The sequence below is a fragment of the Helianthus annuus genome, chromosome 11, assembly GCF_002127325.2.
Source record: "Helianthus annuus cultivar XRQ/B chromosome 11, HanXRQr2.0-SUNRISE, whole genome shotgun sequence".
NCBI lineage: Eukaryota > Viridiplantae > Streptophyta > Magnoliopsida > Asterales > Asteraceae > Helianthus > Helianthus annuus.
In genome coordinates, this window is record NC_035443.2 from 118,255,577 (window position 1) to 118,327,665 (window position 72,089).

A 72,089-nucleotide genomic window follows, 5' to 3' on the forward strand; every position below is an offset into this window, starting at 1 on the left:
AGACTAGTGGACAAATATTGTCTTTAACCACACCTTGTGACTCTGATTACAAATTGACAACACTTTTAATCCAGCTATCATGCATTTCTTATGACTTGTACATTTCCAACCTTTTACGTTGAACATATTAACGTTCATACATTTCCCCCTTCTACTAAGTTAATGTGGTTGTGTGCAAGTTGTTCTCACCTTATTATTTTAGAGACCATCGTTAACAATAAAATGCGATATGAGTAGTATGTGGTGCTTGTTTGTGACACATTTTTTCCGGTAGAAAAGCGTTGGGAAGAAGACAGAGAACAGACACTTTAGTAGGAGTTTATATTATGTCAAAACAGGTTAGAACAAACACCTAATATATTGAACAAGAGATAAATAAGAGAAAAATAAAACCACGCGGGTCCACACGAACACAACGATGCATAGTGGTTCCATTGAAGGTTGGCAACTTCACTGTACACCCACTCCTTGATCGATGGTTTTTTCTTCACTCACAACTTCTCTCTAAGGTTGGTAGACATACCCTTTGTAGCATCAAACAAACATGGTAGCACCTAGTGCTTCTCTTCAGAAAAATAGAGATATGATATGCTTCTCCCTTGTAAACAATTACAAGGGATTACCAATTTACAATGGGTTAGAATGTTTGCTAGCTAGCTTTTAGTAAAAACAACTGTCAGGACATCCACACCAATGACATGGTCAAGTCATTCATCGTTTGTAAAGCCTCTACTATGATTTTTTTTTCTTTTGAAATAAATTCAATAAGCCAAAGGCTAGTTTCTTCCTGGTTATATGCTTTAAACATTAGCCAAATTAGTCGTGCTTTGACTAGAAATGTGGGAAAGAAACCAATGCTTAAATGAGTAACATCTTTCCTGTATAGGGGAAGGATACTTTGTTTCGTTCTAGAAATCTTTGACTCAGTTTATAAAAACTTTATGCAACACAACTTTAAAAACACTTTAGTTAAGAGATTATGTTTGTTTACAAATTGCATTCTTGTGTGTTAAGTTGCTGTTAAAGAGCACTTGCATTGTAAGCCTAGGTCTTTGGGAATCCTTATTTAGGGGGCAGTAAAGGTGACATTGCCCGTTGTCTTTATATCTTGCAGTAGAAGATCTTGTAATCTTGAGTAAACCTGCCAAGGCTCGTACTCTCCGTCTAGGCTGAGTACTTTCCGAGTACTCTCAATTCCAACTAGCGAGCACCTAACGACTTTTGCAACCATGCTTTTAACGTACAATCTTATAATTTTAGGTTGATTAGTAGCCAAGTGTTTGCATGCAACACTTTCTAAGTTTTGTTAAAAAAAGATTATATGCGCTGGGACTGCTGATTTCTAAAGAAACTTCTAAGACTCATTGTACAGGTGAATAGAAGTTGAATATGTTAAACAGAGTCCAAGCACTACATATAGAGAGGAAATTTTGAATGATAGAATTTACAAAAATACAGGCGCGTAAGAGAAAAGAGTTGTGTTTACAACTCCATATGAGATTTGAAAACTGTCTTGTAAATGATTATTTAATATAATGAGATTTAAAAATAATGATAAGATCGAAATAGAGTAAGAAAACATAAAGATAAAATTGTTTGGAAATATATAGAACAGCAAAAAGCAAAGCAATAGCAAGATTTATGTTAAATCATAATAAAAACTGAAATAAAAAAACAAGTAAAACTAGGGTGCTAATAAGGCAACACCTCAAACGGACCGTATAATGTTATACATCTAACATCACAAATATAACTTTCTATATACGGGTCTTATAACATTATATGAGGTTTAAGTCGTATAAAATTCAATACGGGTCATATAATGTTATACAGCACATATACATAGAGAAAAAAAAACATGTGACATTTTTTTGTGTATTGCAACAATCAGTTATACCCGAACCCGTAGCCATATACATACGGGGTGTGAAAATAAAATTTTAGAATGTGAGAATAGTGGGAGCCTAAATCTAGATCTTCCTTTCAAAAACAAGAATAAAAATTACTGGAAAACATACACAGTAAACAGAAAAATCAATCATGCAGTTGAGAAAACCATGATTCAAATCTGAAAAACATCGATTGTAAATCAAATAACTAATGGTTTATAAACAATGGACAAAAAGGGGCCTCAGATTAGCATGTTGCCACATTCTTCTTCGCATCAAGGACTCCATGGTCATTCCATGGATGCGCAATTATGTCCTTGACACTCATGGCAAATAAATGTCCTCATTGGCTAACAAATTCAAAAAAGATAAAATTAAAATGCTTCATTTAAAGATATACGGCGATCGGAAGTTTCTTCAGCATCGCCGATCAAACGATGTATAGAAATATTTCAATTGAATTAGGGTTTGATGGTCAAATGTGACGGCTTCTAAAATATATAGGTGGGGCTTGGCCGGTTAATGAATGTTGGGCCTTTGTTAGTCCATGTTTTTAGATCCAATCAAATTTGTTTTGAGCCCGAACATCAAACATTTGATATGTTTTCAACATTTTACTATAACTTTACGACTTCATGATGCCAAGTGTGACTAATTGTGCTATAAGACCATGTGTAGTGGTTTAGTGAATAATGCTCCTATCTTTGGGTGTTTTCCGTCATTTGGCAGTCCAGTCAGCAAGGGAACGTTATTGGGCGTTTTTACAAAGAGAGCGTAGTGGAATAATACCCAAAAATGCCCCAACCCATCATTACACAATTATTAATTTTTTTTAATTAAAAAATTAAAATACTTCATTAAATAAAAAAATTACAATACTAAAAATAAAAAAAAATAAAAACCGAATAAACTAAAAAAACAAATAAGTGGGTGGTATGAAGGGATTAGAGCCGCTCAAGTAAGCCGCGTACGAAAACACATTCGGGTCCATGTCATAAAAGTTAAAGTTTTGTTGCGGTTGGGTGGTATTTGGGTTCCTGGGTCTTGACGAAACACCAAACGAGGGTCGGAATGGATGCATGGTAAATAAGTTTATAAAAGTTGGAAGAAGTAGAGAGAAAGATAGATAGAAAGTGAGATTTTTTTTATAAAAAGTTGGATGAAAAGTGGGGTATATATAGATTTATAAATGGGAATTTAAAAAAAATTAAAATTATTAAATGTTTTTTACCGTTTGAAAACGGTCAAATATCAAAACCTGTGCAATTTTGGCGTGATTTTAAACACGCTTGGGACCTTTTTTTCGAAAATCACGCCAAAAAACGCCAAAGGGGGTGGGGACGTGACTTGTTGGGGCGTGTTTGGGGGGCTTTTTTTGAAAAAGTACTGCCCACTATGGACGGTCTAACCAACTTGAATTAGAGTATTTATAATTACAACTAAAGTAAATATCATAGCTACTCTATTTAGGAAAATGCTACTTTGTGCTTTTTTTCCTCCGTTTCTTACGCTTCGCACCACACCACGTTCTTTGTTCCTTCGTATCACACACATTGCACTATAAAACCAATTACGTTTTATTTTCAAAACCATGAATTGCAAGAACCACATAATGAGCTTGTATGTAGTTCTTTAAATGTGATACACCTAAGAGTTACGTCCCAGCTTTCCCTCTCCTGCTACTTTGATATTCTTCTATGCGATATTTAAATGTATATTACGGTTCTCACATTTTAAACATATATTTATCCCATTCTTTCTTTGGTTTTGTCTAGTGTCTCCTATTTAAGAATAAAAGCGTATACATATGCACATAGTTTGTGTATAGTGTGAATGTGTATTTACATAAAAGATTTATTTTTAAAATAATTAATCTTATAAATAGTACAATGGTTAAAGGGGTTCTCGCATTCACTAAAATATTATTGTTACTTTTCAAAAAAAAAAAAAAAAAAAAAAACTAAAATATTATTGTTTTTTAAATGAACGTCCTTTGCTAATTGCCTAATTGGTTTATAGATATGCATGTACATGTAGAGGATCATCAAGTTTGAGTAGACAACTATGCTAACTATATAAACATATATGTCTATTGTTTTAGTTGTTACACATAAGATGCTTATATAATCGCATAATCAACTCACACCTTCCAATCTCTCATTATATTCGGTGCGCTATGTATAAGAGTTAATACTTAAGTTTTATACTTCTCTACTTACACACATAAATAATATATGTGTAATGTATATATTTAATGGTTTTATAATGTAATATATTATATGTCTATTTAGTGTAGTAAATAAGATACTTGGCATACTTTGTATATGTTATGGTTCTTGAACAGTTTTGCCAAAGAATATAGAAAGGGTGCAGATAGAAAATAGAAAGATAAAGAGATTTGTTTAGTTCAATTCATGCATACCTTTATTAATAAACCTACGGCTCTCATATAGCCATTCTAAACAGAAGAAAACAAAATAATTCAAAGCTAACTCCTAACAACTTGGAGGAGAACGTTGGTCATACCACGTTTCCCATTATTCTCTCAACTAATTATTCAAACTAATTATTCAAACAAAAAGGAAATGAACGTTGCAATCTCCTGCATGCATGCGACTAGTGTGTAGGCTTCTTGGGCTTATGTAGGCTTCTTGGGCTCATGCATCTTGTTGGGCTCCTTACGTAGCCCAGGTACATAACAGTATAAGAGGGTGTTTGGAGCTATAATACGTGAGGCATGTTTCAACCTACTTACATTTAAAGTTGTAATAAAAAGATATATAATCAATATTTCAGTGTCTCACTCTTCTGAACTTCTAGTTATCAACAGCAAATAGATAATACGACAAAAACAACATTCTATATGATGTTAAAGGATTTTGATGTATGAAAATCAAATTTATCCGCTATAAAGCATAAAATACGTTTCTTTATAATTTATTTATTTGCTACCAAATTTTTAGAAAGATGTGTATAATTTTGATAGTTGTACCCTTAACTATTTTAGATGTGCGTAAAAAGAGAGGTAAATGGGCAATTTTAATTAACTTTAAATAATCATCCTTTTTCTATACTTTTTTTTTACGGCCAACAGAATCAATCCCGAGCATTCTCGGGGCACCCACTGGACAAACGGAGTACTCCGAGAGTAACCCGAGTCCACCACCAATTCCGAGGAAAACCCGGTAACCCACCCGCCCGTAGGCACGACGGTGAAATTACCGGTAAAACCCGTTTGGCTAAAGGATCCAACCCAGATTTCCCTGGGTCTCCTATCATTGCCCACTAGTGCCTCACTCTACACCAAGTGAGAGTTGAACTTGCATCTCTCAAGAGAAATGCAAGTCTTCCACCACTTAATCTAGAAATCATTGGTCATCCATTTTCTATACTAAAGATGTAAATTATTACCAAACATCTAGTATATGATCCACGTTTAATCACATCATCATAATCGATTTATCAAAAACAGATTATGACGACTTGAAGTGACGGTAATTTGATAATACATTTTATCAACGTAACTTCAAACAAAACTCCAAATAAGTTATTATTTCTTATTTGGTCGGTAACATTACATTACATACATGAATGTAATACTTATGATCATAAAGGGGTATGGTTGTAATTTACAATTTATGGCATGTGGCTTAGTTGTTAGGTTACAGGGTGTGATATAAAGCCTCTTTCACGCCACTTTAGTGCCATCTTATCGCCACGTCAAACAGGGGGCTTTAAAACCCTTTTCTTTAACTTGCAGGGTGTGGTTTAAAGCCCCCCCTTCTTTAAGCTATAGTGCCCCCCTCTAATCAATCTCACCCTTCATCCCCTCAATTCTGCTCGTTAACACAATGGCGAGGACATGATGGCGCCTCTGCAGTATGGTCGATGGCGCCCCAGGGACGCTATCAGAGCCGGTTCTAGCATAAGCCAAATGAGGCTAGGGCTTTAGGCCTCATAAAAATCAAGGGCCCCCAATTTTAATAGGCTACCAATCCTTTTATATGTTTCTAGAAAGATATTGCCTGCAACACTCACAGCCGCCGCAATCACCGAAGACTCACTGCCATTGGTTTGAACCACACTCGTCGCACCACCACCTCATGAAGCAACAAAGTCATCCCTTTGTTTGATATGTTTGTCACTTCGTAACCAGGGCCGACCCTTGAGTAAGTATAGTAAAGTTAGGGCTTTGGGCATCCATCTTTGGTAATCGAAGCATCAGGGTTTTTTTTGTATGTTTGTCAAATTCTCAATCGACTGATAATTTGCTAATTTATGTTACACGGTATTAAAAGGTAAATTGATTTATTACTGGTGTTTGTTTGTGCTGAATTGACAAGGTTGCAGTGATGAACAATGACTAGAATTATTCTCAACTTCTGACTTTCTATTTCAAAATTTGATATTTGTGAGTTATTAGAATAAATCATTGTTTTATTTTAGGTCCATGGATTTGAACGGATTCCTTTATTGTATCTTTCTGTGAATTGTGAATTCAATTTGTATTTAACTATGTTTACACAGTGGATTGTATAATATGCAGAATTTATTGAAATTAATCATGTTTATAAACATGTTTGGTTGGTAAGGTATAGAAGGATATACAAGAAACACCCAAAGGAGACATTTTAACCTTGCATTGGAGGGTATGGTGACATGTAAAATCTTATATGTTGTTAAAACAATATTGGAGTGCTTGATCAAATTGGTAGAGACCTTGTAAGTGTGAGTTTGCTTCTTCTATCAAAACTATGATATTTATTCTATGTTAATTTGATTTTCGCTACCTACATTGACCTTAGTTGATAAAGCACACAAAGTTTTCGATTCAATGTTTATCACAGGTATGTTATCTATGTCGATTTTAGACTCATCTAATTAAAGTTTTTAGGCAACATATTACTTTTGTATTTGCACCAAAACAACAACCATATCTTAGTTTATTAGTATAAGAAAAATAACAAAAAAAAAAAGCCAAAAAGGGCCTCAATTTTGAAACTCGCTTTAGGCCTCCAAAATGGTTGAGCAGGCCCTGGGCGCTATGGTGGCTGAGGTGGCGGGGTAGCGTTAAGCCACACAACCACCGGCTTTACAGTCATATGTGTTTTTACTGTGTTCTTAGGATTGGTCAAATTAGAAACCACACATAACCAGTTCAGTTGAGTATTCTTGAATCGTCTTTGTTTCAATGGCCACATATCTTTCCAGCCAAAGAATGAGAAATCCTTCTCCTGTTCCATGAATCCAATTTGCAATTCATTTGGGAAAAATGAATCGAATTTGCATTTCATTCGGGAAAAACCATCTTTTTCTCAACAATGACTTTGTCATTTGATCCAATAGTGTTCTGTTAGATAGGAACAGATTTGATAAATATCGATAACTCTCGGATAGAGTATTAGAACGGAAAGATCCATTAGATAATGAACGATTTGTTCTAAGCCATCTCTGGCGATTAATCAACAGTTCGTAGTGCTTTTCTTGCGTCTTCTTGATAAACCAACGTTTATATAGAGATGTAGAAGGATTTGTTTGAGCAATAAGAAGCCCCTTTGACATCTCTTCATCTACAAATAATTCTTGATGTAAAAACACAGAGACAAAGGGCTGAGCTTTGAATAGGTAAAAAAGTGGATTTGTAGGGTCCCAAATGAATTGGCTTATTCGAGATCAATATTTTGATTCATATTGGAACTTACAAAGTTGAGTATTCTTGAATCGTCATAATTTCATAATAAAGAGGTTACATGTTTGTTAGCTTAATAGATACACATGCAAATAAAGACCTTCTTTTTGTTCACTAACATAAAAAAGGTCAAACCATAGTCATATGGTTCGTGGTACGTTCTGGTACGGGAACGTTGTTGGTGCACTACATCTGTCGACTTCGTCTTGTATCGAGTCTTACATTGTATTGTATAGATTAGGGCGCGTTTTACGAGAAAATAGGAGATTATATGTGTTTAGTAGATAGGTTTCGCTCATATGGTCATAGAAGGAAGGTTTCGCTTATATGGACATATGAGGTTTCGCTCATATGGACATGTACGTATAAGCGAAACCTCAGCATCTATAAATAGGAGTTCATTCGAGCGAAACCATAGCGATTGCCTTGTATTCCACGCCGAAGTGCTGCCGGTGTGAAGATCGAGCTGTAAACGTTGTCATATCAATACAAACAGTAGATTAATTGAAAAACAAGCTGTTTCTACCTTCGTTTCTTGTTATTCCGCACCTGAAACGAAGTAAAACTCCTCTGAACGACTCGTTCGGGTCAGATCACGATCCTACAAGTGGTATCTGAGCACAGGAGGAGGAGTTCTGCAGAGATTAGCTGGATTTCATCATTAGTTCTTACTTCTACACTTTCTTTCTTCAATTCAAGAAAATTTACCGGTCGAAAATCGCTCAAAATTTCACAGATTGTGTGTTATTGGACATTAACAAACCGTGGAAAGTTTTGGACCTACATACGGACTAAAAATGGATCAAATTATCTTCGGAATAGGTTTCGCTTTTATGGACACTTAGGAGTTTCGCTTCAAAGACCATCTAGTTTCGCTTTTGTGTCACAAAATTGAGAGGTTTCGCTCCAAATTGGATGATAGTTTCGTTCTTATGGATATCCTGTAGTTCCGCTCTTGTGTACAACATTAGGTTCCGCTCTTAAGGACTTGGTTGAGATTTCGCTCATAAGGTTCATCAAGGTTTCGCTCGTGTGAACATCAAAGTTTCGCTTATACGGACAAACCCTAATTTCGCTTTTGTGTACAATCATCTAATTTCGCTTATTTGTCACTGATTTTGATAAACGTACTAAGTCATCATGGATACTGAGTTCTATAATGCATTTGCAACACCGTCTGGTCCATCAGCTATTGTTCAAGCCATGAGTATAGAAAACGAGACGGGAACTACCCAAAAGCCCCCGAAATTGATGAGTATTGAAGAATACTACGGGTGGAAAGACAGATTCGAGAACTGGGTTCAGGCTAACCATCTTAGGTCGTGGGAATGTATCTTGAAGAAATACGTGTTGCCTCGAACAGATTTGCAAGTTCTTAAAGAGTTATCAGAATTCAGTGAACAAGAAAGAAACATGTATAAAGCCGAAAAGATGATGATCAGTCTGCTTCAACAAGCGATCAAAGAAGATATCTTTATCTTGCTACAGCATGACAAGACATCAAAGTCGATTTGGGATGCTCTTCGTATAAAATTTGAAGGTAGTGAAAACATGATAAAGAGCAAGAAAGCGCTGCTTAAGAAGGAGTTTGATCTGTTCAGTAGTCTACCGGGAGAGGATACAAAGAAGCTGATTGAACGTTACTGCCACCTAGTGCGATCAATGTCGATGTTGAGTATTACAAAAGATCGTGAAGAGTGGGTAGACAAGCTAGCTGATGCACTACCACAGAAAGAATTGGGCACATATCTGATGATTCTGAAGAACACGGGTGTTTATGATGGGTTGACTATATCTCAGTTCATAGAAAAGATCGAGAGTCAGGATTTGGAACAGCAAAAGTTTGCTAGGATGAACAGTCCGAGTGGTCAACAGGATATTAAAATGTACTACAAAGGAAGCATTCCGGTTCCAAAATCTGAGAGAAGTCCGAAAATCCAAACTGCATTCAGTGTTGGAGATTTATCAGAAAAAGCTGATCAGGGTTCAAGCAAAAGCAGCAGCGGTTTCTCATCATTTCCGAGTGTTAATCCTAAAGAGTCAAATTCAAGTTTTCAGTCTCAAAGCACAAAAACAGGAAATGGTTACGTGATTCAGTGCAACATCGCTCTAAATCTTCCAGAAGGTCAAAGTTTCTCAGAAGACACTGCTAAAGATCACATGGCTCTACTTGGTTCAGTGTTGTTATCCTATGAAGGGCTTGTTGCTGGTCGGATCGGAAATCCTATGCTCACCAAAGAGGATTACGATCAAATAGACGCCGAAGAGATGGAATTAATGGATATCAAATGGTGTCTTGCTAGTGTTCTTAGGCGTGCTGAAAAGTTCAAAACAATTACCGGGAGAAATGACTTTCTTGATGCTCATGTATCTACTTTAGGTTTTGATAAATCTAAAGTTACTTGTTTTCGTTGCAGGGAGAAAGGCCATTTTAAGTGGGAATGCAAGAACAGAGAAGCTAGTGGTGCTCAGAATCCATTCGGAAAAGACGAATACTACCGGAAAGCCATTTATCAGCAGGTTGGTCAATCACAAGATTCACAGACGGCTCATGGTAGGAAGATTGAGGATTCCAAGAGAGCATGTTTAGTAGATTTCAACTGGAGCAACTACATATCTCCTGATAGCAAAGCTTGTTTAGTTGATCAAGATGATGAACAACTACCTGAAGGCTTCAGTTGGGATATGTTTGTTGATGAAAAGGGAGAATTCAAAGCTTTCATCGCTAAGATTGTTAGAGAACCAGACATGTTTACCACATGGATGAAGTCTATTAGAGTGACTGTGAAGAGTGAAGATGAAGAGTTTGTTACAACTGATGATAGTTCAGAAAGTGCCGATGAAGTTTCACAGAGTTCAGATGAGAGTATTCAGAATGATGCTACTTCAGAAAAGGAAGTTGTATTTGATCAAACACCGTCTGATTCTGGTTTATCAGATGCTGATTCTGAAAAATCTATACAGTTTGATCAATCACCAGTTGATAGCAGTAGTGATGATGAGGAAGAAAAGCATATTAATATTGCTAAAACTCATCTTTCTCCTGAAAGTTTTCATTTCTATTTTGCAGATCGCATGGAAAAGCTGAAGGCAAAAAAAGCTACAAAGGAGCAAATGGAAATGAAGACTGAAAGTGTGGCTGAGGAGAATGATAAGACTGAGAAGGTGAGTGAAGAAAAGATGTCTGAAGCTGAGAAGGTGATAGAGACAGAAAAGGTTGTAGAAGTGGTGAAAACAATTGAGATTGAGAAGATTGTTGAAGTTGTAAAGCCTTGCGAGAAGTGTTTGGAAGCTTGCAAGGGATGCGCAGCAAAAGACGAAATAATTGCCGAGTATGAAAAGAAAAAGGAGCAGTTATTGTTCAACCTAAATTATGTGAAAGAATCTTATGATGTCTTGAACAAAACAGTAACTGGTCTCCAAAAGACAAATTCAGAAAGAACAAGCACTGACAATGATGAATGCTGTGATGATGACAAAGCAGAAAGCTATCAATTTCTACATTGAAGAAAGTGCTAAGTGGAAGCAAGAGTTGAAGACCGAAAAGATTGAGAATGAGAGAATTAGACGTTTATTACAAAGTTATTCAAGTTCTGATTATCTCATTGATCGTATTTACCCAACTGTTGCAGGTATGGAAGCTTTTCAAGATGAGAAGCCAAAGAAGAAGAAAGATTGTGGTAAGAAACCGACTGTTAGCTATAACAAGTGTCCGCCTCCAATTTGGGAAGGGTACTCTCCTAGAAAACCAAACGAGGAGCAACTTGAAAAAGCAGTCAATATAAAGCTAAAAACCGACACAACTGACGTTTTACCAGAAAACATTGATGTTACGTTCACCTCCTCTGACACTGATCATGAGTCTGAGTTAATAAAAAAGGTGGTCGATCAGGTGTTGGATACTGATGAGGATGAGTCAAAGTCTGAGTCTGGAGGGTCGAATTCGTCAGTCAACAGTCAAAAGTCGTCGGTCAAACGGTCTTATAGTAAAGAATTTTTGTTATCAAAAGCAAATTTGGATGATGAAACATTTGAAGTAGCATACACTTTAAATGATTCGGACAAATTATATTCTGACAAAGAATTTCCAATAAGAAGTGTCAGATTTGAATTGATCAAAAAGGTTTTCAAAATGACAGAAATTAATATTTCTGAAATAAAAGATTTAAATCTTACTGGAAAACCTAAAAAGTACACTTCAAGAGTTCAACAACGTCTAAACAAGAAAAAGGGTTACAATTCTGGTTCTGGTTTTCAAAAGAAATCAAACCAAAATCGTAGCTACAAAAAAAAAAAGGCGTTGGATTTATTCCATCAGAAAATGATAAAAATTTGAAAAATTCTAAAACAAAAACAGAATTTGTTTCAGGAGGAAGTTCAGAAGACGAACAGAAGAAACCATTCTGGAGACAGTCAAATCAAGATTTTTTGCTGAGAGGAAGAAGAATGGAACTGAAAAGATCTATTCAAGGGAGACTCGTACCTGTTATAAATGCAATGAAGCTGGTCACATTGCATGGAATTGTCAGAAAAATGCTAAAACAAAACAGGGAGTTTCTCAGAAATTGAAAGAAAAAGTTGTTGATGTTGAACCACCAACTGACAGATTTAAAATATTTGAAAATTCAAAATATGAGGTTGGTGAGTGTTCGAAAAAGAATTTTTACAAAAAGAAAGAAAAAGACAACCAAATGTGGGTTATTAAACAGGTTGAAAAAAATGTCGGCGATGAATCTGGTTCCACAAAGCCAGAAGAGCCACAGGTTGAGGGAAAAATTTCAGTGAATGATGATGAGTTTCCATCACTGAAATTTGAAGAGGTTAAAAAGAAGGTTGGAAAGGTTGACATCTCGAATCAGTTTTACACAGAAAAAAATGAATTTGATGTCGAGAAAACATTTAATGGAAGTGTTAAAAAGATTTTTGGAAAAATGCTAAATAGGAAAGCAAAGGGGGTTAAAGATTTTTATGCAACTAAAAAGGCAACATACAACCCTACTATGCAAGAGTTGAAAGCCATCAAGTCTGAGAAGACTTGGATGGAAGTTTGTTTTCCATGAAGTCTTAGGACTATGCCGGAGATCCCAAGTTTATATCATGGATCAGGAATCGGCATCATTCTAGTGTTTGAAAAGTTTGTATGAAAATTTGTTAAAATCATTAAATGTTTACAGGTTGAAGGACTACGCCGGAGCTTCTAGGTTGGTAAGTGTGAAGCATGAATCGGAATCTGATTGGTAAATGTAGACGTAACATTCCTACAGTGGGTAGTTGTTCAAATATACCTACAAGTGGTTTTGTTTGTGATTCTACAAGTGGTTATTTTTACAGATGGTACAGGTTGCTTAATTGCAAAACGGTAAATCAGGGACATTAAGTTGTACTTGATTTACTAACATAATAACTGACAAGATGATGAACCATATCCCCATGCTTAACAAATGGTAAACTTACAAGTGGTAAAAACAAACTCATTTTCTGGAAAAATCATTTTGATTAAAACAAACTTAAGTGTTTTGAGATCTAAATGAGAAAATGGTTTGTGAAAGGGGAGTTCTGATTATTTATGCATTAGTGGATGGCGAATTGATGCGATTCGATGTCAGTTGTCAAGTTTCTGTATAGTTTGTGTTGCATTTCATGTTTCTAGTGGGTCAAGAGTTTAGTAAAGTTTTCAAATTTCCTTTGAAATGTGTTTGCATTTTAGGGGGAGTAAGAAAATTTCAGAAATTCCAAAAACATTAGAAAATTTGAAAAATACAAAAACATGATAAAACCTAAAATGAGTTTTGTTGTGAAAAAGAGGAAATGATAGTACATCAGTAGACTGTCACAACATGCTAAAGAATTGTAATGCAAAAATGTGATAAACAATCTCACTACAGATGTGTCAGTAGATTTTTACACACTTAGTAAATTGTGTCGAGATATAAAATAAATTTCAAACTTGCTTGTTCTGTGGGTTAACAACTTCTTGGATATATAGGTAACCCCTGAAATCTTGTTTGAAAGGTCCCTTATTCTGAGATACTAGGTCTTTATGCTCAGTGATATCTGGGGTATTATCCCGGGACTTCTGCTGTATGGAAGTACTGACCTAGCCCCGGATAATGCTTTCCGCAAAAGCTTGAAACATAGCTTCGCCCTCAGCAAGCTGATGAAACAATAAAATTGATAGTTGCTGCTGTTGTAATCAAAAGATCCTCTAAAGGGGACACACCAAAAGTCGAAGCCGTCATCTCTCTGCGTATACGAAAGTATCGACCTGAGCTCTCACGACCCTCGCATCTAACCCCTGACAGATATCATCTGTGGTATACTCACCTGTAAGACTGAATCTTGGGATCTGGATACGGGAGTATATTCAAGTAGTCGGACACACGAATAAGTTTAAGTGCTTAAAACATTAATTCGTATCTCAAAGCAGTTGAAATTTGTGTGAAAATTTAAGTGGACAAATATACTGACAAACTAGGTGAATTGTTTAGAACTGAAATTGAAATCAAGCTTAATGGTGTTAGTGACATGATTAATATACTGATATGATCCTCTTACACGAACTCACAAAAATATTATTTGTAAATATTTCATTTCTGCATCTTGTTGTTTCTACATTTGATGTCAGTTGTTGTCTTTACAAATGGTGTCATTTACTTTCTTTCAGAAAATCCAAAAAGATTTTGTGTGTGTTTTAGCATAAATTCTGAAAAAAAATCAAAAAGATTTTCGACAACTAATGTTGGAAAGCTGATTTTCAAAATTCCGAGTGCTAAACATGATGACATTGTTGTGAGGGGGAGTATGTTATGAATATTAAATGTGTTTTGAAAATCAACAAGTGGTTCATCATATGGAAAGTTATTTTTGAGGGAGAGTTGTTGTTGATGCACACGTTTATGAGAGAAAATCATCTGATTATTTCAGAGAGTTGGTGCATTTGTTTATACTTAAATTGTTACAATTTTATTTCCGGGTTAAGAATGTGCAGTTTTAGCCAAGTTTCGATCCTGGAAGTTGAAGACTCTGCACATAGAGCTTGAGCCAGGTTTCGATCTTGGAACATGAAGAGCCAGACAATGATCCTGATGCAGATATTGCTGAAGAACAAAGGAATGCCAACAAATTGAGAGGGGGAGTCTGAAAATAGAAAAAGAGAAAAGCCCAGAGACTGATCAAGACTGAAGAAGTGAAGACACAGTATTGTCGTGACTCGATGGACGACTCCGTCAACATCTGAGGGGGAGTTTGTTGGTGCACTACATCTGTCGACTTCGTCTTGTATCGAGTCTTACATTGTATTGTATAGATTAGGGCGCGTTTTACGAGAAAATAGGAGATTATATGTGTTTAGTAGATAGGTTTCGCTCATATGGTCATAGAAGGAAGGTTTCGCTTATATGGACATATGAGGTTTCGCTCATATGGACATGTACGTATAAGCGAAACCTCAGCATCTATAAATAGGAGTTCATTCGAGCGAAACCATAGCGATTGCCTTGTATTCCATGCCGAAGTGCTGCCGGTGTGAAGATCGAGCTGTAAACGTTGTCATATCAATACATACATTAGATTAATTGAAAAACAAGCTGTTTCTACCTTCGTTTCTTGTTATTCCACACCTGAAACGAAGTAAAACTCCTCTGAACGACTCGTTCGGGTCAGATCACGATCCTACAAACATGGTACAGGATCACAATTAGCTAGGTCCCTAAAATCCAGTACGAAGGGGGGTAGGCTCATTTCGGATCGTTTCGGATCGTGTCGGTACGATGTACCATATCATGCGGTACGATGTACCAATTAAACTAAGTGCTATTATTTTGGATCATATTTCATAAGTAGCTTCAAACTTCAAATTTCAAAACAGATTACATAACTTGAAACCTTAAAAAAGATAAACGATAAAGTCACAAAGAAGTTCTAAAAAAACATGACAAAATAAAACTAAGAAATTAGTCCAGCCTTGGTTTTGTTTCCTTTGTCATTGTTTTTATCTTCATCCTTCTCCAAATCTTCCCACCGTTTCATGTCTTCAAGCGTTGAGCATTCCAACTTAGTTGATTCGGGATCCATATCCCACTTCTTGTGTGGTCCTTCTTTATACGATTCAGAAAACCTTGAACTTAGGCGGATGTTAGAATGAACATAAACTAGCTTGTCCGCTCTTTTACAACTAAGCCGGTTCCTCTTCACACTATGGATATAAGAATAGGTGCTCCAATTTCTTTCAGCTGAAGAACTACTTATAGGTTGCGACAAGATCTTCTTCGCCACTTCAGCCAATTCTGGAGTTTCTGCACCATAAGTAGACCACCACTCAATTGCTTCCATTGTTACCGCATCTAAATGAGCAGCAGGTAATGAAAAAAGACCTTTCTTCATGGTAAAGGTAGCAAATTGTTGTCGTAACATCTGCTGCTCCACTTTGTTTTCAGCAATGCGATTAAAAGCTTCCACTATGCCTGCTACAACTTCTTTGTCTTTGTTAGGTGCTTTTCTTTGCATGCCACCTGGTGCTAACGTTTCAAGGTAACGCGTGTCATAAAATCGAGGAGTTAAAGCGAATCCCAAACAATGTAGAGGTATGCTCATTTTCTCCCATTGTCTCAATAGAATTTGCTTCACTTGAGGGAAATACGAGGCATATATACTCTCCTTCATCACATCTTTAATTTCTCCTAACATGTTATCCATCTTCTCATATATTTCCCCCATTTTTGTGCCTTCACCATCGCAAAATTTTATCAACAAGAAAATAGGCTTGGTGATTTTTAAGATGTTTTCAACTTCACCCCAAATGTCATCATCCCTAATAGTGTCAACAACAAGTTGTGTGATCGTTTGAGTGTGTTCATCGCCTTGTTTTGCCCAATCTCTCCACGAATTTAGAGCAATTGTTGTAGAAAGGGCCTCTCTACAAACGGTTAACCTCTTCAACAAAATGTAATGAGAGGCAAATCGGGTTTTTGCAACCTTTAAAAGCTCCAACTTTGAATTCTCTCTAAACATGGCTAAAGCTTGCCCATGGTTCAAAAAATACTTCACAATCATTTTTCCTTTTTTGTATGTGTCATTTAGCCAAAAAAACTCATTTGCAAAGTCTTTAAAAATGAGATTTAATGTATGCACACAACATGGTGACCAAAAAATATGCTTGTATACCTTTTCGATCTCTTTTCCCGCTGCTTTACAATTGGCTGCATTGTCTGTCACGACGCTAAGAACATTACTTGACCCGACAGATTCAATCGCTTTGGTCAGAAATTCTGCAATTGCCAGCCCACTTTTCTCCTCCCCCGAAAAGTCTTCGGCATACATGAACATAGATCCACGGCTGTGTCACACCCCGATATTTCCACATATTACCGGTGGGCCCGGTGGGGCGTATTGTGACGTAGTTGATATCATCATAGTCAATTTATCACAGTTCAATGCACAGCGGAAGTCTAGAGTAAAATTATTACAAACCGAATGAAAGTAGTATGAGTATTACAAAACGGGTTGTAAAAAAAAGATCCACATGCGGATCAAAAACATAGGAAACATTGTTCAACAGACTTTTAAAGTGATAAAGCTTGCATGACTCTTTATTTAATTCACTTGGGAGTAGCCAGCCTATTTCGCCTAGTACCTGCACTTAACCTTTTGGAAAATACGTCAGTTTACACTGGTAAATACAGTTAACTGACACTTTTGAAAATGTTTTAAGAAAATTTATTTAAAAGCATAAGGCACAAATAATTTTTTATAACTTGGGATAATTATTTAAAAATAAACTTGTAAAAGAATTACATGTTTGTTATACGTTCAGTAGCCCGGGCTGAATACCGGGTTAAAGATTAATAGACACACCACTTAATATAACCCACGGCGAGTTATTCTCGAACAGGTGGGTTCATTAATTTTACATACGCACCGGCACGTGTATGCCTACACCCCGTGCTTAAGTCGTGGCCATTTCAATGAATGAGCCGAGGATATCCAGGACATGCTCATTAACCCCCCAAAGACTTAGAACAAACAAAACAGATTAAACGGTTTATCTCAATGATTTAACCTTCATATGATTAAAAATTCAATACCCGACCAAGCGGTATTTTATATACCGTACCCCAAGCCCGTATAAGGGAAAATAAGTTAAAAGTATTTACCTGAGCAAAATATTTAAATTTATCTCAGCCGTATACAATCAGCAAGTGCAAATATCTTTTACTGGGCTTCTAAATCTGGAACTAAGGTTTTAATAACCTATTAGATTCCTAACGGGTCTTACTTAAGTTTAAACTTAGACCGGTTAGTTTTAAAGGAAGATATACGGTTCCAAAACGCAAGATTAAACGAAGACCGGATTAGAATGTGATTTAGAACCGACAAGTATGAAGACTTGTATAAAATGGGTAAACTAAACACATTCTGGATTTTGAAGCAAAAATGATAAAGTTTGACCCGTTTCGGTCAATTTATGCAAACTAGTCACATAAACCGTACCGAACGCGAAAAATGCATAACGGGTAACCAAATGAGTCATGTACAAGTTCCCTAAGTTAATATGCCTTAAATATGTTGTGATATCAGTTGGATACCTTCCATTATGCCCAAAACGAATTTAAACTCAAATTAAGCCCCGTAGGGGTATTTAGGTCATTTTAAAGGTTATAAAAAGAGATTGAATATAATTCTAAGGTTCTGGTCTAAAATGATCAGTAAAAATATTTATTTTGGCAAGTCATATCAGTAGGGTATTGCATATATGTGAAATTTATCATTCATAACCAAACTATGCATCGTAGGGGCATTTTGGTCATTTCACATAAGCTTTAAGGTTAAATTTGGAAATCTGAGTTCAAAACTGTTGCTTACTGTTAAATTAAAAAAAATTACTTAAAACATCAGTAGGTATTAAGTCTTATATGTCAAAAATAGTTTTAATCCATACTATGCGTTTAAAACGCGTGAAAAGTCGATTTTAGGCGATTTTCAGGTTATATAAGGAAAGCTGAGATTTTTATCAGTCCAGAAGGCTTAAAATATTTTATTTAACATATAAAATCAGTAGCAAAAGGTTTGGTGTCAAAATGTTATGTAAAACTCATTTTATTAGCAAAAAGGGTATAACCGACAATTATCGAATCAAAGCAAGAACCCTATGTTATGATCAGTTTAAAAATAAATAAAAATCTTCAAAAATCCAAAAATATTATATTAAATGAGTGGGTAAAAGGTTTGGTGTCAAAATTTGGGTTTAAATAGGCTTTATGCCAAATATGCCGTTTAATTATTAAAAAGCTTTCAAATTATGATATTGAGCATAACTCCTAATTTAGACCTCAAAACTGATGTCAATTTTTTAGGACATGTTTATAAATCAGTAATAAAGGTTTTTGTCTTCTTACATTTTCAAAAATCTCGTTTTAATGTCAAAAGGGCATAATGGTCAACATTTAAGCAATTAACGGAAACATGCAAATGAATCGGATTAATTAGGAACCAAGTTGTATAACCTCAGAGGGTTATACTAACCTACAATATGGTCCTAAAGGAACCCTAAGGCATATCTAAACTAAGCTAAATCGGGTCAGAACTGAAAGTCAAAGCAAAAGTCTACTTTTGCGACTTTCGGTTCCGAACCGAGCCTAAACTCGGAATTGTCGGGTTGAAGATGCTTAGACATGTTATTACATTATTTACCAAGTTATTTTAGTGTTAAAATGTGTTCCATAACTTCTACATTACCAGATATGGATTTATTTGAAAAATAGCTTTCTGTTGACTTTTTATATTTAGGTTTGACCCGACATTTGACCAAGTTAGAGTGGAAATCAGAGGGTGCCATTTTAAGGGTTTATTACCCACATAATTACCAACTCATAGCCACTTTCAATTCGAAAAATGACTGGACCATTAGTGAATAATCACTAAGTCAAAGCTTAATTACGACGGCTTTGACTTTTGGTCATTAGACTAATAAAACTTGAATTAGGAAGGCTAAGGATGCTTACAAAGGCTCTTAGCACGAATTAGGAACTTGAGAAAACTTGCTTGAAGTCCAGAGAGCTCCAGAGAGTGTGTTGAGAATGATTTTTTTTGAATGAGCAATGAACTAGTAAACCAACAAGTTCTTATATAGCCAAATAAACTTCACAAGATCATTACACACAAGCCTACAAGTGATTCCTGATCATCCCAGGTGTCCCCTAGCATGCAAAACCATTGGTTCAGCCCCTGGGATCGAAAAACACCATGCAAAGGCGGTGTAACCTGCTGTACATGCAGCTGTCCATTTTACTGCCCAGTTACAGGTCTTACGGACCGTAAGCCTAAGCCCTTACGGTCCGTATCCGTAATTCAAATTATATCGCTCAGCTAAGCCTTCTTACGGACCATAGGGCGAAAGCTTTGCGGTCCGTAAGCCTTCCATCAGAGACAAAATTTTTGAGAACTTTTATATTTGACCATGCAACTTTTTAAACTCAAATCTATAGTCACTTTCAGCAGGAATGGTCCACATGATCAGGTCTGCATTGATCAGAATGCATTTCCATGCATTAGTGTTTCCTTGGAGTCCTTTGAGGTGGCCATTGAATGAAGAATTGTCGGTTTTTGCACATGTGACTTTATTTCTTGAAAGTTGAATAATTTATCATAAATTTAACCGGATGCTTATGAATTCTTTATCAGATATTCATGAGGGTGTATTTATATTTTACAAAGCTTTGGGAACATTAAAAGGTCACTCAGAGGTAGAATTAATATGTTGACACTTTTAATCCCTCCAGTTATCTTTTAACATGATCCGAGTTTATGACATGTGTCTTTATAATATTGGTCGTGATTTTACGAGGTGTTACATCCTCACCCCCTTAAAAGAAATCTCGACATCGAGATTTACTGAAATAAATCAGGGTACTTCTGTTTCATTGTGGACTCAACCTCCCACGTGTGTTTGGGACCTTTACGGGCATCCCATTTAACCTTCACTATTGGTACATGCTTCCTTCGAAGCTTCTTAATCTGTCGATCCTCGATCGACAAAGGTTTTTCAACAAACTTTAAGCTTTCATCTATATGCACATCCTTATGTGACATGGCTAGTGATTCATCGGCTAGGCATTTCTTCAAATTGCAGATGTAAAACACATTATGGATTCCACTGAGCTCTTCAGGCAGGTTTAACTTATAAGCCACTGTTCCGACACATTTGATGATCTCGAATGGTCCTATGTATCTTGGGCTTAACTTGCCTTTCTTGCCAAAACGCATTACCCCTTTCCAGGGTGATACCTTAAGTAACACTTTGTCACCTACCTCGAATTTCAGAGGTTTACGCCTTTTATCTGTGTAGCTTTTCTGCCTATCCCTGGCAGCTTTGAGACGATCATGAATCTGCACAATCTCATCTGTCGTCTCCAGGACTATATCAGGTCCTGTTAGTTGGACATCTCCAACTTTCGCCTAGTAAACTGGCGTCCTGCACTTTCTTCCATACAAGGCTTCAAAAGGTGCAGCTTGAATACCGGAGTGATAGCTATTATTATACGAAAATTCAATCAATGGAAGATGATCATCCCAACTTCCACCTAAATCAATAACACAAGCCCTTAACATATCCTCCAGCGTTTGAATTATACGCTCACTTTGACCATCCGTCTGAGGATGATATGCAGTACTGAAGTTTAATCGAGTGCCTAGGGATTGTTGAAAGCTTTTCCAAAAATGCGATGTATATCTCGTATCCCTATCAGAGATAATAGACACTGGCACTCCGTGAAGTGATACAATCTCGTCCACGTACAGCTGAGCTAACTTATCTGAGCTGTGTGTTTCCTTAATAGGTAAGAAGTGGGCTGACTTAGTCAGTCTATCTACTATAACCCAAATAGTATCATTTCCTCGCTTTGTCTTTGGTAACTTGGTGATAAAATCCATAGTCACCATTTCCCATTTCCAGGTGGGAAGTTCGGGCTATTGCAGCAAACTTGACGGCTTCTGGTGTTCAGCTTTAACTTGCGTGCATGTCAAACATTTGGCCACGTAAGTGGGTATAGATTTCTTTAAACCTATCCACCAGTAATTTGCTTTTAAATCCTGGTACATCTTGTCGCTTCTAGGATGAAATAAGTATTTGGAGCTATGGGCTTCTTGAAGAATTACGTCTCTAAGTCCTTCATAAATTGGAACCCATATTCGTCCATTCAATCTTAGGATTCCATCCTTGCCATATGATAACTGTTCAGCAGTTACTCCTAATTTTTCATTTGGATAGTTAGCTTCTAACACAGCTTCCTTCTGAGCGGCTAACAACCTTTCACTCAAGTTGTTCCTCAATTCATTGCTCTTGGCATTGATCCTAATGGGCTTAACCCTTTCCTTCCTGCTTAAAGCATCAGCTACAACATTCGCTTTGCCTGGATGGTAGCGAATTTCACAATCATAATCATTCAGTGTCTCCATCCATCGGTGCTGTCTCATGTTCAGATCCTTCTGGCTAAACAGATGTTGAAGGCTCTTGTGATCAGAATAGATCACACACTTGGTACCATATAAATAATGCCTCCAAAGTTTTAGTGCAAATACAACGGCACCAACTCCAAATCGTGGGTGGTGTAATTCTTTTCGTGCACCTTTAATTGTCGGGAAGCATAGGCAATAACTTTGCCCTTCTGCATAAGCACACATCCCATACCTGTGTGTGATGCATCATAGTAAACCACAAATTCTTCAATTCCTTCAGGCAATGTCAACACAGGTGGATTGCTTAACTTTTGTTTTAGAATATCAAAGGATTCTTGTTGCTTAGGTCCCCAATCAAACTTGATATTCTTACAAGTTAATGAAGTTAGGGGTGCAACAATCCTTGAGAAGTTTTCAATAAAACACCTATAATATCCTGCCAGACCCAAGAAGCTACGAATCTCTATAGGCGTCTTCGGCTCTTGCCAATTCATGATAACTTCAATCATAGCGGGATCCACCTAGATACCACGCTAGCTAACCACATGTCCAAGAAATTGGACTTTACGAAGCCAAAACTCACATTTTGAAAACTTGGCGTAGAGCTTCTCTTGCTGAAGAAGTTTCAGAATACATCGAAGGTGCTTTCATGATCAGTGTGGTTCTTCGAATAAATGAGAATGTCATCAATGAAGACGATGACAAACTTGTCTAAGTAGGGTGTTGGACCGTTGTTTGATCCTAAAACGTTAGTCAAGGTAGCTCATCATCACATATAAAGGCGGAATCAGTACATATGACGTTACAACAGCTTGTCCTTTCAATTCCACTGCTTTTATTAGCTTTCTGAATGAATTCAGAGTTTCGGCTCCTAAGCACACACATACACATATGAGATCCGCTGATACAACTCCTATATATAGACGTCGTGGTTCGCTAATATGACATGTCATATTTGCGGACCTGTTACATTTCGACCTAAAAGCGGACCGTTAATGTACCTAAAAGCGGACCTAAATACAAATGACCTTAAAAGCGAACCTATGTCATAACTTTCTAAATTTGACAGTTTAAACCCCTGTTGACCAATCTTGACTTAGAACTTCTTGTAGACGTAGTCAACAGACATCCTATGCATCAACAGACTCCCCCTTGGATGTTGACGTAGTCTTTATCAGTCTTCAGATCCGTAGTCTTCAGTCTTGATCTTTTCACCAACTCTCCAACTCTGTCTTCTCTTCGTAAGCATTCTTCACAAGTTCCAGGACTGTCTTCTAGCTCTAACTTCAAGCTTCCCATTAGCTGTTGATCCAGACTCCCCCTTTCATAGACTTCCCCTCTCAGTATGCTGGGATCTAAGGTATCTGGTTCAAGCTTTGACAATTTACCTCCATGGGAATAATGAAGTCTCCAAACCTGTTACTCAACCAATAACATTACAATCTATCTTTTCTAAACAATAAAAACAAATTCAATCAGCTCTAAGAAATCCACTCAAGTTTTCAAGTTCAAGTTAATAACCCTGAACACCTGATTAATCTACTAAGTTCAATTTAATGACCCTGGTTGATCTTTTGACGAATCAAACTGATTTAGTAAAATCATTTTCAACTTTTTCTGAAAATAACAAGTATCAACTTAATGAACTTGTTTGTGACTTTGAAAAACACTTAACCTTCCAACAATATAAGCTCTCCTCATTCTTCAGCTCAGAATCTCCTGCATCTGCTTCATCTTTCTAGAATCCGACAATCAACTTTCCACTCTGGTTTGTCTAAAATAAAGCAGAAATAAAATCTTTTTGTATTTTAAATGTGATCTAAACTAAGAATTGAAATAACAGAAAACTTAAATTGTAGAAAGTAAACTATTTACAGATTTTATTTTTGGTGAGCGTGTCAGGGAATCATATCAGCTTTTCAGACAAATTACAAGTACCGTTAAGCTATATTACATACTCAGACTTAAACAATTCACCTCAATTGTCGATATACTGATCCATCTTAAATTCTCACACAAACTTCAATCTATTCAGGATACCGTTTAAGTGTCTTAAGAACTTAGATCAATTCATGTGTCCCACCTCTTGAATATACTCCCGTATCCAGAATCCCAATATTCAGTCTTACAGGCAAGAATACTACAATGATGTCTGTACATAAATTAGGGGTTAAATGCGAGAACTGAGGGATCTCAGGTCAGAACTTCCGTTCAACAGAGAGATATTAGTTTTGACTCTGCAGTATGTCCCCTTTAGAGGATCTTTTCAGCCACAACAGATGATTATCAATTTTATTGTCTAATCAGCTGAGGGCTTTATGCTATATTTCAAGCATTTTGGATAAAGTATTAGCCAAGGACTAGGTCAGAACTACCGTTCAGCAGAAGTCCCGGAATAATACCCCAGACATCATAGAGTATAAACACCTAGTATATCAGAATACGAGACCTATCAAACGAGATTTCAGGGGTTACCTATATATCCAAGTAGTGTTCCCCACGAATTTCACAAGTTTGAAATTTTAGGTTTATATCCCGAATAAATTTACTAAATGTACGAAAACCTATCGACACATCGTTAGTGAGACTGTTTAACTCATTTTGTCTTTTCAAATCTTTAGCATACTGTAATTGTCTAGCCGATGTACTATCATTTTCCCTATAAACACAAGCTCTTTTTCAATTTTATCATGTTTTTGGATTTTTGCATTTTTTACTGTTTTTGTATTTTTCTGAAAATAAACTATGTACAACTATCTATCTCCCCCTAAATACCAAAACACGTAAAAAACCGACAAACCATCGCAGATTGTTTCTCGTCTTCATCCGCAACAGTACTCTCATCAACGCTCACAACCCCATCCGACACCGAAAGCAATTTCATACCATTAAATTTTAACAAATATTGAAACCGAATTTTATCAAAAGCTTTGGTATGCAAATCAGCTTTTTGTTCGTCAGTGTGGATTTTCTCAATTCGTATCAACTTTTTCTCGAAGCAATCGCGAATAAAGTGATGAAGAATTTCGATATGTTTAGTTTTAGCGTGATGTACTGGATTTTTAGTTATATTAATTGCGGCCTCATTATCAACAAACAGAGGTGTGTTAAGAAACTGCAAACCGTTGTCGCGCATCTGTTGCTGTATCCACAGGATCTGAGAGCAGCAACTGCTAGCAGAGACGTACTCCGCTTCACATGTAGATAGTGCCACAGATGTTTGTTTCTTACACTGCCAGGTAACCAATCTAGGACCAAAGAACTGGCATCCTGCAGTTGTTGATTTCGCGTTAACTTTGCAGCATCCGAAATCTGAATCGGAATACCCTTTGAGCGTAAAATCGCCTTTTCTAGGATACCATAACCCCAATTGTAGGTCCCTCTTCGGAGGATGACGAACCTAAACCTTGTTATACAAACCCACTAGCGAGTGCGGAATCCAAGCTAGCAAGCAAACCGGGATGAGACAAGTATAAACACAAACACACAAGGGTTCACCGATTAACACCACTGTATTAATACGAATGAAGGTTCCGGTTACAAGCACAATGTTTACAAATCTAACTTGCAAACTCTCTAGTGTGTGTGTGTGTTTTGATAGAATGCTCTCAAACTCTCTCTATGTGTGCATCTATCTAACAAGCCTCTCAAGTCCCTTTCTCACAACACACTACAAGGGTATTTATATACCCAGCTCAACATGTCCTGTCCGAAGGATCCGATAGATTATCGAAGGATCATCTATCGATGACAATGTGTTCGAAGGATCTACATATACTTCGAAAGATTTCATATCCTTCGAAGTCTAATATTATCCTTCGTAACATATCTTTCTAGGCCATCGAAGGATCTATATTATCCTTCGATGAGCTATCCTTCGACACAGAACATTTACAAACATTTTCTAACTGTTTGGCCAAGTCAAACCAGGAGGACGGTTGACTTGGTCAACTTACAGGACTGACAAGGACATCGTTTACATCGTGACCGAATACAGACAAAGTACAGACACAAGTGCATCAACAAACTCCCCCTTGGCTGTAGCTTTGTCTTTATCTTCTATGGTTGTAGACTCGTCTCGAACTTCGATGGTCTTTGGTCTTCGAGTTCTCAAAACTCTGATGTCCTTTCAAGTCTTCAATGTCGGAGGATCTTCAAAGTCTTCACGTATTGAAAGCAGAGAGTGTATCAACAAACTACCCGTATCATGTAGGAAGTGTGTTAACAAACTCCCCCTTAACATAAGCTCCCCCTTGAGTTATGCTCGTGAAATACTTTATCTTTATGAAGTGAGATCCTTGTGGTGTTGACGATGGTCAGCGGCAACTCGATCATCTTCATCATTTGAGTGCCTTCACGTCGTGTCTTCATTCCAAAGCTTTGTCATCGACCATGTTCTCCTAGCCTTTAGAATCTGCACATGCAAGAAATCTAAACGCGTAATGAGAACAACTGCTTGGAATATAGTTAATCATAAACAAGTGACACACGGATGACCATGTCACAATCAAACACCGTCCGACAGTTTGAAAGTTTTTCAAATTTATCAATTTCAGATTTCAACTTTCAAAACATGCAAATTTCGACCGTTTATGAAGATTTAGTCATTTCGGTTTTCGTTCAGGTTTCAGGCAACGAAGACTCGAGTTCCAACATCGTACGATCGAAAATAAAATAGAAGTAAAATCTTTTTGGCTTTTATAAAGTTTAAATTAAAACACACCTAAAATCTTTTTGGTATTTTTGAACATTTGGAATGTAAGAACTGAAAGCAGTAAATTAAATATGTACAAACATTCTTTTTGCGAGTTTCGAGGGTAAGAGAATCATATCAGTGTACGGTCATACCAAAACACTCTTGTTGTTCAGTTAGTTAACATTAAGATAAGCATCCTATAACAATTATCGGTATTGTTGTCCACTTAAGCTCAACTTATCAGATGTAATCATGTTTAGGAGATACATTAAGGTATGATTTAAACTTACCGACCGGTGTTCATCCACATCACGACACATTCCCGTATCAAGGTATGCACGAGGGTTCATCTTACCGGTGAGTATACCGATTATCATCTGTTTGACCGTATATTGATGTGAGATTCTCACTTATTTTGATTTGAAAAACAAGCCCTATGTGATAGAATCACTTATTGATGAGGAACTTGATTTTCATATGCATGAGGGCACAGGAGCAAGTCCGTGAACAGGTCAGTACTTCCGTACAGCAGAGAGACGAACTTGACTCCCGGATAGAATGTGATATTTTATCACTTATTTGATATGGACATGTGATTGTTTATCACTTATTGAGGTCGAATGCAGTATGAATTATGTACACGTATGTATAGTATCATGGAAGATCTAGACTTGCGTCCCCGTTATTTTTCGGTAAAAGATACAACCATGATACCCAGATGATAAGCAGCATAAAGACCGAATATCTCAGAACCTCGGCAATCTATCAAACGAAATTTCGGTACTAAGACCATATGCCAATGAATGGTTCCCACCTGGTCTTCAGTCGATTAAGATTTATATCACCCTGCACACTTTAAAATGATTGTGAGCCTACCGATACATCTTATATAGAGCTGCTTATCGTTTTTCATTTAAGGTTTAAAGAGGTTTGGGTAGACCACTGATGTACTATCATTTTCTCTTTTGCTCGCCAGGAAACTCATTTTTGCTTTTCTATTGTTTTTGTGCTTTTGAATTTTTCGATGTTTTTGGATTTTCAGATTTTTGGATTTACTCCCCCTAAAATCAATAAACGAAGACAAATTTAAAACACAAAGATATTTACAAAATCGATTTTCCGATGTTGGTTTACTCTTGCTTGACCTTAATGCCGTTTACCAAATTAAGTTTTTATCAGAAAAGATTTATCGAATTTTGGGAAAATCAGTTGGCACGTCGGTAAGCGGTGCGGACCATAACAACATTGACGAGTTTCATAAAGAAACAATCACGTGTGAGGTGATATTCGAGATCAACGTGTCAGGCCAAAGAGTGCTGTACGAGACGATATAATTCATATAGCAGCCTAAAAATCAACAAGTATATGAGAGATTAGAAATTTAAAAACCGTATCCTGCAACTGCTTCGTGCATTGCAAGGAATCTGAGCACTCTCCCAAACTGGACATCCACAGGATGTGGACTTCAAAGTCGATTTTGTAGCTACTGAAAAATCTCTTCACAGCAACACGATCAAAAACCTTTGGTTCCGGCTGGTCTTCCACATTGCACCAGCGAAAGGTCTTTGTCTTTCTCTTTCAGAAGCGGTGTGCGGATGTTCAATCTACACCACGGCATCTGCACATCATTCATTGTATTCTTTCCTGAGAACCCGATTAAAAACCATAGCAACCAAATTTTGGCGCGTTCTTCATTTGGTCGAATTTTGCAACTTCATTCAACCACGTTCTTCTTCTTTCTCTTTTTCTTTTCTCTCTCTCTCCATCAATAGCAACAACATTCTCCTAGATATAACAATATTTCGGAGTAGTATGTCGCCAATCTTGTGCATGGACGCTCCACTATCAACAATCCTAAGACTATCAATAGTTCCTCCTGGAACATCCTGCACACTCATTCAGAGATTAGTTGGAGAGGGGGACCCAAGCCTTCACAGACTTGGGTCGTCCGTCATCATCGAGAATTGTAACATCCATTTCCCGATGATTCGGAATTGATGCAGCTCCCCCTGAAACAGTTACCGGTTTTGGTATCCAAATCTGTTTCTGTTTTTCATGTTTAACATCCGATTTAACAGATTTTGTTTGGATGACCTCCGGTTTTAAAACTTTTTCAACTTCTTTTCTTTGTTTCTTTTTCTGTTTCTTTTCTCGTTGTTTAACAAAACGAGGGTCCTGTTTTGGTGAAACAGGTCTTTTATGGTAATTGTTACCATGGGGGGCATCAACTTTTGACTTTCTCTTGGTGAGATATGGACAATTCTTAATGATGTGTCCATACTCACAGCATTCAAAGCATGATCTCCGCTCAACAAACCTCGGAGTATCATAACTGTAACAGCTGGATGATGAACTTCGTGATCTTGAGGTACTTGGTCCTACATCACAACCGTTTGTTTGTTGTGTATAGTTGTTTTGACTGTTTCTTTTCAAAATTTTACTTTGTTTAACAGAATCCTTGTTGGATTTGTTTTTGAAAGTATCAATTTTATCAGTCCCTCTTGATTTCACGAAGTTTATCTTCCGATCCTTTTTCTTGTTTTCGCCCTGTTTGCCTTTTCTATTCTCTTGGGCGGCATGATGTTGTTCATGGGGATCATCAACCTTTGCTTTCAACTTATGAAGATATGGACAATTTCGAATTATATGTCCAATTGTACCACATTCAAAACACATTCTCCGCTCTACAAGCCTCGGAGAAACATGTTGATGACCAGACGGAGAACCAGACACTGAACTTTGTGATCTAGATGTGCTTGGACCTAAGTCACATCCATTTGTGTGTTGGGTATAATTGTTCTGATCATTTCGTTTTAAAATTCTAACTTGTTTTACAAAATCAATGTTAGATTTATTTTGAAATGTTTCAAGTTTGTCCGTACCCTTTGATCCAACAAAGTTCACTTTCTGTTCTCTTTTCTTAGCTGGAGCTCTTTTGTTTTGCACCCTTTGAACCTTAGGTTGCCCAACCTTAGATTGTTGAATTTTAGGTTGTGTAGCCTTAGGTTGAGTAGCCTTAGACTGCTCAACTTTAGGTTGTTGAACCTTTGGTTCTTCAGTCTTAGGCTGCTGAATTTCTGGTGCTTGAACATTCTTGTTCTGAGCCTTCTTTCCCTGTACTTGGCCCTTACCCTTCCCAGAATTGACTTGTTGTTTTCGCTTAACCGGTAGTTTTTGGTTTCCGTATTGTTTTCTAACTTGTTCACACGGAATTGGTTCACATTGGGTTACGGTTACTTTGCTACCTTTGTTTCCCAAAAACTTATCAGTACGTCCTTCAAAAATTTGTTCAATTAAATCTTGATTTACATTCTTAATTGAAAAATCTTTGTCAGAGTAGATCTTGCTATCTCCTTTGAGCGTATACAACAAGTTATTCCCTTCAGGGCTAACTACAAGGGATTCCATTGCCTTTGACTTTTCAGTCTTACTCGGTTTCACTGGTGGATCACACAGAATGTGATTCTCGATAGGAATATCTGTTGTAACCGAGTCAGACTGTTGCTTCACAATTTCTTCAGATTCATCGTCCGAAGAATCAGCATCCTCAATAATGGGAGTTCCTTAACACACGATGTATCTGTCACGTTCTCAGATTCTGATTGCCCCGAGGATGATGTACCAGTTGTGAACCCGAGGCCTGCTGCAAAGTCATCTGGACCGAGTGGCACAGTAGGTTCAAAACGGGGCATATCCTCGTCATTAGGCAATTTGGAATAATTGTGATTCATTGGGGGAGGACATGATTTGTAACCAATACATTTGGTATCCCCCTTTTTCCTTTGAACATCAATGATGTGATCCAATACAAAGCGGGAATTGGAATAGCTTTCCAATTTCTGCTTGATTGTCTCACATTCACATCGAGCTGTTGCTAACTCTACCATTTGTTTTTCAATTGTGTCAATAAGATTAGTATTAGCATGTTGTTTCCGCAGAACAGCCTTTTGTAATTCAGAAACATCATATTTTAATGACGCAATTGTTTCTTTAAATTCCTTTTCATTTCTGGTTAAAAATAAATTAGCTTCGGTTGCTTTAGAAAGGTCCACAATCAATTCTTGATTGTGTTTCTGTGTGATTTCAAACAAACTCTCCTTTTCTGCATATTCTAAACACTTAGCACATTCAACAACAGCAGAAATAGAATCAGGTTTAGAATCACATACCTGACTGGAATCACTCTCAGGTGTTGGCCTTTCTGCATCAGAATTAATAACCTCCCTTGATGATTCACATTTAGATCCATCCTCGCTCGAACTTGAACTTGAAGTTGTATCACCCTCAACTGAAGTTGAGACATCTTCATCTGAACTTCTGTCATGTTCAGAACTGTCATCATTTCCCGAGGATTCACCATTGCTTGCATCTTTGACAATTTCAGCATACAACGCCGATTTTGTCTGACTACTGTTCTTTGAATCAAGAGATGATGGTTCTACAGTAGAACGATGGTGTTGTAAACCAAATGGGGGTAATGGATTTCCATACAAGTCTGTGGTTGGAGCCGGCTTTACAGGAACTTGTATTGGATTGTCAAACCAATCTGTTGTTATTTTCGGTTCACTTTGCCTTTGATTGGTAACTGATGCCCACTGATTTGCAGATATCATGGCAGCTGAAGGTGGGGCAATAGCCTGCATCCAAGCAGTCTTGAAATCTGTTGCAGATTGAGAAGCAGATGATTGCGTATCAGATGATTGCGGAGCCAAGGATGTTGTAGTCCACGCGGATGGATCCCATTGACTGTCTGGAGCTGGAGTTCCCCACCAACTCTGATTCATCTTTGATAAGAAAACTAAATTCTATATCAGATCGACGAAGGATCAAATTATCGAAGGATCAACCGAAAGATCACACGAAAGACAAACACTAAACCGGTCTCGAAAGATGATCTTTCGTAAGTTGATACAAATGAAAATAAAAATGATTAGCAGATCTTGGGCTTTGGTGATTTTCTAAACGTGGGCTGTGCACAACAAATAACAAAATGACGGTGCTTTTGGGCCGTGGACACAAACAAACAATCAACAAAATTAATTTGTTACTTGGGTCGGTGCCTTGGGCCGTGATCCTTGGCAGTGAACACTAACAACAAACAACAAATATCTTTGACACTTTGGGCGGTGAAAACAAGAAACAACAAAATTTTATTGGTCTATTTCTTGAACACCAATCAACGAACAAATGGTAGTGCCTTTGGGCGGTGCTTTAATATGGTATACTTCGAATTTTACTATCTAATCCTTCGAATATGGGAATATGGAGTGGTCCTTGGGCGGTGCAAAACTGATTGACCAACCAATTATATTTTGCGGTGCAAAACAAACAATAAACAACAAATTTAATTAGTCACTTGGGCGGTGGAATGGTCGAATTGAAGCACTTGGGCGGTGATGGCCAACCAACAAGAAAATGGGTGGTGTTCAACAACCAGATAAATGAAATGGCGGTGATTTAATATACCATCCTTCGAATTTTACGATGTTGGAATTTGGGCTGTTAATGAAACATGACCTTTCCCATCTTTTATTGGTCACTGGGGCGGCATAATCATGAAATTATTTAATTTCTTGTTGGGCGGCGGTGCCTTGGACGTGATCACAAACAAAAGTCAACAAAATTTATTTGTTTTCTTGGGCAGTGAGTACCAACAACAAACAAGAATTTTTTTTTTTTTTTTTTTTTTTGTGGGCGGTGCACGATAATCAACAAGATCCTTCGATATTAATATCTGATCCTTCGAGTATTGACGATGTTGGAAATTATTTTAATTTCTTGTTGGGCGGTGCACCACAGTCAATAACACATCTTTCAATGTTATTGAGGGGTAAAGGTGATTGATGTGACCTTTGAACAGTTGGTTGACCCTACGCAACAAGCAACGTTGAATCTGATGATCTTTCAAAGTTGAATCTGATCCTTCGAACAAGAAAAATGATCTTTCGAAAAGCAAAAGTTGACCCTTCGAATTTTAGCTTGACCTTTCGAAAGTTTTTATGATCTATCGATTCTGTTGTTATGACCCTTCGAAAAGAACAAGAATAAATATCTGATCTTTCCCACAAAATATCTTGATCTTTCGAAAACAACAAGTTGACCTTTCTATTCAAACAAATGACCTTTCGAAAAAGAATGATCTTTCGAATAATAAAAGGATGACCCTTCGAAGAACTGCTTGATCTATCGATTCTGTTGTGATCTTTCGAGATATGAAGAAATCAAGAACATTATGAACACAGCAAGAACACGGTGACTGTTAGATCTGCAGATTTGACGAAAAACTGACCCAAGACTTGAACAAAAACCCGGTTTTAAACAAGGTAAAGAGCCTTAGCTCTGATACCACTTGTAGGTCCCTCTTCGGAGGATGACGAACCTAAACCTTGTTATACAAACCCACTAGCGAGTGCGGAATCCAAGCTAGCAACCAAACCGGGATGAGACAAGTATAAACACAAACACACAAGGGTTCACCGATTAACACCACTGTATTAATACGAATGAAGGTTCCGGTTACAAGCACAATGTTTACAAATCTAACTTGCAAACTCTCTAGTGTGTGTGTGTGTTTTGATAGAATGCTCTCAAACTCTCTCTATGTGTGCATCTATCTAACAAGCCTCTCAAGTCCCTTTCTCACAACACACTACAAGGGTATTTATATACCCAGCTCAACATGTCCTGTCCGAAGGATCCGATAAATTATCGAAGGATCATCTATCGATGACAATGTGTTCGAAGGATCTACATATACTTCGAAAGATTTCATATCCTTCGAAGTCTAATATTATCCTTCGTAACATATCTTTCTAGGCCATCGAAGGATCTATATTATCCTTCGATGAGCTATCCTTCGACACAGAACATTTACAAACATTTTCTAACTGTTTTGCCAAGTCAAACCAGGAGGACGGTTGACTTGGTCAACTTACAGGACTGACAAGGACATCGTTTACATCGTGACCGAATACAGACAAAGTACAGACACAAGTGCATCAACACCAATGACGGAGTACCTTTCAGGTAACGTAATATCCTCTTGACAATAATCATGTGCGATGCTCTCGGGTTAGACTGAAATCTTGATGCGAGGCACGTTGGGTACATGATGTCAGGACGTGAAGCAGTCAGATACATCAAAGAACCTATCATGGAACGGTAAAACGTTTCATCAGCCCTGTCTCCGGTGAGATCTGGGTGAATCCCATGATTAGTCGCAAGTGGGGTAGCAGCTGGAGTAGAACTTGAGATTCCAAATTTCTCTAGAATATCATGCACGTACTTCGTTTGATGAATGAAAATTCCCTCAGGAAGTTGTTCAACTTGTAGACCCAGAAAGAATTTCATCTCCCCCATTGATGACATTTCGAATTTCTGCTTCATCACCTGTTCGAAATCTTTGCATAATTTCTCATTCGTTGACCCAAAAATTATATCGTCCACATAAATTCGTACTATCAGAAGATGACCATCAACGACTTTAGTGAAGAGAGTGGCATCCACTTTTCCACGTATAAACTGGTTAGCGAGTAGGTGTTGAGACAAAGTCTCGTACCAGGCTCTCGGCGCCTGATGTAGACCATACAACGCTTTGTCCAGCAGATAAACTTTGTTCTTGTAGATTGGGTCAATAAAGCCCGGCGGCTGACCAACATAAACCTCCACTTTGACCTTCCCATAAAGAAACGCTGATTTGACATCTAACTGATATACTTTGAAATTCTTCCAAGACGCAAATGCTAGGAAAATTCTGATAGCCTCTAGTCGAGCGACAGGAGCATAGACTTCGGTAAAATCAATCCCCTCCTGTTGACTAAAGCCCTGAACAACTAGTCGAGCTTTGTTCCTTACAACCACTCCTCTGTCGTCCCTCTTACATTTGAAAACCCATTTTGTATTGATTTTCCTTTGACCATCCGGCAAATCAACTAACTTCCACACCCCCAACTTTTCAAACTGACTTAACTCTTCTTGCATCGCTATGACCCAAGAGTCTTCAGTAAGCGCCTCTTTGTAAGTTCTCGGTTCAACCTGCGAGATAAAACAGCTTAATGAAAATTCAGTTTGTAAAGGTGCTACTGTAGAATAAAAACAGGTTAAGCCCTGGTCAATTTGACGTCTCGTGCGAACGCCCGATTGCAATTCTCCTATGATCAACTCCTCTGGATGATAAGAAAGAGTTCGCGGCATCACTTCGCTTGGAACATCTACATTTCCCTCCAGATTAGTTACATTCTGCTCTGCATCTTGTTCACCAACTTGGTTTGTTTGACTTGACAACTGGAGCTGCTCCCCCTCAAGGTCTGAATCACCATGGTCAAAAACTGGCATATTTTCAGCTTCTTGATCATCATTCACCTCCGAATGATTACCAGGAGCAACTTCGTCATCATGTTCACCAGCATTACTAGGACATGCTTCATCGTCATTTGAAGTTTCTCGAGGTCTTCTAGAATACTCCGCTGGAAACCTGAGCTGCGACTCATACTCTCACAAAATATCCAGCTCATCAAAGAAATCTTCTTGTTCCTCTGATTCTTCTCTCATGTCAAACGAATCCCAAAGTTTGTCATAATGATAACGCCATGAATCACCAGGATTCTGTGGCGGCATAGTGTACCCTTGACATTCAACATTCGCTGCCTCAATAATCTGCTTCTCGCTTGGAATGAAGACACGTCTCAATGGACTTGAATAACCCACAATGATTCCCTCAACGCTCTTCGGACCAAACTTTCCTTTAGGCTCTATCACCGTACAGGGTGACCCAAACGGTTCTAGATACTTCAAATTCGGTTTGCGTTTATTGAGTAGCTCAAAACACGTCTTGTTGAACTTCTTTACAGTAAGAACTCTGTTGAGAGTATAGCATGCAGCAGAAACAGCTTCAGCCCAGAAATTAATAGGTAATTTAGAGTCTGCAAGCATCGTTCTGGCTGTTTCGATTAGAGTCCGGTTTTTGCGTTCTGCAACTCCATTCTGCTGCGGAGTGTACGGAGCACTAAACTCATGCAGTATACCTCTTTCATCACAAAATTCTTCCATCTTACTGTTTTTGAACTCAGTACCATTATCACTGCGAATTCTACAGATCGGCCTCTGGTACAGATTCTCAATTCTTTTAAACAACGCTACCAGGCTGTCAAACGTCTCGTCTTTGGATTTCAAAAACATAACCCAAGAAAATATGGAATAATCATCTGTCACGACCAAGCAGTAGGAATCTCCTGTTATACTCTTGACATTCACTGGACCAAACAAATCCATATGAAGTCTTTCCAATGGTCTTGAAACTGAATTGACTTGCTTTGTAGGGTGTGACTTTTTCTTCTGTTTGCCTTTTACACAACTTATGCACTCCCCTTCCAGATGAAAACCTTTAACATGCACTCCTGTGACCAAGTCGTTATGCACTAAGTGATTCATTTTCCTTAGGTGAATATGCCCCATCTTTCGGTGCCATAACCTTGATTCTTTCTCTGTTGCTCTGGACACAAAACAATGAGCCTGACCCGTGGTTGTAGTAGCGACACTCATGTCCAACACGTACAGATCGTTGACTCTTGGTGCCCTCATGATGATCCACTCTTCAGGTATCACAAATCCCGGTTTCAAGATCAAACATTCTTTGTCGGTGAAATGAGTAGTATACATCCTGTCACAGATCTGGGAGATACTCAGCAGGTTGTTCTCCAGCTCAGTGATGTAGTTAACTCTCTCAAATGTTACGATGCCATTCGATAACGTTCCTTCACCTATGATCCTTCCTCCTTGATTACCCGCAAAACCCACGTAACCACCGTTAATGTTATTCACATCATACAGCAGCGCGGTCTTCCCTGTCATATGCCTTGACGCTCCACTATCCATGATCCATCTGGATACAAGTTTTGGAAGATCCTGCACATAACAAATCATCATTTAAACAACTTCAAGAAAGATGCCGATTCATGCTTCGCAATCCTGGAAGCTCCGGCAATTCAAACTGTTTAGTCAAACATTGAGTCCACCCAGGCCTCATCAGCCTTAGGTGCAACCTTGACTCTCGCAATTTGAATTTTGAAATTTTCAGCCTTGAGAGGCGGAAAATTTGCATCATAATCAACATTAATTGGCTCTTCAGCCTTTTTCTCCTCAGAAGTTGAAACTTTCTTCTCAACTTTTGTCTCAATTTTAGGTTTCCACACCTGTTGAGTTACTGCAACTCTTTTGTAAAATTTGTCATTTTTAGTTACCGACTTCTCTACGGGTTCAGTTTTTACTTTTACATTGTCGATTTTAACGTTTATCTTCTCAACAACTTTCTTCTCAACATACATCGGTGCTTTACCCTTCACATCAACCTTCTTTTGTTGAGCCTTCACAGCTTCAGTCTTAGGCTTCACATATGTACACTTTCGTGCAATATGACTAACCTGTTCACATCTAAAACAAGTACGAGTATCAGCTACCCGACTCGTGCCTTCAGACTGATCCCGTGAAGCTCCTTTCTCAAAAAATTCTTTGTTCGATTTTGGAAAAATTTCTTTTTCTTCATCAGCAAGTGAACTTGAACTGTTTACAAACATTTTCTTCTTAGCAAACCTCTTGTTTGAAACATTTCTTTTCTGATACGGTTTACCCCCCTGATAACCACCCGACCAGTTGTTTCTGTTGTTATTGTAAAAACGTGGTGGATTAACCGATTTCTTGTTATAAACCCTATCTTTCTTTCGACTCAGATTATTCACTGCTGACAACTCGACTTCAACAAGTTTGAAAACATTTGTCAATTTGTTCATGTTAACATTCTCGATCAGAAACTCTGAATCCGAAAATAACTTATCCGAACCCATCATCTTGTACATGACAAGGTTTGATTCTTCATCTAAGTTGTTCTCGGACTTTTGTTTCGGAATGTATTTATCCAAGAAACACCCCTCCTCCTCAGAAGTGTCACAATCCGGTTTAAGCACTTTGTCTACCACACTTTTCACCACATCACTTTGGACACCCTCGTCATTGGAAGATGTGAACGTGACATCAATGTTCTCAGGAAGTTTAACATCACTTTCTTCCTCAATTTCCACCAAACTGGACTGCTTTTTCGTGTAGTTGTCTAAGATTGGCGGTGGAACTTTGTGAAACCCTACACCCGTTCCATCAGAAAACACATCCTCGCCAGCTTTGTTTTTCCCTATAGGTTTGGGAACAATATGCTGCAAAACAAAGCTTGCTGAGCTATAGCTGTTTAACTTCAACTGAATTCTTTCATTTTCAATTTCAGCTTCTTGAACTTTAAGTTTCAATTTAGCAATTTCATCCAGTTGGTTGTTAATTGATTCTTCTTTTATTCTTACCACAGCTCTCAGATGTTCGTTTTCTTTAAATGTTTTTCCATTTCGATCATCACTATCTTTGACAATGCTTTTCAATCTTTCAAATTTTTCAGAAATTTGACGGTTCTCAAGAATTAACTTTTCATTTTCACATTTTATTTTCTCACGATCAATTTTATCATTTTCAATTTGAGTTGTTAATTCTTTGATCCGTTCAGTTGAAGCTTTTACAGTTTTGTCACGACCGAGAATCTGATCCTCAACACTTTTAACTTTCGTTGTCAGATTCTTGATTTTTTCATTATTGAGATACGTGACAGTGCTACAAAAATTGCATTGTTTGGTGCAATTTTTGCAGTCAGCATTTCCATCAATCTTGTTACCTGACGCATTTGTTGACACAATTTGACTGACCAGCCCCTTTGACTCAGTAACAGAATTAGGGTCTACCTCAAGTGCTTTCGCAGCTAGCACTTTGTCAGCCATTTTTCCCAGGTTCTCAGACGTCAGTATCAAGCCAGTATCAGTCTGCTTTGCTTTCTCAACCTCTTCTTTTTCTTTCATCTCTTTCTCCTCTTTCTCCTTTCTCTCTTTCTATTTCTCTTCTTCAATCATCTTCTCAGTTGGCGTTCCCCACCACTTGTGCTGCCAATACTCATCATCCTCTTTTATCTCCTTGATGATGGCCTCCATATCGAGTGTGCTGTCATCAATCGCAATGTTTCCATACCGATCAAGATAGCATTCCCTGTCTGGATCCCATCTATTTGCTCGTCTTGCTTCCAGATAAACACGAGAGATCCTCAAGATTCTGTTTTCAGCAATCATTTTTCGATAACAATACTTCTGCTCATCAGTACGATCATCTTTCCATGGAATCGGTTCATCATCATTCGCCATGAATGCGTAACCAACCGCATCTTCTTCCGGTAACACTTCCTTACTCCAATCGTACCCCTCATAATCATAAATCACAACAAGAGCCCTCGATTTATCTCTGTTATCTTCAGCCTGCTTTAATCTAGGCGGCTCAGACGTCAACTCCTGCGTAGTATCGATCAAGCCAGTATCAGTCTGCTTTGCTTTCTCAACCTCTTCTTTTTCTTTCATCTCTTTCTCCTCTTTCTCCTTTCTCTCTTTCTATTTCTCTTCTTCAATCATCTTCTCAGTTGGCGTTCCCCACCACTTGTGCTGCCAATACTCATCATCCTCTTTTATCTCCTTGATGATGGCCTCCATATCGAGTGTGCTGTCATCAATCGCAATGTTTCCATACCGATCAAGATAGCATTCCCTGTCTGGATCCCATCTATTTGCTCGTCTTGCTTCCAGATAAACACGAGAGATCCTCAAGATTCTGTTTTCAGCAATCATTTTTCGATAACAATACTTCTGCTCATCAGTACGATCATCTTTCCATGGAATCGGTTCATCATCATTCGCCATGAATGCGTAACCAACCGCATCTTCTTCCGGTAACACTTCCTTACTCCAATCGTACCCCTCATCATCATAAATCACAGCAAGAGCCCTCGATTTATCTCTGTTATCTTCAGCCTGCTTCAATCTAGGCGGCTCGGATTTATTCTGATGATAGATTGCCTTTTTGTAGTAATCATCTCGAAATGGATTCTCTGACTCATCTGCGTACGCATTTCTGCATTCACGCTTGAAGTGACCCTTCTGCTTACACTTAAAGCACGTCACCTTGGATTTGTCGAACCCCAACTTTGTAGACGGACCACCAATCGTCTTTCTTCCAGTAATCTCCATGAAGCGTTGTGCACGTCGAACTGCACTTGCCATCGCCCAACGAATGTCGATCAGTTCCATTTCTTCGGGATCTATCTGATCGTAATCTTCTTTCGTCAGATTTGTATTCCCGATCTTACCGGCCACCAACCCTTCATATGATTCCAACACAGATGCCAAGAAAACCATCTGTTGCTTAGCCGACTCTTCATCAAAATTCTGTGCGTTCTTCAAATCTATCGCGATGTTGCAAGAAAACTTCGCATCAGAACGATTTGCAGAAGATGTAGACCCACCGTGATAACCACTGTGACTTCCGCTGCTTGGACTGCTTTGACTTTCTTTGCTTGCTTGCTGAAGACACATTCTCAGCAGAAAATGCAGTTTTTGGAGAAGTAGCTTTCGGCATCAAGCTTTTCGGATAGTACAGATCCAGGTTTTGCTGATAAGATGAGTGATTGACTTTGTATGTTTTCTTTAGCTCTAGCTCATGACTTTCAAGTCTCCCAATCACCAAATCTGGAGTCAAATTTTCAGGAGCAATAGTGTTCTTCAACATCAGTGCGTAATATCTCCAATCCACTTCATCTGGTAATGAATCGAACAGTTTGTCAACAAGTTCTTCATCAGAATACGTGATCTTATGTCGCGCAAGTTCATCTTCAGATGACCGAACCTTTCAATCATTTTGCAAACCGATTCATTTTTAAGACAACCAAACATGTTAAACTCTTTTCTAAGAAGTTTCGTTTTATTTTTTACAATCTCATTACTCCCTAGACACTTTTTCTTGAGTTTTTCCCATAAATCTTTTGCATTGGAGTAGTCTATCAACGAAATGATGTCTTCCCGCACAGACTGAAACAGTAATGCCACACACTTTTGCTCGGCAACAAATCCTTCAATTTCTTCAGCTGATCTCAATGCTTCACCATTCTTCTTTCCATTTGCATATCCGTTTTTCATACTTTTCCAACTTGCAAATGCGAATGCCATCAGCCAGTCTTCGAACTTTGTAGACCCCCTACTATAATCTTCTATAGCCATCAGCTTCGGAGGTTTGTTGAATGTACCAAATGCAGTCTCCGATTCCCAAGCTTCTTTCTTTTTCTCTTTAGGTGTATCCTCATTCGTATTGCTCGAAGACGTATCATTATTTCCAGAACTTCCCGTGAAAGCGTACATGTCGCTGAAAGGATTCAAGAAGATATCATCCATTTTTGATTGTACCTGCAAAATTATCCAACACTTAGAAATATTTTTCGAAACTTTTGAAAATCAGGACACAAAAGCGAACCTATCTGTACAGATGACAGATAAGCGAACCCAACAAAGTCACAAAAGCAAACCAGTTGATGTCCTATAAGCGGACCTCAACTATCACTAAAAGCGGACCAGAAAGTGTCACAAAAGCGGACCAAATGTGTCACAGAAGCGGACCAAATGTGTCACAAAAGCGAACTCAAATGTGCTTTTTGTCCGTAAAAGCGAACCACTTGTTCGTAATAGCGAATTAACGTTTTTAACCTGTTTTAATCGTTTTTAGTCCGAATTTTGATCTGAAACTTTCAAGGGTTTGTTATTAGTGTGTTTTACACGTTATATTCCATTTTCAGACAATTTCAACCGTAGGAACCACTGAAAATCGAAAAAGTATGAGAGAAAGTGAGTAGAAAAGAGAGATTTCTGCAGATATAAGCTGTAGTAGTATGAACTCCTCGTCCTGAGCTCTGATACCACTTGTTGGACCGTTGTTTGACCCTAAAACGTCGGTCGATGTAGCTCATCATCACATATAAAGGCGGAATCAGTACATATGATGTTACAACAGATTGTCCTTTCAATTCCACTGCTTTTATTAGCTTTCTGAATGAATTTTGACAGAGTTTCGGCTCCTAAGCACACACATACGCATATGAGATCCGCTGATACAACCCCTATATATAGACGTTGTGGTTCGCTAATATGACATGTCATATTAGCGGACCTGTTACGTTTCGACCTAAAAGCGGACCGTTAATGTACCTAAAAGCGGACCTAAATACAAATGACCTTAAAAGCGAACCTATGTCATAACTTTCTAAATTTGACAGTTTAAACCCCTGTTGACCAATCTTGACTTAGAACTTCTTGTAGACGTAGTCAACAGACATCCTATGCATCAACATAGGGTTTGAAAACGCGATTCATGAGATCCATGAACGCTGCTGGTGCATTAGTGAGCCCGAAAGGCATCACCAAGAACTCGTAGTGACCATAACGAGTTCTGAATGCAGTCTTATGCACATCTTCATCCCTAACCTTCAATTGATGGTAGCCTGACCTTAAATCGATCTTGGAGAAGTAACTTGCTCCTTGAAGCTGATCGAATAGATCGTCGATCCTGGGCAATGGATATCTGTTCTTGATCGTGACCTTGTTTAGCTCGCGAATCAATGCATAACTGCATTGATCCATCCTTTTTCTTCACAAACAGAATTGGTGCTCCCTAAGGAGACGAACTAGGTCGAATAAAACCTTTTGCCAATAAATCATCTAGCTGATTCCTCAACTCTTTCATCTCAGTCGGTGCTAACCTGTAAGGTGCTCTTGCAATAGGTGCTGCTCTAGGAATGATGTCAATTCTGAACTCCACTTGCCTATCTGGGGGTAAACCAGGTAGTTCTTCAGGGAATACTTCTGGATATTCAGAAATAACAGGGATGTCTTCAATCTTGGGCTTTGGTTTATCAACAGTTACCTGTGCCAAGTAAATGGCACAATCCTTCTTCAAACACCTTGACGCCATAAGCATAGACGCTTGCTTAGGCAACCTATACTGAGTATCCCCTTGTATGGTAAGTGGCTCACCATACGGAGTCTTGATAATCACTTGTTTCTTGTCATAAACAATCTAGGCTTGGTTATGAGATAACCAATCCATGCCAATTACTATGTCGAAACCAGCTAGTTTCAAAGGAAGCAAAGATAATGGAAAAGAGTGGTTCCTAATGGATATAAAGCATCCATCTAACACGGTTGAAGCAGTTTCTATGGTACCGTCGGCCAGTTCTACTTCATATTTTATGCTTAGGGTTTTAACAGGCAGATTTAATAACTTACAAAACTTATCATCAACAAACGACTTATCTGCACCCGAATCAAATAATACCCTTGCATAGACATCATTGATAAGAAAAGTACCTGTTATCACGTTGTCATTCTGAATCGCTTCTTGTGCATTCATCTGAAAGACCCTAGCATTGGTCTTCTTGCCTTCCTCAGGTTTCTTGGCATACTTTGGGCAGTTAGACTTGATATGCCCCTTCTCGTTACAGTTGTAACAAGTCGCATCCTTTATCTTCTTGCAATACAACGTCTTATGCTCACTAGATTTGCAGATCCCACAAGCCCTAGGCTGCGATTGGGATTTCGATTCATACCTGCACTTTCCCATATGGCGCTTCTTGCAGGTCTTGCATATGGGCTTCTCACCCGACTGTTGGTCATCTTTTCTGAATCCCGAACTCTTCTTGTGATCTGAGTTCCCTTTACGCTTCTTATCTGAACGGTGTGAGTTATCATCCTCACGTTTCCTCTTCCCCTCATCAGAAAGCCTAAGCGATCTCTGCCTGACCGCATCAAGGGTAAGAGATAATGACAAATTAGCTACAGATCTAAATGTAGTAGGTCGAGATGCTTTCACACTAGCTTTGATCTCTGGGGCTAAACCTCCAATTAAACGGGCTATACGTTTTGGTTCCGGTGTCACCAAGTAAGGAACCAATCGAGACATAGTGTTAAAACTCGTGAGATATGCCTGGCAGTCCAAGTTCTTCATAACCAATGTCAGAAAGTCAGTCTCGATCTTCTCAACCTCATGTTGAGGGCAGAAATTCTCTTTGATCAAAGCAACAAACAGAGCCCATGATAAGTTGTATAACGGAATCTTTCCAGTAGCTTGGATTAAGGACCTCCACCAAGCTAGAGCTTCTCCTTTGAACGATTGTGAAACATACTTCACAATATCTTGCTCTGCACACCCACTAATATCAACTACAGTATCTATCTCATCTAGCCATGTCATGCAATCGATGGCTCCTTTTTCCCCAGTGAAATCCCTGGGCTTGCAGGAGACGAAATACTTATAAGAACAGGTTTTTGCCCATGGCTCCTTATGAAATACAATCTTCTTAGACGGAATGCTATGCTGATTTTAAGAGTGCTGGCCATCATCCTTCCTTGACTCGTGAGTTTTAGATGGTGGCTTACTATGAGCCACATAGTGAGTCTTAGGGTGTGATTTAGAATGAGGTACCGATAGGGTCTTGCTCCGAGTACCACTTGATTCATTAAACTGCCTATCCATGGCCTTGGTAATAGCATTATCAGTCAAGGCTTGAAGTTCCGCACCAGTTACGTTGATTCTGGTAGTATCATGATTCTCCCTCGGGTGACTGTTGACTTCTTCTGATTCTGCCATGTAGCTTGATTGCTACATAAAATGATGACAATGATTTATTTAGAAGTCTATAGCAGTATTTGTCATTCTTAATGATTTATTAACCATGGTATTAATAAACCATATTGGTTAATTTATTAATCATATTCATTCAGGATTTTCATCATAATTATCCTCAGTTATAATTTATTAAAATATTATATGGCATAAAAGGCCAAGTCGCAACGACAAATTTTAAATTTCAAGCCATGATCTTATAGGATCAAGTGTCATACCCCGATATTTCCACGTATTACCGGTGGGCCCGGTGGGGAGTATCGTGACGTAGTTGATATCATCATAGTCAAACAACACGAATTTAAATGCACAGCGGAAGCAGAAAGATAGATTCATTTCAACCAAATAAAATGTAATATTAAGTATCACAATGTGGCTGAAACAGATCCACAGGTGGATCGAATAAAAAGGAAAACTGTTCAACAGGCTTTGACATCTAGAGCTTGCGAGACTTGATTATTGATTCCTGGAGTAACCAGCCTATTACGTATAGTACATGCACTTAGCCTTTTTGGAAAATACGTCAGTTTACACTGGTAAATACAACTTAATTGACTCATGTAACATTTGTGCTTGAAATCATTGTGAACAGTTTAGTTATCAATAAAACAAAGTTATTTGATCCCAATGTTTGTTTGTTCATGTTTTACATTTTTCATGCTTTGACTTTTGTTCGATTTTAAACTCTACATCACTTTCTAGAGAATTATACGGAAACCGGTGCGTAAACGCACTCAGTCTAGTGCGACAAATACTCCGGAACATCAACATATACCTAACATACCTTAAATAACCTTTACATAACTTAGAAATAAGTTTTGACGGCTTTGGTATGGCAAAAACAAGTTAATTCGCCTACAGGGACTAAATTTGACAAACTGCGAAAGTATGCCAATTTGAACTGTAACAGACATTCCGGAACATGACCATAAGTTAAACATACCATAAATATCCTTTACATAGCTTAGAAATAGGCTTTGAGGGGTTCGGTAAGCTAAAATAAACTTTTGGATCATTCAGGGACTAAAAGTGTCAAAAAGTGCATAAGTTTGCACTTTCGCGCATAACTTATGTTCTGAATACGTCCGGACATCCAAAAATTTATGTAAGCACTAAAATATTTTATTTTAGTGTTTGGCATAAGAGAAATCCATTCGTCGCGCAATTTAGATCGTTTTTCGCGCTTAGGCGCATTCCGTCGTAATTAACCGAACATCGCGATCGTACGACCAAACGAACCGACATCCGGCATATTTTTGAGCATGTTTCATGTCCACAATGTTTAAGCATCATTTTAGGGCCTTAAAGTTGGCTTAACGTGTCACACCCCGACCACGTAGGACAACAAACTGTGGCGGAAACGTCGGGGAGTGTTGTAACAGAAGCTATTGTTTCATAACCATGGATACAAAAAGTGTTTCGTTTTATTGATAACATTAAATATTAAAATTGTCTTATCACATAACAAACAAGTTACTTATTGACTATCATAGTTATTATGTCACTAAGGCCTTGTCCAGATCCTACGTGACGCATGCATCCTAGAAGTCAATCAAGCATCAACACCTGAAACATATGTAAAAACTTAGTTAGCAAAGAAATGCTGGCGAGTACATAGGTTTTAATAAGAGTGTCGGAATCATGGCTCGTTTATATGTTGCAGTACTTTATTAGACTACAAGAGTCAAAATACAAACCTTGTTTTGAAAAGTGTATTGCAACATAATTAACCAACTCAAATCAAGTGGGTTATAGTTTATAAAACCTTGTAGCCATGCTTCTTAACCCCAAAAACATTTGTTCTAGAAAACCAACTTGTAAAACATCTTGTAAAAACTCGTTAAAAACTCGTATGGTTTATATTATTTCGAAAACCTCGTTTGTGTGATATCGTTCCAAAATCGTTTACCCAAGTGAACTAAATAACGCCACGGTATGTAATATGTTGAAAACACTTATATATAGGAAGTACCAGCGGCGTATCCACCATGTTTTCACCATATCACACCCGTCCCGTTATCTAAACACTAACCAAAAACCAATCGTTTACCCATATCGTTTAACTTGTTAAAATCGTTTTCCAAATCGTTTCCAAATCGTTAACTCGTTCAAATCGTTTAAATTGTCCTCGTTTTAATTGTGAAAAACTATTTGTGGTTGCCTCGCTAATAACATTCAAACCTTCGTGACTCGATCACCTCGCTTCTCGTTTCTCGAATTAACAAACCACCAAAGGGTAAGTTAACAAACATCAGATTCAGTCGCTACCCACAACCCCCACACATAACCATGGGTGTAGTAAAGTAACGGGATTTGTCAGATCCTATGGTACCATAACCTAATACTGGTCGGTTGGGCCAAAATTAATGAATGTCATTTGTTATGTAACTACAACCATCAAGTTTTGTTCACATTATTGAAATCGTTATTAGTTTAGTAAAAATCGTTTTAATCGTTTTTGAAATCATCGTTTAAAACTTGAAAACATTTCGTACATATGAAAAACCCCAAAACATTGAGTAAACCAGAGAAATCAAGTAGTACCTAGTAATTGATTCACTAGTCAAACAATAGACGCCTAAATCGGAAGATCGGACAGAATGAGGTCTTGTAAACCAAATGAGTGTTGGAACTCATGTGAAATGGTTTAACAAGGCCTACATCCTAAATGAAACCTAACCTAAGTGCCTTTGACCCATCGCGACCCATTAAGGTAGCTTATGCTACTTTAACGCGTCGTTCGCGTGAAACGCGTTCGGAACGTCTAACTAGTCCTATGACAAGTATTATATGCCTATACAAGTTTAATCATGATGTATAATCAGTTATGTGACAAAAGTTTAGGTTACATAAGCTTAATTACCAATTATACATGAAAAGGGTATTTTGGTAATTTACCTAAGGCATATAATCTACTTATCATACAGCTACCTAAACTAGGTGACCATAAGGTATAACCTCGGAAGGTTAATCCCCATGCAACTATGGTCACTAACCATGTTTGGTCGGATTCTAATGATCGACCAAACGGGTCGTGTTCGAAAGTCTAAGCGGGTGTTTAGTCCGCTTGACTTACGACTCTACACAAGCACTAGACTAAAAGAATGACGAGCTAAAACATGCTAAAACATGTTTAGTTAAGTTAGAAAACAGGTTTTGATATCAAAACAAACGGTTTTGATATCCTAGAGTAGTTTGGTTACAAAATACGCGTAAATGCGTATTTTGGCCGAAACTACGACTCGTCACTGAGCCTAAATAACGTGGTAATCAGTAGGTATAGTCACTAGGGACTATAACCATCGTGATTACGCTCATGTTATGAAGTTCAAACGAACTTCACATTGACCATAAACTGGTCAATGCAGAAAGTCAAACGCAGTTTGACTTTAACGCTAAAACGAATGAATAGAACGAAAGAACGCTTACAGAAGGTCCCCGCAAGATTTGATTCCGATTTTTCTCTCAGGTAGGAAGTATATACTTCCACTTAGAGAGCATAAATCATATTTCAAATTGTGGGTTTTGAAGTGAAATGGATGGGGTATATATAGGATTTCTAGAACCGTTAAGATCGTTCCTCGAAAACTGAGCTTTGATCTAGACATTACATGTGTGCCCATGGTTTTCTAAAACCATGGGAGCCCCTAATATGGACTATGATCATTGAATACTAGCCCATGGTTTTGCAAAACCATGGGTGAAAACCATCACACTTCAAAATGGACTAGGTTCATTGAATCTGCCAGAAATTTCAAAAATGGTCCCTGCACTTGTAAAACTTGATTTTTTTGGCACTTTTAAGCCCCGTTAACCCAATTTCAAGGCTCTAAAATAAAGTTAAAGTATAGGGAACTTAAAATATGCTCAAAAACATCTCGGATGTCGGTTCGTTTGGTTGTACGGTTGCGTTATTCGCTTAATTACGACGGAAGTCGTAACGAACGCAAAAACGATCCAAATTAAGCGACGAATGGAATTTTATCATGCCAAACACTAAAATAAAATATTTTAATGCTTACATAATTTTTTTTGGATGTCCGGATGTATTCAGAACGTAAGTTATGCGCGAAAATGCAAACTTATGCACTTTTTGATGCTTTTAGTCCCTGAATGAGCATAAAGTTTATTTTAGCATACCGAACCCCTCAAAGCCTATTTCTAAGTTATGTAAAGGTTATTTAGGGTATGTTTAACTTATAATCAAGTTCCGGAATGTTCGTTACTATACAAATCGGCATAGTTTCACAGTTTGACACAAATAGTCCCTACGATCAAACAAAGTTGATTTTAACACACCAAACCATCCAAAACTTATTTCTAAGTTATGTGGAGGTTATTTAAGGTATGTTAAGCCTATGTCACTATTCTGGAGTGTTTGTTGCATTAAACTGGTTATATTTACGCATTGGTGCGCATGTAACCTTCAAGAAAGCGATTTAGAGCTTGAAATCGGAATCGAATCGAATTGAAAACTTACCAAACATAAATACACACATAATAACACAAAAACATATATAATAACACCAAAGCACATTGTTTTATTAATAATCAACATTGTTTTACATTGAACCACGACTACTGAACACAGTTGTCACATAACGGGCCTTAAACATGTCGGAAAAGGCTTTAAACACCAACAGGGACTGAAACTGTCATTTTCCAAAGTTGGCTGCAGATCAGGACACCCAGGCGGGGCGCGTAAGCCCTGTCTGAACCTTACATGGGCCGCGAGGGCCCCCCAGATATGCAGAAACTCGTTTTCACAGCTGTTAACTGTTGGTGCACTACATCTGCTGATTCCGTCTTGTATCGAGTCCTAGTATTAGAACGTTAGATCTGGGCACGTAATACGAGAAATTGAGAGATTGTATAGATGTTAGGGTTGTGGATCGCTTTTAGGACCAACAATCTTGGGCCGCTCATGTGTCAAGTTAGTGGGTCGCTCCAATGTCACGTGTCTGGGCCGCTTATTGGGCCTGTCCAATAAGCGGTCCCAAAGTTCTATAAATACCCTAAAGGCGGTCTCATTTGTAACGTTTCTGATTTTCGTACCGAGGTGCCGCCGGATCGAAAACAGGTTGTATTCATCGTCAAATCAATAGAAAAGAAGATTAAAGTGTATATCAAGCTATTCCTACGTCATTTACTCGTTTTCCGCACCTGTAATTGACGAAAACACCTCTGATCGACTCGTTCGGGTCGCCAAACGATCCTACAAGTGGTATCAGAGCTTCAGGAGGAGGAGTTCTACAGGAAATAGCCGAAAATTGTTGAAATTTCTGTCTTCTACTCATTCTTTTTCAGATTCAGATATTTTTCACGGTTGAAACTTGCTCAAAATCTCAGGGATTGTGCACGTTTGTACAAAGACAAACCCTGGAAAGTTTGGTGTCGAAATTCAAAGAAATAGTAGGTCAAAATGATGTCCGAGTGGTGTTCGCTCTTTTGGACCGCTCGAAATTGACTGTGTTTGGACCGCTTATTCGGTCGGATGACTTGAACCGCTCCAAATTATTTCAAGTGTGAACCACTCGAACAGCACATTTGTGAACCGCTCATTCGATCGGTCTGACTTGAATCGCTCGTAATCAATTGATTTGGACCGCTCATCAGATAAATTGGGAATCGCTCATCCGGACCGCTCATACATCAAATCTTGAATCGCTCGAACAGTCAAATCCTGGACCGCTCGAATTGATAAGTGTTGAACCGCCCATCCGAACATCATTCTTGGACCGTTCGAGTGAAGAGTTTTGGATCGCTCCAAATACATTGTCTGGATCGCATTTAAGGATTTCTTTGGACCGCTTTTCTGTCAATTATTTTGAAAATTGTGCTAAGTCAACATGGATTCTGAGTTTTACAACGCCTTTGCTACATCGACCACTCCAGCCGCGATTGCTCAAGCCATGAATCTTGAAAATGAGACGAGAACCACCTAGAAACCCCCGAAACTGATGAGTATTGAAGAATACTACGGGTGGAAGGATAGATTTGAAAACTGGGTTCAAGCAAATCATCTTAGATCATGGGAATGTATCTTGAAGAAGTATGTGTTACCGAGAACAGAGGTGAATGTTATCAAACAGATATCTGAATTCACAGATCAAGAACGTGCAATGTACAGAGCAGAGAAAATGATGATCAGTTTATTGCAACAAGCGATTAAAGAAGATATATTCATTTTGTTAGAACACGACAAAACTGCTAAGTCAATATGGGAAGCTCTTAAAATCAAATTCGAGGGAAGTACGAGTATGGTTAAAAGCAAAAAGGCATTACTTAAGAAAGAGTTTGATCTTTTTAACAGTCTACCAGGAGAGGATACTAAGACGCTGATTGAAAGATATTGTCACTTAGTGAGATCATTAACAATGATTAGTGTTGATAAAAATCATGAAGAGTATGTGGATAAATTGGCTGACGCGTTACCTCAGAAAGAGTGGGGAACGTATTTGATGATATTGAAAAACACGGGTGTTTATGACGGACTGACAATTGGGCAATTTATTGAAAAATTAGAGGCTCAGAATCTTGAACAGCAAAAGATCGCTAGAATGAACAGTCCTAGTGGTCAACAGGATGTTAAAATGTACTATAAAGGTAGTGTTCCAGTTTCTGAAGCTGAAAGAAGTCCAAAGATTCAAACCGCCTTCAGTGCTGGAGATTCATCAGAAAAAGCTGATCAGAGCTCAAACAAGATTAGCAGCGGGTTTTCATCGTTTCCGAGTGTGAATCCGAAAGAGACTAACACAAGCTTTCAGTCTCAGAGTACAAAAACCGGAAATGGATACATAATTCAGTGCAACATAGCTCTCAATCTTCCAGAAGGTCAAAGCTTCTCTGAAGACACTGCTAAAGACCATATGGCACTTCTGGGTTCAGTTCTGTTATCCTATGAAGGTCTAGTTGCTGGTCGGATTGGAAATCCTATGCTCACCAAAGAGGATTATGATCAGATAGACGCCGAAGAGATGGAACTCATGGATATCAAGTGGTGTCTTGCTAGTGTTCTTCGTCGGGCTGAGAAATTCAAAACCATTACCGGGAGAAATGACTTTTTAGATGCTCATGTTTCAACTTTAGGTTTTGATAAATCTAAAGTTACTTGTTTTCGATGCAGGGAAAAAGGCCATTTTAAGCGGGAGTGCAAAGGAAGAGAAGCCAGCGGAGCACAGAATCCATTTGGGAAAGATGATTACTACCGTAAAGCTATCTATCAGAAAGTTGGTCAATCCCAAGAACCACAGACAGCTCACGGGAGAAAGGTTGAAGACTCCAAAAGAGCATGTGTTGTAGATTTTAGCTGGAATGATTATATACCATCCGAAGCCACAGCAGCACGCATTATCGATCAAGATGATGAGAAACTACCAGAAGGTTTCAGTTGGGATATGTTTGTGGATGAGAAGGGAGAGTACAAAGCTTTCATTGCCAAGATTGTCCGAGAGCCAGATTTGTTTGCTACTTAGATGAAATCGATTGGTGTGAATGTACCAAGTGAGAATGAAAAATCTGTGTCATCTGATGAAAATTCAGAAAGTACCGATGAACTTTCAGAACGATCTGGAGAAATTTCAGACGGTTCAGATGAGAGTTTATCGAGTTCTGATGAGAGTGTACAGAATGAAATTGTTTCAGAAAAACCAGTTGTATTTGATAAAACACCATCTGATTCTGGTGTTTCTGATGATGATTCTGAAAAATCTGTTCAGTTTGATCAGTCACCTGATCACAGCAGCAGTAATGATGAGGAAAAACATATAAATGTTGCTAAGTCTCATCTTTCTCCTGATAATTTTCATTTATATTTTGCAGAACGGATGGAGAAACTGAAGGAAAAACTAGCTGCTCAAGAACAACAAACTGAATCTGAAGGTGATATTCAAATTGCTGAGAATGTTGCTGAGAAGATTACTGAGGTTGTGAAAGAAGAAGAAAAGGTGATTGAAGTAGAAAAAGTGGTTGGAGTTGTTAAAACCATTGAAGTTGAGAAGATTGTTGAAGTCGTCAAGCCGTGTGAGAAGTGTTTGGAAGCCTGCAAAGAGTGTGCAGCAAAAGACGACATCATAGCTGAGTATGAGAAAAAGAAGGAGCAGTTACTGTTCAACCTCAATTATGTGAAAGAATCGTACGATATCTTGAACAAAACAGTAACTGGCCTCCAAACAACAAACTCAGAAAAAGAACAGGCACTGACAATGGTGAATGCAACTTTAATGTCGAAGCAAAAAGCTATAAATTTCTACATTGAAGAAAGTGCAAAATGGAAGCAAGAGTTGGAAATTGAAAAGATCGAAAATGAGAGAATTAGACGGTTATTGTTAAGCTATACTACTTCTGATTATCTCATTGATCGTGTTTACCCAACTGTTGCAGGTTTGGAAGCTTTTCAAGACGAGAAGCCAAAGAAGAAGAAAGATTGTGGTAAGAAACCGACTGTAAGCTATAACAAGTGTCCGCCTCCAATTTGGGATGGGTATTCTCCTAGGAAACCAAATGAGGAGCAACTTGAGAAAGCAGTCAATATAAAGTTAAAAACCGACACAACTGACGTTTTACCAGACAACATCGATGTCATGTTTACCTCGTCCGATACTGATAATGAGTCTGAGTTAATTAAAAAAGTGGTCGATCAAGTGTTGGATACTGATGAGGATTCCGAGTTGAAATCTGAGTCTGGAGGGTCAAAGTCGTCAGTTAACAGTCAAAATTCGTCGGTCAAACGGTGTTACAGTAAAGAATTTTTGTTATCGAAAGCAAATTTGGATGATGAAACATTTGAAGTTGCATACACTTTAAATGATTCGGACAAATTATACTATGACAAAGAATTTCCAATAAGTAGTGTTAAAACTGAATTGATTAAAAAGGTTTTCAAACTAACAGAAATTAATATTTCTGAAATAAAAGATGAAAATTTTAATAGAAAACCAAGACCTTACACTTCAAGAGTTCAACAACGTTTAAACAAGAAAAAAGGTTACAATTCTGGTTCTGGTTTTCCAAAGAAACCTAACCAAAATCGTAGCTACAAAAAGAAAGGTTTAGGTTTTATTCCACCAGAAAATGATAAAAATATGAAAAATTCTAAAACGAAATCTGAATTTGTGTCAGGTGGAAGCTCAGATGAGGAACAGAAGAAACCGTTCTGGAAACAGTCAAATCAGGAGTTTCTTGCTGAAAGAAAGAAGAATGGAGTTGAGATTAGTTATCTAAGAGAGACTAGAACATGTTACAGATGCAATGAAGTCGGTCACATTGCATGGAACTGTACACAGAATGCCAAAGCAAAACAGGGAGTTTCTCAGAAGTTGAAAGAGAAAGTTGTTGATGTTGAACCACCGACTGAAAAATTTAGAATTTTTGAGAATTCAAAATTCGAGGTTGGTGAATGTTCACAAAAGAACAAGTATGAGAAAAAAGGAAAAGGCAACCAGGTCTGGGTGGCAAATAAAGATGAAGTGAATGTCGGCGATGAATCTGTTTCCACAAAGCCAGAAGAGCCACAGGTTGAGAAAAAGATCTCAGTGAATGATGAGGAGTTTCCATCATTGAAGTTTGAGGAAGTTAAAAAGAAAGTGGGAAAAACTGAGATTTCGAATCAGTTTTACAAAGAAAAAGATGAATTTGATGTCGAGAAAACATTCAACGGGAATGTTAAGAAGATATTTGGGAAAATGTTGAGTGGAAGAGCAAAGGGGGTTAAAGATTTTTACGCTACGAAAAAGGCTACATACAATCCTACTGCTCAGGAGTTGAAATCCATCAAGTCTGAGAAGACTTGGATGGATGTTTGTTTTCCATGATAGTCTAAGGACTACGCCAGAGATCCCAAGTTTATATCGTGGATCAGGAATTGGCATCTTTCTAGTTTATGATATGTTTGTTTGAATGTTTGTGATTAATGTTTCGATGATTTTACAGGTGAAAGGACTACGCCGGAGCTTCCAGGTTGGTAATTGCGAAGCAGGAATCGGCATCTTGATTGGTAAAATGGTGATGTAGATGTAACATTTCTACAAGTGGTAGTTTTTGGGTACCTACAAGTGGTAATCTTGATCCCACAAGTGGTATTTGTGGTTAAATTTTGAGATGTTTGAATTCTTTGAAGAGGTTACATTTACAAGTGGTACAGAAGGTTATTAAATGCAAATGGTAAATCAGGGACATTAAATTGTACTTGATTTACTATCTATGGCAAAATATAGACAAGATGATGAACCACATCCCCATTTTTAAAATTGATAAACCTATAAGTGGTTGTTATCAACACAAATTCATTTTCCGGAAAAATCATTTCGATTAAAACAAACTTAAGTGTTTTGAAATCTAAATGAGAAAATGATTTGTGATAGGGGGAGTTCAGATTGTTTATGCCTAGTGGATGGCGATTTGATGTGATTCAGTGTCAGTTGTCAAGTTTCTGTACAGTTTGTTGTTGCTTTTTATATTTCTAGTAGGTCAAATATCTAGAAGTTTTCAAATTTTCTTTAAAATGTGTTTGCATTTTACGGGGAGTAGGGAAATTTCAGAAAATCCAAAAACATTTGAAAATTTAAAAAAAGATGAGTTTTGTTGCGAATAAGAGGAAATGATAGTACATCAGTGGACTATCACGGCATGCTAAAGAGATGTAAAGTTTAAAAAGTGTTAAACAATCTTACTGCGGATGTGTCAGTAGATTTTCGCACATTTAGTAAATTGAAACGAGATATAAACCTAATTCAAACTTGCTTGATTCGTGGGTAACTATTCTTGGATATATGGGTAACCCCCGAAATCTTGTTTGAAAGGTCCCATATTCTGAGATACTAGGTCTTTATACTCAGTGATATCTGGGGTATTATCCCGGGACTTCTGCTGTATGGAAGTACTGACCTAGTCCCCGGATAATACTTTCTGCAAATGCTTGAAAAAGCGCCGCCCTCAGCATGCTGATGAAACAATAAAATTGATAGTCGCTGCTGTTGAAATGCAAAAAGATCCTCTAAAGGGGACCCACCAAAAGTCGAGCCGTCATCTCTCTGCTGAACGGAAGTTCTGACCTGAGCTCTCACGGTTTCGCATCTAACCCTTTTACAGATATCAGCTGTGGTATACTCACCTGTAAGACTGAATATTTGGGATCTGGATACAGGAGTATATTCAAGTGGAGTGATACACAATTAAGTTTAAGTCTCTAAAACATTAATATCGTATCTCGAATCGATTGAAATTTGTATTGAGAATTTAAGAGGACAAACATACTGACAATCTAGGTAAATTGTTTAAAGCTTACAATGAAATCAAGCTTAACGGTGTTGTTGATTTGTCTCATAAACTGATATGATCCTCTTGCATGAACTCACAAAAATATTGTCTGTAAATATTTTATTTCTTTATGTTTTTGTTTATCAAGTGGTGTCAGGTATTATCTCTCAGAAAATTCAAAAAGATTTTAGTGTGTTTTAGTTTAAATTTTGAAAAAGAAAAAAGATTTTCGACAACTGATATTGGAAAACTGATTTTCAAAATTCCAAGTGCTAAACATGATGAGCAGAATTTGAGGGGGAGTGTTTGTGAAAATCTAGATGTTTGTATAAATCTAACCTTCTTCAAGTGGTTCATCATAGATTGTTGTGAGGGGAGTTATATGTTATTGCAGGTATTTGATATGTGATAAAATTAGAAAATTTATTTCTGGGTTAAGACTGTGCAGGTAGCCAGGTTGATTGATTCTGAAAGCCTGTGAAGATCAGACAATGACCTGAAGATATTACTGAAGAACAAAAGAATGCCAGTAAATCGAGAGGGGGAGTCTGAAGATAGAGAGAAGAGAGAGAAGCCCAAAGACTGATCAAGGCTGAAGATCTGAAGATTCAGTAGGGTTGTGACTCGATAGTCGACTCCATCAACATCTGAGGGGGAGTCTGTTGGTGCACTACATCTGCTGATTCCGTCTTGTATCGAGTCCTAGTATTAGAACGTTAGATCTGGGCACGTAATACGAGAAATTGAGAGATTGTATAGATGTTAGGGTTGTGGATCGCTTTTAGGACCAACAATCTTGGGCCGCTCATGTGTCAAGTTAGTGGGTCGCTCCAATGTCACGTGTCTGGGCCGCTTATTGGGCCTGTCCAATAAGCGGTCCCAAAGTTCTATAAATACCCTAAAGGCGGTCTCATTTGTAACGTTTCTGATTTTCGTACCGAGGTGCTGCCGGATCGAAAACAGGTTGTATTCATCGTCAAATCAATAGAAAAGAAGATTAAAGTGTATATCAAGCTATTCCTACGTCATTTACTTGTTTTCCGCACCTGTAATTGACGAAAACACCTCTGATCGACTCGTTCGGGTCGCCAAACGATCCTACATTAACAGCCTTTCAACACTCCAAAGGGCAATGCCTCTTGCAAATCTCTGGGGTTGGGGTCATATTGTGATACCATAACATTTTGACACTTGTACGGATGAGATTCAAGCACGTAAATCGATAAACGATCCTAACGGTCTTGCATATCCTATAAATACCTCGCCATTCTTGCAAAAACCCACAAATCTGATCTAAAAGCTCTTAGTTGAAGCCATTGCTTCATACCTGAGCTCCTGGATCAAGATTAGCTTTCGGGGACCCTTCGTAAGTGTTCTTTCGTTCTTTTATCGCTTTTCGAGTCCGAAAGTCAAACTTTGTTTGACTTTCTTCATTGACAAGTTTATGGTCAATGCGAAGTTCATTTGAACTTCATAACGTGAGCGTGATCACGATGGTTATAGTCCATAGTGACTATACCTACTGATTACCACGTTATCTAGGCTCAGTGACGAGTCGTAGTTTCGGCCAAAATGCGTATCCTTGCGTATTTTGTAACCAAACTACTCATAGGTATCAAAACCGTTTGTTTTGATACCAAACCTGTTTTCTAAACTTAGTTAAGCATGTTTTAACATGCTTAGCTCTTCACTTTTAGTTAGTGCTTATATAGGGTCGTAAGGTAAGCGGTCTAAACAATCGCTTATACTTTCGAACCCGACCCATTAGGTCGATCTTTAGGATCCGACTAAACGCATTAAGTGACCATAGTTGTATAGGGAATAACCTTCCGAGGTTATACCTTATGGTCACATCTTTTGAATAGTTGTATGATAGGTAGTATATATGCCTTAGGTAAATTACCAAAATGCCCTTTTTACGCCAAAATTCATATTAAGCATATGTAACATAACTTTTGGTATCTAAACTGATTTGGCTACAATATTAGACATGTTAAGGCATATTTTACTTATCATAGGGCTAGTTAGGCGTTCTGAACGCGTTTTACGCGAACGACGCGTTAAAGTAGCATAAGCTACCTAAACGGGTCGTAATGGGTCGTAAGCACTTAGGTTAGGTTTCATTTTAGTATGTGGGCTTTGTTAAACCATATTACACGAGTCTCCATACTCGTTTGGTTTACGAACCCTCATCCTATCCAATCCTCCGATTTAGGTCCGGTATATTAACATAGTTACCTATATTAGGTGCCGTTTGATATCCGTGATCTCTAGCATTGTTTGGTTGTTACACGAGGACTTCTACGCAATCTCAAGTGAGTACATAGACCCCTCTTTTACTGTTTTTCCAAACTGTTTTGGGGTGAAACACATGTGCCTACTTGTTACTTTCGTGCTTTCCTGTTTTCATATCATATACTTGCTATGCTCATTAGTACACTATTAATACATGATTTACATTACATTGTTTCGCTATATATGTTTACTTAGCATACTTAGTACATTGTTTTACTTTACATTTCTGCTATGTATGTTGACTGATAGCATGCTAGCATATTGATTTACACGACTTTTCTGCTTTGCATGTTAACTTAGCATACTTAGTACATTGCTTTCATATAACATGTTTACATTTGCTATAACATTTGGTTTGCACAAACGGGACTTATATACGTTCATTAACATTAGCTACGCCGCTCGGTAGTAAGTAATGGTACCATAGGACTTGACAAATCCCATTCCTGACATCCCGGGTTTGTTTGGATGTAAGGAATGACTGAATCCGAAAACATTTCTTTTGATAACATTGACTTAGGGTTATCCGACTGTCTCAAGGCTTGAATGTATGCGTTAACTTACCACATAAATGTATGTATCAATGTAACATGCTTTTACTTTGCAAAACATAACTTTTTGATATAGTCAAAATACTCTGTTTTGTACATTTTCTACATTTGGTTATGTGACAATACTTTATTTACAATACATAACATTTGTTGCACATTACTCGACTACATTTGGACTTTCTAACATTTGCCAAGGTTTGTACAAGGACTTTTGACAAATTGGTTTAAACATAGACATTATACATTGATTGGTTGGTTTGAGTGACTTAAGTAACGAGAGGTGAGTAGTATAATACAAACATGGTAAATACGCCGCTGGTACTTTTTATATATAAGTGTTTGTATTATATTACATATCATAGCGATACTTAAATTATTCCTTTTTGACTTATACATTTTACACAAGTAGCCCGTTTTCACAAGGCTTTGGTTTGCAATACAGTTCATTTATACAACTCGTTTTACTTGGTTATGCATTTAACCATACGTTATTCTTTTATCTATACATATAATTTGATCTTATTGCTTTTAAATGATTTACAAAACAAAACAATTTACAAGGTTCATGACTCGTTAAACAGTTCTTAAATCTTAAGTCGTGAATCCCATTTTCACAAAACCTATGTATCTCACAGGCATTTTTATGCTGACGTACCTATTTTCACATGTGTTTTCAGGAGCTTTTGCGTAGGACGATGATCATGACACTAGGGCGGACCTGTGCCTTAGAGACATAAAATGAAGATAGACTTAATTTAACTATGTTATGTACTCTTGGTTTTCATGTTTAAGAAAATGTTACTCTATTGTTGATAAATAAAATGTAACTTTGTATGCCATGGTTATGAAACAATTAATTCTGTTACAACACTCCCCGACGTTTCCGCCACGTTTGATTGTTCCACGTGGTCGGGGTGTGACAGAAGAGTTGGTATCAGAGCCAATGGTTATAGGGAATTAGGTTATTAGTAATGCTTTGACCTAGACTATAACTTTCTAGGACCCTAACACAAGTTATCTTGTGTTTAGATTTTAAAACATGCACTTCACCTATCCTTAGGTGATAACCGTAACAAGAACATAAATTTCAAAACCGCTTTGAAAACTAATCATCTGTTCTAGGATGATTGATTACTAGGTTTTGAACCCTCTGTTATATGGTTTTGAACCCCTTTGAATTTTCAAAAATCCCGTCAAAGTTTTGGGTTTTAATAGTGTGAACATGTGCAAACTGGAAGAGTGAATGCCTGTACCCTGGGTTTTCTGTCTAAGGCTAGAGTGTTCGTACAAATCCATATAATCGGACCAGTCACTCTTACCTGGGAACTCTTGGGGTGAGTGTTCACTTATAGGCGAACATGTCTTCGCGATACATTATTTTGACCCACTTACTTTGATTAGACACTGTGTGTCGCTTGTTTGCCTTGCGATGCGGATGAATGACCACCATCTTTGCTTTTGTTGAAATTGTTTCATCTCATTCTCTTCATCCAATCATCTCACTCGTTTCCTTTCATGTTTTCCTCTTTTAGAATGCCTCCTCGACGCGAAAACCAGATAGCGACTGCCGAACTGGCAGAAATAATTGCGCAGCAAATGGCTGCTCAATTCCTAAACCTCTTTGCTCAATGGAACCAAGCCAACAACAACAACAATGCTCCATGCAATTTCAAGAATTTTAACTCGGCTAAACCACTCAAGTTTAGTGGTTCTGAGGGAGCAACTGGGCTTCTTCAATGGTTCGAGAGCATTGAGAATACTTTCCGTCACGTGCAGTGTCCTGACAATCGCAAGGTCGAGTTTTCTTCAAGTGTGTTTCAGAAGAGGGCTCTTACGTGGTGGAACGAAGTAATGAGAGACCGTGGTGCAGAAGTTGCTCTAGCACAGACATGGGCGGAACTTAGGGCCCTTATGATGAGGGAGTTCTGTCCTCGTCATGAACAGCGAGCTTTGGAGAAAGAGTTTGATGACTTAAAACAATATCGTGGCGAGCACTATGTGAAAAAGGCATACAGTCACACGAAAAAAGTGTGGCCATATGCATTTCGCCACACATTTTTTTCCAGCTCAAGTGTGACCAAAGGTCAAGTCATCGTAGGTATCATACGGCCACATTCAAGTTTAGTGGCCGTAGCAACTTAAAAGTGTGACTAAAGGGTAGTAAAATTTCTAGTTGGAATCAAGCATATGAGTGGCTAAAAGGTAGTAACTGCCACATGATTTTACTTTAAGTGTGACTGTTTCTATTATATAGACACACAAATTTACTAGAAAGTTTGTTTTAGCCACATTAATTAAAAAAAGTGTGACAAAAAGGGGGTTGTAAGTGTGGCTAAAAGGTAGCAATAGCTACATGAATTTATGGTAAGTATGGCCGGTTCTATTATATAGTCACCAAGTGTGGCGAAAAACCTTTACTAGACACACAAAACATTTTTGTAATTGTAAGAGTCACTATTTTCTAACATTTGGCCACACATATTTCTAATCCATGATGTATCGTTTCGTCACACAAATAAAAAATAAAGTGACTATGGTGTAGCTAATGGCTATTTATAGCCACGCGAAATTTTATAATTTTAAGTGTGGCTATTGTCTAATCTTTGGTCACACTTAACCTTTTTTACATGACATTTGACATCATTCCGTCACACAAACGAGAAACAAACTGACTATTGTGTGGCTAATGGTTATTCATAGCCACACAAAATTTTATAAATTTAAGTGTGACTATTGTCTAACTTTTGGTCACACATATTTATTGTCGTTCTATGTAGCCATTTTTGTGTAATTACCCATTTTATTTTCATTTTTATATAAAATAAAAATTGATGTAAACATGAGAAAATCTAAAAACCAAATAATATTAACAATAATAACCCAAAATCCTACGTTTTCAATATAATACCAATAATTAAAGACAAACTTCTAGTCAGAGCCTATCTACAAAAATTGCAAAGACAAAATGACTACTTTGGACTTGATAGTGCTGCAAATTTGCATCCATGGTGGCCACCTTGTTGCTGTGAATCTGTTCATTAACCTGGTAAGTCACGAGAGTGGCGTCCACCTAAAGCTATCTTGTTCACTAAACTCATATTTCTCCGTAAGCACTTTATGCAGAGACCAAAACTGCAATCACCTAAAATCACCATGTTTGTTAAAGAATTCACGAGAGTGGTGTCCACCTAAAGCTATCTGCATAAGATCAATATAGTTGTCAAGTTATAACTAAACACTGATGTTATCAAATATTCATATATAAAATTAAATTATTACTAACCTTTCGAGGCATCACTCCAAGAAGTTCCATCATTAGGACCACGTGATCCTGTTAAGTTAAACCAAATACCAATTACCTTAACTTGCATGAACAAAACAAAAAGAAATAAGACTACAATTGTTGGGAATTTTACCTCATCTTTGTCATAATTGTCACCACTATGAGGATCAAAGAGAACATCACCAGTTGCAAGCTCAAAGCATATGCATGCAAAAGACCACAGATCAATACGGGTTGAGTATTTGAATCCTAGTAAAACCTCAGGATACCTGTAATGTCTAGTGTGCATCACCTACAATTTTTTTACTCTTTTTTAATAGCCAACAAATAAAAAACCTGGCTACCCGAGGTAACCCAATGCAAAGGCGACCCCATATACCCGCAACCGCAGACAGCATTGGGTAGCCCAAGCCCACCATCTCCAGTTCCGGGGAAAACCCGCCGCCTGGAAGGCCCACTGCGGTAAAACCCATTTGGGATTGGATTCGAACTTGCCACCTATGGCCTCAAACTCAAATATTCCCTTCCCCTCCAATGCCAATTGACCTATAGCTCATTGGCTATTGTTTTTTTTTACTTAGTAATATATAATTTCAGCATTAGTAATAGCACCTTATATACTTCACCAAACACCCCTCCTCCAAGTTTGTTCTGATCACTAAAATCATTTGTAGCTCTTCTTAAATCATCATAGCCATATCTTGCTGGACCTTGCAGCAACACGGTTGATCTAGTAGACTTATCTAACCACCGAAAAACAGAAACCCGTCAGGAAGTTGTAAATATGTTATCTGGTGGCGTATGTTAAATATATAAAACAGTTACATATAGAAATTCAAGCATATCGTGTTTACCTAGTTGTCCATTAGTTAAGTTTTTTGATCGGACTCTCCATAAGAAAAAGGCTAGAACCACCAAGAGAAAGCATACCCCTCCAACAACTCTGCCAATTATGGCTTTCTTGCTTGAATTGTCTGTAAAGCATAAGTATGCAAAATATTCAAAATCCATTAATATCCAAAAACAAAATATGTATAAAAGTTTTAGGTCTCACCATTACAAAGGTGAGGAGTGATATTAGTTATCTGGTCTTGTCTGAAAAATGGAGTCGTAGAATACTTCATAAAACATCTTCTATCCATTGACCGCCCCGAAGAACTGGGAAGACAACCACCTAGAGAAGTATATCTGGATTACATGCATTCTACACAACCACTTTGACTTATGTTTAGATTGCATTGCCCACTGGCATACACAGTAGCATTACCACCAGCTATTCTTTTCATAGAGGCTGCATAGAAGTTGGATGTTCTTGGGACCGCAATTCTAAGGTCAGATGACAACCCATTCGCTGTTTTTCAGAACTCTGCTTGTTGAGTCGATGATGATACGTTGTTACATCTAAGCTCGCCAGTCCGAACTTTAACCTCAGTATAGAAGTTATAGTTCTCATACCTATGTCAAACCAATTTCAGTTAGCATCAAAATTAGCTTTTAAACATTATGTGTTAACAAAACTGGCAAGTAAAAACAGAAGCTGAAATAGCTAGCAAGATTAAAAAAAATTCTAAAAATCATATGCACCTGATATCACAGTCATCGTAAAAAATATAGCCACCATTGGCAAACCCACAGGTTCTTAGCTGAACAACATCATAGTCGAAACAAGCCAAACAATCAGCATTGGAGACATAGCCCCTGCAAGAAGTAAGACCCCAAATGGAGTCCCTGTTAAGCAACGAGCGTGCAGTTGCATAACGGTTGAATGTTAGCTTGCGGTGGAGGCTAGAAAGGGTGGTGTTAATGTTTCTTGACAAATATTCAACATTCATTCCTTTGTATTGACTACAGTAAACCGCAAACAGTGTGCTATTTCTATCACTAGGCTGTGATCTTACTGGTCTGGTTGCGGTCATCATCACCAACAGGCCAGTTAGGCACCATGACCACAATGTAGAATCATTCACCTGCTTCATCTTGTCCAAACAGTTAACATACAAGCCCTAACTTCTTTAATTTACACAATAAACAGCAAATACAGAACCAAAATCAGCACGTTTACAGTGGATTCATTAATCAACAAAAAATAACCAAACTAAAACATATTGTGTCAGAAAGATAAACCGAATAAAGAGAAAAAAATTCTGACAAGGCTGGTGTTTGGCACAACAAAGGTATTTTACATAACTTTCACGTTTTAACTTTTAAGAAAGGCTTTACACAATCTACTGTGCATTTATAATGAAACCCTTTTTAAATTGCATTTACACAATCTGATGTGGCTTGTCATGAAACCTTTCAAATAACATTGCAAAACCCCACTTTATATTTCAATATCTTATTCATTCTGTATGTAATTTAGACACGCAGGTTCTAATAACATGGAAAAAGTCAAAACCCAAGACTTACAAAATACGCAGGTTCAATAAAACATTTGGAAAACAAAGACTACAAAATAGAAAGCCAAGAGTACAATTTGTTAATCAAGCAGGTTCTAAACTAAAAAATACAAACTTCAGTCTTCATTATATGTGCAGTCGTGTAAAAGTAGAACAAATAAGTAGGTTCAATAAGTAACCTAATCCCAATCGGACCAAAATCTGACCAAGTTATGAACCCTAGACCAAAATAAGCAGGTTCGGAACTACAAATGGAAACAAATGATGAACCCTAGACTAAAATATGATCAAAATTGGACAACTATAAACATAAATCATCGGTTCATATTGTAATAGACCGAACATATTGGTTATAAACATAAATATATTGTTTAATTAAATACTTATATATAGGTCCATAAACGAACCGAATGTTCAGCGCATAGTCCGTGAATCGTTCGGCGAAAAGTCTGTTTATTTTCGTTCTTTTACTAAATGAACGAATATAAATAAGAAATTTTGTTAATTAAGCTAAACGAGGTTCGGTGGATTTTCATAATCTACTTATATAAAACTTAACAAATTACAAGTGATATTGTAATAAACCGAACATATTGGTTATATACATGTCAGGGTATCTCATATTTTTTTACTTTTTTTCGATTTACTCTTTTGGTTCTTTGCAATACTGAGGGATTTACTATTGGGCATTTTGATCCATTAAAGTCCAATATCATCCATTAAGACATATGCGATCTACTATTGGGCATAAGGATCTAATAAGGCCTAATATGGTCCATTAAGCCCTATGTGATCTACTATTGGCTACTGAGATACATTAGGGGCCAATGTGGTCCACTAAGACCTACTAGTAGTAAGACCCGTGTGCGAACACGGGTGATTTTTAGAAAACCATGCATAACACATTTTAATAGAAAGTAAAGATAGGTATATAGATATTGTAACAAAACGTGTTATCTATTATAGCTAATAATAGACAACTATAAACATAAATCATCGGTTCATATATCAGTTACATACGACTATTTCCATTCTCGTATCCAAAAAAGGGAGTACCCACCTATTGACAATGTAAACTGCTTATAGACATAAGTACAATGTGGTCAATTAAGACCCATGTGATCTACCATTGGCTATTGAGATACATTAGGGCCCAATGTTATCCATTAAGACATATGTGATCTACTATTGACCATTGTGATCTAATAAGGCCCAACATAGTCGATTAAGACATTTGTGATATTTAGTGGGCATTGTGATCCAATAAGGCCCAATATGGTCCATTAAGACATATGTGATCTATTATTGGCCATTGTAATACATTAAGACCTAATATGGTCCATTAAGACACATGTGATCTATTATGACCATTATAATACATTAAGACCCAATATGGTCCATTAAGATATATGTGATCTACTATTTGTCATTATAATACGCTAAGACTTAATATGGTCCATTTAAGACATATGTGATATACTATTGGTTATTGTGATCTAATAAGGCTTAATAAGGTCCATTAAGGCATATGTGATATATTAATTATTGGTCATTTTGAGCCAATAAGGCCCAGTATGGTCCATTAAGACATGTACGATACAATACTGACCATTGTAATCCATTTAGGCCCAATGTGATCCATTAAGACATAATGATCCACAATTAGCCATCGTGCTCCATTAAGGCCCATATGGTCCATTAAGACATGTATTATCGACTATTGGCCATTGGCCATTGTGATCCATTAAGGCCCAATATAGTCCATTAAGAAACTTTGATCTACTATTGACCTTGTGATCCATTAAGGCCCAATATGGTTTATTAAGACATATATGATTCAGTATCGGCCAATGTGACATATCAAAGCCCAATAAGGTCCACTAACACATATACGATTCACTATTGTCCATTGTGCTTCATTTAGGCCCAATTTGGTCTATTAAGACATGTGTGATCTACTATTGTCCATTGTGATCCATTAAGGCAAAATATGGTTCATTAACATATCTATGACCACTATTGGCCATTGTGACCCAGTAAAGCCCAATATTGTCTATTAACACATATATAATTAGGGATGAGTTCGGTACCGGTACTGGTACCGAACATGCCGGTATCGAAAATGTCAATACTGGAAATCATCAAATATGGGTATATGTACTAGTAAAAAAATGTTCGGTATGGTATTGTATAGTACTCATACCGCAACGCTATATGAAAGTAATATTCGGTAAACTACCAGTACCGTATCAAACTGAAAGTACTAGTACCGGAAACAATTAACTACGAGAAATCAGGTACCATTATTAATATGCATACATTAATATATCATTTAGAAGAAAACAAATATGGTTTAAAATATATAATATTTAATAATAGTTGGAATTATTAAATATCTAGTAAGATTTTTTTTTTAATATTAAATAAGAATATTTTGGATCAAATATTTTGGGGGAAGTTTAAGTTTTAGGATGAAATATTTTGGAGGGAAGTTTAAATTTTAGGATGAAATATTTTGGGGGGAAGTTTAAGTTTTAAAATGAAATATTCTGGGAGGGAAGTTTTAGGATGAAATATTTTAGGTGGAAGTTTAAGTTTTGGAATTAAATATTTTGGGGGGAATTTTTAATTAAGATGTAGTAACTTTAACATTTGGTTACACATTTTTTTAATGACATTGATAACTTTTCGTCACAGAAAATAAACAAAATGATGATATTGTGACGAATGTTAATGTAAAACACATTAAATTCTATAATTTTAAGTGTGACTATTGTCTAACCTTTTGTTACATAAAATAATATATGTGGCCATATGTATTAGATTTTAGCCACATTATTAAACATATAATGTGGTCGTAGAACACATTTGGCCACACTTTTCTAATATGGATGTTTTATCTTAACATGTGGCTAAAGATTTGGAATAGTTTTGTGTTTAGTCATGCGAACCAAATACAGTAACCGCAGATCAAATTTGACCACACTTTTTTTGTGTGACTAATAAATGTCACAGTTTTTTTCTCAAAGTGTAGCTAAAGTTTTTGAATACATATGTTATTGGTCACAAGAAAATATATAATGTGATCGTAGATAACATTTAGCCACACTTTGCTAGTGTAGCAAATATGTGTCACAATTTCTTTCTTAAAGTGTGGCTAAAGATGTCAAATACATGTTTTTTCGTCACATGAAACAGAAATATGTGGCCATAGATCACATTTGGCCACACATTTCGATTTGTGGCTAATAAATGTCACATTATTTTCTAAAAGTGTGGTTAAAAGATCTGAACTGATATAAATGGTCACATTAATAATAAAATATATGGCTAAAAGTGTTTTAAAATGTAATGAATAACCTTTAGCCACACATTTTTATAAATGTGTGGCAGGGCGGTTTTGCCAAAAGTGTGGCCGTAGCCCCTTTTTCACGTAGTGGAGCACCGGGCATATACTGATAGGTTTGAGGAGTTGAGTCTGGTTTGCCCAACAATGGTTGCCCCACTCGACAAGGCTATCGAAAGGTACACCGACGGCCTACCTGACTCGGTACAAGACATCATTACTGGTAGTAACCCTACCACACTCCGTCAGGCGATCGAGTTAGCAGCGACATTGACTGAGTCGCAGGTTCGAGAGGGAAAGCTGCACAAAAAGGGTGACAAGGGTAAGAAGCAGGCGTCTGACAATGAGGATAGCAAGAAAGGTCAAACAAGAAGGGGAAGGATTCTGCTTCTCCAAGGGGGTCTAGGAAGCGAAAGGCTTCCCAAAACTATGCCGTTACTGCACAGGCTCAAGCTGCACCAAATCAGCCTGCGCAACCACTAGCCAAGAAGCCTTATCTTGGCAATGCACCTTTGTGCAACAGGTGTAACGGCCATCACCCACCTCACTTCAGTGTCTTCAATGCACCAACTATGGAAGAAATGGTCATCTTGCTGCCACCTGCCGTATTCCTGCTAACCAGAATCAGGCAGTTCAGAACCCAGCCCAACAAATTGCTCAGCCTCTTGCTCAGCAACAAGGTCAAGCTGCACGACTTCATTTTCCTCCTGGTTCATGCTACAATTGTGGGGATCTGACCCACTACAGAAACCGGTGCCCAAGGCTAGCCAACCAGAATCAGACTCAGAATCCGAATCAGAATCAGTCTCAGGCTCGAGGTCGAGTCTTCAACATGAACGCACAAGAGGCACAAGCAGATGATAATGTGGTGAACGGTACGTTCTTTATTAATAATCATCCAGCATCTGTTCTTTTCGATTCGGGTGCCGATAAGAGTTTTGTGTCTTTATCTTTTGAGCCATTTCTTCGCGTGTCTAGAACGAAACTAGGTAAATTGACAGTAGAAGTGGCTAGTGGTGAACCCATTGTTCTTGATTCTGTTCTCCGCAACTGCCAGTTGAACCTTAACAACCATCTTTTTCCTATTGACCTCACGCCTATGCAACTTGGAAGCTTCGACGTTATTGTGGGTATGGATTGGTTAGCCAAGCATCATGTAGAGGTAGTTTGTTTCGAGAAGATCATTCGTATGCCGCTTTCGACAGGTGAGATCCTACAAGTTCATGGTGAGAAACCTGCTGGTGGTCTCAAATTCATGTCTTGTTTTAAAGCTCAGAAGTTTTTGCGAAAGAACTATGTGGCATTTTTGGCACATGTTGTAGCAGATAAGGGTAAAGGTAAGTCTATTCAAGATATTCCTGTTGTACGGGATTATTCTGAAGTATTTCCTGAAGAGTTACCTGGTCTACCCCCAGCACGCCAAGTCGAGTTCCGTATTGATCTCGTACCTGGTGCAAATCCCATTGCCAGAGCTCCTTATCGTCTTGCACCGTCTGAGATGCAAGAATTGTCTAAGCAGCTTCAGGAGCTCTCTGGCAAAGGTTTTATCCGTCCCAGCTTTTCAACCTGGGGTGCTCCCGTTCTTTTTGTCAAGAAGAAGGATGGATCTTTTAGGATGTTTATCGATTATCGTGAGCTTAACAAGCTTACCATCAAGAATCGATATCCCCTACCTCGCATCGATGATCTCTTTGATCAGTTACAGGGAGCTTCTTATTTTTCAAAGATTGATCTGTGATCTGGATATCATCAACTTCATGTGCATGAAGAAGATATTCCCAAGACAGCGTTCCGCACTCGTTATGGGCATTATGAGTTCACAGTCATGCCATTCGGTTTGACTAATGCTCCTGCTGTTTTCATGGACTTGATGAATAGGGTCTGCAAGCCTTATTTGGATAAGTTCATCATCGTTTTCATTGATGAAATTTTGATATATTATAAGACGCGAGCTGATCATGAGCAACATCTTCGTCTTACTTTGGAACTCCTAAAGAAAGAGCAACTTTTCGCCAAATTCTCCAAGTGTGAATTCTGGCTTAAAGAAGTTCAATTCCTAGGGCATATTGTCAACGAACAAGGTATTCATGTAGATCCCTCCAAGATCAGTGCGATTAAGGATTGGGATACGCCTACTACTCCTACTGAAGTTCGTTCTTTTCTTGGTCTAGCGGGTTATTATCGTCGCTTCATTAAAATTTCTCAAAGATTGCAGTTCCTCTAACTGCTCTAACTCAGAAGAACAAGCCATTTGATTGGGGATTCAAGCAAGAGGAAGCGTTTCTGACTTTGAAACAAAAACTTTGCGACGCGCCTGTTCTAACTTTGCCTGAGGGCAATGATGATTTCGTCGTTTATTGCGATGCATCTAAATTAGGTCTTGGCTGCGTCCTGATGCAAAGAAACAAAGTCATAGCATACGCATCGAGGCAGTTGAAGATACATGAGAAGAACTACACCACTCATGATCTTGAGTTGGGTGCAGTTGTCTTCGCTCTTAAGATTTGGAGACACTATTTGTACGGTACAAAATGTGTGGTTTTTACTGACCACAAAAGTCTTCAGCATATCTTCAATCAGAAAGAACTCAACATGAGGCAACGACGTTGGGTGGAGCTTCTAAACGACTATGACTGGGAAATTCGCTACCATCCTGGTAAGGCGAACGTCGTAGCCGACGCTTTGAGTCGCAAGGAACGTACTAAGCTTCATTGCGTTCGTGTTCAATCTGATATTCAAGCTCAATCCGATATCCAAACCCGCATTTCTCAGGCTCAACACACTTATGTTTCACAGGGTTTGATGGATAAGGAATTTCCTTATCACATAACACCTGCTCTTGAACTGAAGGACAATGGATCGTATTACTTCATGGACCGTTTGTGGGTCCCAAGCCAAGACGATCTTCGTACCTTGCTTATGGATGAAGCCCATAAATCTCGTTATTCTGTTCATCCTGGCTCAGATAAGATGTATAAGGATCTTCGTATTCAGTATTGGTGGCCTGGTATGAAGAAAGACATTGCCTTATATGTATCAAAATGCCTTACTTGTCTTAAGGTTAAGGCTGAACATCAGCGTCCTTCTGGTTTATTGGAGCAACCAGAGATCCCAGTTTGGAAATGGGAAAACATTACTATGGATCTCATTATAAACTCCCGCGCACAAAGAAAGGTCATGATGCCATCTGGCTAGTTGTTGATCGTCTTACTAAGTCAGTGCATTTCTTGCCAATCCGTGAGGATTTTCGGCTGACAAACTTGCTAAAATCTATGTGGATGAAATTGTAGCTCGACATGGTGTTCCTTTGAACATCATTTCTGACAGAGATGCTCGTTTCACTTCTCATTTTGGAGAACCATGCAATCTGCTATGGGGACCCAACTCAATCTGAGCACAGCTTATCATCCGCAAACGGATGATCAGTCTGAAAGAACAATCCAGACTCTGGAGGATATGCTTAGAGCTTGTGTGATCGATTTTGGTGGTAGTTGGGATTCACATCTTCCGTTGATTGAATTCTCCTACAACAACAGTTATCACTCCAGCATCAACATGGCTCCTTCCGAGGCTCTCTATGGTCGAAAATGTTGTTCACCAGTCTGCTGGAATGAGATCGGCGAGGCTCAGCTTACTGGACCTGCCCTCATCTTAGAGACAACAGATAAGGTTAAGAAAGTTCGTGATAACCTTCAGACAGCTAGAAGCCGTCAAAAGAGTTACGCGGACCTAAAATGCAAGCCCTTGGATTTTCAAGTCGGTGATCGTGTATTACTTATGGTCTCACCTTGGAAAGGTGTGATCGGATTTGGAAAGAAATGAAAACTTACACCTAGATACGTTGGACCATTCAAGATCGTCGAAAGAATCGGTAAGGTAGCCTACAGACTTGAGCTACCTCCTGAACTTGGAAATGTTCATCCAACCTTTCACGTGTCCAATCTCAAGAGGTGTTTAGCTGATGAGAACCTCCACATACCGCTTGACGAAATTCGTGTTGATAAAACACTGAAATTTGTTGAGAGACCGGTGAAAATCATGGAACGTGAAGTCAAGTGGCTTAAACGCAAGCGCATTCCTTTGGTCAAGGTTCGCTGGGAATCTAAACGTGGGCACGAGTTTACTTAGGAACGCGAAGATCAAATGAAGGCGAAGTATCTGCATCTTCTTCCACGAGTTTCCTCTAAATAAATTTCCGGACGAAATTTCCACAAGTAGGGGAGACTGTAACATTTGTGCTTGAAATCATTGTGAACAGTTCAGTTATCAATAAAACAAAGTTATTTGATCCCAATGTTTGTTTGTTCATGTTTTACATTTTTCATGTTTTGACTTTTGTTCGATTTTAAACTCTACATCACTTTCTGGAGAATTATACGCAAACCGGTGCGTAAACGCACTCAGTCTAATGCGACAAATACTCCGAAACATCAAAATATACCTAACATACCTTAAATAACCTTTACATAACTTAGAAATATGTTTTGAAGGCTTTGGTATGGCAAAAACAAGTTAATTCGCCTACAGGGACTAAATTTGACAAACTGCGAAAGTATGCCAATTTGAACTGTAACAGACATTCTGGAACATGACCATAAGTTAAACATACCATAAATATCCTTTACATAGCTTAGAAATAGGCTTTGAGGGGTTCGGTATGCTA

General features: G+C 37.9%; 1 protein-coding gene across 1 annotated transcript; it reads right to left on the reverse strand.

The window, feature by feature from the left end:
* Nucleotides 1–15,522: 15,522 nt before the first annotated feature.
* On the reverse strand, nt 15,523–16,896 carry LOC110887875. The gene has a single exon (XM_022135439.1). It carries the CDS (start codon nt 16,894–16,896, stop codon nt 15,523–15,525), a length of 1,374 nt encoding a protein of 457 aa, XP_021991131.1.
* Nucleotides 16,897–72,089: the final 55,193 nt, after the last annotated feature.

Coding starts and splice junctions, on each gene's coding strand:
- LOC110887875 (XM_022135439.1), bottom strand. CDS start 16,896: ATGTATGCCGAAGACTTTTCGGGGGAGGAGAAAAGTGGGCTGGCAATT.